This window comes from Oncorhynchus gorbuscha, unplaced genomic scaffold (assembly GCF_021184085.1).
Source record: "Oncorhynchus gorbuscha isolate QuinsamMale2020 ecotype Even-year unplaced genomic scaffold, OgorEven_v1.0 Un_scaffold_1357, whole genome shotgun sequence".
Taxonomy (NCBI): domain Eukaryota; kingdom Metazoa; phylum Chordata; class Actinopteri; order Salmoniformes; family Salmonidae; genus Oncorhynchus; species Oncorhynchus gorbuscha.
Window position 1 is genome coordinate 6902 of NW_025746155.1, and position 72089 is coordinate 78990.

A 72089-nucleotide genomic window follows, 5' to 3' on the forward strand; every position below is an offset into this window, starting at 1 on the left:
GATGGTCAGGGTGGATGGTCAGGGTGGATGGTCAGGGTCAGGGTGGATGGTCAGGGTGGATGGTCAGGGTGGTCAGGGTGGATGGTCAGAGTGGATGGTCATGGTGGTCAGGGTGGTTGGTCAGGGTGGTTGATCAGGGTGGATGGTCAGGGTGGTTGGTAGGGTGTTTGGTCAGAGTGGTTAGGGTGGATGGTCAGGGTGTTTGGTCAGAGTGGTCAGGGTGGATGGTCAGGGTCAGGGTGGATGGTCAGGGTGGATGGTCAGGGTGGTTGGTCAGGGTGTTTGGTCAGAGTGGTCAGGGTGGTAGGTCAGAGTGGTCAGGGTGGTAGGTCAGGGTGGTCAGGGTGGTTGGTCAGAGTGGTCAGGGTGGATGGTCAGGGTGGTTGGTCAGGGTGGATGGTCAGGGTGGATGGTCAGGGTGGTTGGTCAGGGTGGTTTGTCAGGGTGGTTGGTCAGGGTGGATAGGGTGGGTGGGTGGTCAGGGTGGTTGGTCAGGGTGGTTTGTCAGGGTGGATGGTCAGGGTGGATGGTCAGAGTGGTCAGGGTGGTTGATCAGGGTGGATGGTCAGGGTCAGGGTAGATGGTCAGGGTAGATGGTCAGGGTAGATGGTCAGGGTGGATGGTCAGAGTAGATGGTCAGGGTAGATGGTCAGGTGTTTGGTCAGGGTGGATGTTCAGGGTGTTTGGTCAGAGTGGTTAGGGTGGATGGTCAGGGTGTTTGGTCAGAGTGGTTAGGGTGGATGGTCAGGGTGTTTGGTCAGAGTGGTCAGGGTGGATGGTCAGAGTGGATGGTCAGGGTGGATGGTCAGGGTGGATGGTCAGAGTGGATGGTCAGGGTGGATGGTCAGGGTCAGGGTGGATGGTCAGGGTGGATGGTCAGAGTGGTCAGGGTGGATGGTCAGGGTGGATGGTCAGGGTCAGGGTGTTTGGTCAGAGTGGTCAGGGTGGGTGGTCAGAGTGGATGGTCAGGGTGTGTGGTCAGGGTGTTTGGTCAGGGTGGATGGTCAGGGTGGATGGTCAGGGTCAGGGTGGATGGTCAGGGTGGATGGTCAGAGTGTTTGGTCAGGGTGGATGGTCAGGGTCAGGGTGGATGGTCAGGGTCAGGGTGGATGGTCAGGGTGGATGGTCAGGGTGGATGGTCAGGGTCAGGGTGGATGGTCAGGGTCAGGGTGGATGGTCAGGGTGGATGGTCAGGGTGGATGGTCAGGGTGGTCAGGGTGGATGGTCAGGGTGGTTGATCAGGGTGGATGGTCAGGGTCAGGGTGGATGGTCAGGGTCAGGGTGGATGGTCAGGGTGGATGGTCAGGGTGGATGGTCAGGGTGGTCAGGGTGGATGGTCAGGGTGGTTGATCAGGGTGGATGGTCAGGGTGGTCAGGGTGGATGGTCAGGGTGGTTGATCAGGGTGGATGGTCAGGGTGGTTGGTCAGGGTGTTTGGTCAGAGTGGTTAGGGTGGATGGTCAGGGTGTTTGGTCAGAGTGGTCAGGGTGGATGGTCAGGGTCAGGGTGGATGGTCAGGGTGGATGGTCAGGGTGGTTGGTCAGGGTGTTTGGTCAGAGTGGTCAGGGTGGTAGGTCAGAGTGGTCAGGGTGGTAGGTCAGGGTGGTCAGGGTGGTTGGTCAGAGTGGTCAGGGTGGATGGTCAGGGTGGTTGGTCAGGGTGGATGGTCAGGGTGGATGGTCAGGGTGGTTGGTCAGGGTGGTTTGTCAGGGTGGTTGGTCAGGGTGGATAGGGTGGGTGGGTGGTCAGGGTGGTTGGTCAGGGTGGTTTGTCAGGGTGGATGGTCAGAGTGGTCAGGGTGGTTGATCAGGGTGGATGGTCAGGGTCAGGGTAGATGGTCAGGGTAGATGGTCAGGGTAGATGGTCAGGGTGGATGGTCAGAGTAGATGGTCAGGGTAGATGGTCAGGGTGTTTGGTCAGGGTGGATGTTCAGGGTGTTTGGTCAGAGTGGTTAGGGTGGATGGTCAGGGTGATTGGTCAGAGTGGTTAGGGTGGATGGTCAGGGTGTTTGGTCAGAGTGGTCAGGGTGGATGGTCAGAGTGGATGGTCAGGGTGGATGGTCAGGGTGGATGGTCAGAGTGGATGGTCAGGGTGGATGGTCAGGGTCAGGGTGGATGGTCAGGGTGGATGGTCAGAGTGGTCAGGGTGGATGGTCAGGGTGGATGGTCAGGGTCAGGGTGTTTGGTCAGAGTGGTCAGGGTGGGTGGTCAGGGTCAGGGTGGATGGTCAGGGTGGATGGTCAGAGTGGTCAGGGTGGATGGTCAGGGTCAGGGTGTATGGTCAGGGTGGATGGTCAGGGTCAGGGTGTTTGGTCAGAGTGGTCAGGGTGGATGGTCAGGGTGTGTGGTCAGGGTGTTTGGTCAGGGTGGATGGTCAGGGTGGATGGTCAGGGTCAGGGTGGATGGTCAGGGTGGATGGTCAGAGTGTTTGGTCAGGGTGGATGGTCAGGGTCAGGGTGGATGGTCAGGGTCAGGGTGGATGGTCAGGGTGGATGGTCAGAGTGGTCAGGGTGGATGGTCAGGGTCAGGGTGTATGGTCAGGGTGGATGGTCAGGGTCAGGGTGTTTGGTCAGAGTGGTCAGGGTGGATGGTCAGAGTGGTCAGGGTGGTTGGTCAGGGTGGATGGTCAGGGTGGTTGGTCAGGGTGGATGGTCAGGGTGGTTGGTCAGAGTGGTCAGGGTGGATGGTCAGGGTGGTTGATCAGGGTGGATGGTCAGGGTGTTTGGTCAGAGTGGTCAGGGTGGATGGTCAGAGTGGATGGTCAGGGTGGATGGTCAGAGTGGATGGTCAGGGTGGATGGTCAGGGTGGATGGTCAGAGTGGTCAGGGTGGATGGTCAGGGTGGATGGTCAGGGTGGTTGGTCAGAGTGGATGGTCAGGGTGGATGGACAGAGTGGTCAGAGGGATGGATGGATGGTCAGGGTGGTCAGGGTGGTTGATCAGGGTGGATGGTCAGGGTGGTTGGTCAGGGTGTTTGGTCAGAGTGGTCAGGGTGGATGGTCAGGGTCAGGGTGGATGGTCAGGGTGGATGGTCAGGGTGGTTGGTCAGGATGGTTGGTCAGGATGGTTGGTCAGGATGACTGGTCAGACATGTAACGTGAACGTCTAGCAACCCAAAGGTTGCGTGTTTGAATCTCATCATGTGGTCCCTAAGAGGAAACGAGGAACTGGAGAGGAACGACTGAGAGCGTTTCCAGATGTGAATTTACAGTGGGTGGAGAAGAAATCATGTTACAGGAGAACCTTTATGTAAAAGCAACACAAGACCGTAAAATATATTTTCTTTGGAGGAGGAAACCACTCTTTATGACCTCACCTCTCTGGAATCTCTTTATGACCTAAACTCTCTGGAATCTCTTTATGACCTAACCTCTCTGGAATCTCTTTATGACCACACCTCTCTAGAACTTCTTTGTGGCCTCACCCCTCTAGAACCTCTCTTGAACCTCTTTATGACCTCACCTCTCTAGAACCTCTTTATGACCTCACCTCTCTAGAACCTCTCTTGCGCTACATCATTCTTCATCAGAAATATTTTTTCATTTGACCAAAAAAAAACATTTTTCTCCTTCATTAATAAATGGATAGCAGCACCTTACTGCTGGGTCTGAATAGTGTGTCTGTGAGGCTGGTAGACTGCAGGAAAATACTGAGGCTGAGTGGAACTACAAGAAGAGGAGGGAGATAAGACACAAAAGTAAGTTCTGTAGTTTATTTTGAACAAAATAAAATAGATCTTCCCCTGGTGTCTGTTCCCCAGGACAACCTGCTGAGTCCTGTTACGTTGACAATTAAGACACCGTTGTCCCTAGAGCACACAAATAACTATACCTACCTTGGCCTAAACATCAACACCACAGATAACTTATAAGGGCAAGTAGAGATACTGGGGTGCAGTAACAGTATGGGGATGCGGTAGTTGGATGGGCTATTTACAGATGGGCTATGTACGGGTGCAGTGATCTGTGAGCTGCTCTGACAGCTGGTGCTTAAAGATATAATCTATATATATAAAGACTTCTATAAGGGCAAGACCCAGATGCAGATGGTTCGAGTCTCTGATATTCATTATAATCCAAGAGATCATAACCAGGTCAGAGTTCAGGGGGTACAGAGTGGCAGGCAGGCTCGAGGTCAGGACAGGCAAGAGATCATAACCAGGTCAGAGTCCAGGAGGTACAGAGTGGCAGACAGGTTCAGTGTCAAGGCAGGCAAGAGATCATAACCAGGTCAGAGTCCAGGAGGTACAGAGTGGCAGACAGGTTCAGTGTCAAGGCAGGCAAGGGTCAAAAGTAGGAGAACTAGAAAAACAGCAATAAGGAAAAACAGGCGCACGGAAAACCACGCTGGTTGACAAGACAAGACAAACTGGCAACAGTCAAACAGGGAATACAGGAATAAGTACTCAGGGACTAATGGGGAAAACAGGTGATACCTGTGACATCACAGAGCCTTCACCTACAGAGATAGGTGACATCACAGAGCCTTCACCTACAGAGATAGGTGACATCACAGAGCCTTCACCTACAGAGATAGGTGACATCACAGAGCCTTCACCAACAGGGATAGGTGACATCACAGAGCCTTCACCTACAGAGATAGGTGCCATCACAGAGCCTTCACCTACAGAGATAGGTGCCATCACAGAGCCTTCACCTACAGAGATAGGTGACATCACAGAGCCTTCACCTACAGAGATAGGTGCCATCACAGAGCCTTCACCTACAGAGATAGGTGACATCACAGAGCCTTCACCTACAGAGATAGGTGACATTACATTTACATTACATTTAAGTCATTTAGCAGACACTCTTATCCAGAGCGACTTGCAAATTGGTGCATTCACCTTATGACATCCATTGGAACAGTCACTTTACGATAGTGCATCTAAATCTTAAAGGGGGGGGGGAATACTTATCCTATCCTAGGTATTCCTTAAAGAGGTGGGGTTTCAGGTGTCTCCGGAAGGTGGTGATTGACTCCGCTGTCCTGGCGTCGTGAGGGAGTTTGTTCCACCATTGGGGGGCCAGAGCAGCGAACAGTTTTGACTGGGCTGAGCGGGAGCTGTACTTCCTCAGTGGTAGGGAGGCGAGCAGGCCAGAGGTGGACATCACAGAGCCTTCACCTACAGAGAGAGGTGACATCACAGAGCCCCAGGAGAGCAGCACATTTAGACCCAACCAAATTATGAGAAAGCAACAAAGATAACTATTTGACACAATGGAAATAATTAACCAAAAAAGGAAATTAGGTTATTATTTGTCCCTAAACAGAGAGTACACAATTAAGAAAATCCTTGACTATGTGCCCACTGCCCACAAACTGAGGTGGAAACCGAGCTGCACTTCGTAAACCACATTAGAGATACATATTTCCCACAAATCACAGACCCACAAAGATTTTTTAATTATTTTTTTTAAATCCAACATTGATGAACTCCCATATCTATTAGGTGAAATACCACAGTGTGAAATCACAGCAGCAAGATGTATGGCCCGTTGCCATGAGAACAGGGCAACCAGTGGAGAACAAACAACTGTAAATATTACCTATATTTATATGTGTATTTATCTACCTACTGTTCCTACTACAACTATTTGCACATTGCTAAAACACTGTTAATATAACATTTGACATGTCTTTTATTTATTTTTTAAAACATTTTTGAGTAGAGAGAGACAGAGAGAGAGAGAGAGAGAGAGACAGAGAGAGAGAGAGAGAGAGAGAGAGAGAGAGAGAGAGAGGAGAGAGAGAGAGAGAGAGAGAGAGAGAGAGAGAGGAGAGAGAGAGAGAGAGAGAGACAGGAGAGAGAGAGAGAGAGAGAGGGGAGAGAGAGGAGAGAGAGAGAGAGAGAGAGATAGAGAGAGAGAGAGAGAGAGAGAGAGAGGGGGAGACAGAGAGAGAGAGACAGAGAGAGAGAGAGAGAGAGAGAGAGAGAGAGAGAGAGAGAGAGAGAGAGAGAGAGAGAGAGAGAGAGAGAGAGAGAGAGAGAGAGAGAGAGAGACAGACAGAGAGAGAGATAGAGAGAGAGAGAGAGGGGAGAGAGAGGGGAGAGAGGGGGAGAGAGAGAGAGAGAGAGAGAGAGAGAGAGAGAGAGAGAGAGAGAGAGAGAGAGAGAGAGAGAGAGAGAGAGAGAGAGAGAGGAGAGAGAGAGAGAGAGAGAGAGAGAGAGAGAGAGAGAGAGAGAGAGAGAGAGAGAGAGAGAGAGAGAGACAGAGAGAGAGAGAGAGAGAGAGACAGAGAGAGAGAGAGAGAGAGAGAGAGAGAGAGAGGAGAGGGGAGAGAGAGAGAGAGAGAGGGGAGAGACAGAGAGAGAGAGAGAGAGAGAGAGAGGGAGAGGAGAGAGAGAGACAGAGAGAGAGAGAGAGAGAGAGAGAGAGACAGAGAGAGAGAGAGAGAGAGAGAGAGAGAGAGAGAGAGAGAGAGAGAGAGAGAGAGAGAGAGAGAGAGAGAGAGAGAGAGAGAGAGAGGGAGGGGGAGAGAGAGAGAGAGAGAGAGAGAGAGAGAGAGAGAGAGAGAGAGAGAGAGAGAGGCCTGAATGTTTCAGACCATCACTTTGTATTTGCATTAATCAATGCATGGTTCCCTTTATGTACGTTTCATATAATGTTATAATATTATAATTGAAATATATATATATATATATTTTTTTAAACAAATCGTTAAAAGTGATTCACTTTTTGTATCTAAATAAAATAAAATGTTTCCCCTCAAAATGCGTTAAACCAGCAGATGGCTGCTGGCTGTGACGTCTTATTTAGTGGACGGAACTCTTCTTTTAAACAACAGCTCGTCAGCCATCTCGGAAATCAAAAATAGCTGAAACATTAAAGCTCTCTTTAACGCTTTCTGGTATATTAGCCACGGTGTTTCGACACATTTATGTCATCTAGTTAGTTATCACAATTAATGTAATATTTACGTTGTTGTTTTTGGTCAGCTAGCTGGCTGGTTGAGTTAGCATTAGCCTAGCTAGCTAACATCTCCGACCATGAGGTCACTGAGCTGCTCTCCTCTTAAAGAAGTGAAAGAGGAGGAGGAGGAGGAGGCTGTTACAGTGAAACAAGAAGAGGAAGACGTTTCAGTGAAAGAAGAGGAAGACGCGTTCAGAGTGAAAGAGGAGGATGAGGATGTTACAGTAAAAGAAGAGGATGAAGAGATGGACATTTCAGTGAAAGAAGAGGAAGAAGCGTTCCGAGTGAAAAAGGAGGAGGATGTTAAGGTGAAAGAGGAGGAAGAGAAAGAGGAGGATACCGTTTTTGCAATGAAGGAGGAAGGAGAGATAACTGTCATACTGGAGGAGGAAGAGGATGAGATTGGAGATCTGATTAACACCAGTAAGTATTGTCCTAACAGTAGCGCACACTATGAATGCCTCATGAGATTTAGTTCAACTGTCATAACCCATCAGAAACCCCAAATAAAAGCTTGTTTTTACTCTGTAAACTAATTAAATGTAAACCAACACTGTATAGCCTCAACATGGTTAAAACTATAATGTTGATATCATGGATGGTTTGCATCCATAGGTCTGTCTATGAATTTGAGAGCGGTTACTTAAGTGATAATGATCAAGAAGCTGGTGTTTGTTGTATATTGGCACGGGTGTTGTTCGTCTGGGCCTGCAAACCGTGCCAATACACCGGCTTCAATGGGAATTATCAGTTTTATACAACGGGTTACCAACATATTCAAATAATGATTGACATATTTTCATTAAAAACGTAATTTTGATTAATTTATTCATACTGTTTCATCCTTCCACAATTATATAGTCCAGACACAAATCTAGGGTCGCTATAGACGCGACCCAGTCGTTCGTTCTTTTTTATCTATATCTATAGACGCGACCCAGTCGTTCGTTCTTTTTGTTCTATATCTATAGACGCGAACCAGTCGTTCGTTATTTTTGTTCTATATCTATAGACGCGACCCATTCGTTCGTTCTTTTTGTTCTGTATCTATAGACGCGAACCAGTCGTTCGTTCTTTTTGTTCTGTATCTATAGACGCGACCCATTCGTTCGTTCTTTTTGTTCTATATCTATAGACGCGAACCAGTCGTTCGTTCTTTTTGTTCTATATCTATAGACGCGACCCATTCGTTCGTTCTTTTTGTTCTATATCTATAGACGCGAACCAGTCGTTCGTTTTTTTTGTTCTGTATCTATAGACGCGACCCAGTCGTTCGTTCTTTTTGTTCTGTATCTATAGACGCGACCCAGTCGTTCGTTCTTTTTGTTCTATATCTATAGACGCGACCCAGTCGTTCGTTCTTTTTGTTCTGTATCTATAGACGCGACCCAGTCGTTCGTTCTTTTTGTTCTGTATCTATAGACGCGACCCAGTCGTTCGTTCTTTTTGTTCTGTATCTATAGACGCGACCCATTCGTTCGTTCTTTTTGTTCTATATCTATAGACGCGAACCAGTCGTTCGTTCTTTTTGTTCTGTATCTATAGACGCGACCCAGTCGTTCGTTCTAAATGTTCCATTGCCATACTGACTGGTAAAGTTCTTATCCCTCGCTTGCTATCTAGCCAACTACGGCTAATTTACAGTCACGTCAAACAGTACAGCCAGGCAGAATAACAGCAAAGTAGCTGCATTTGTTTAAGCTGTTTTCTAGTGACATTTATTTGGATGAATCCATAACAATGAGATGAGGCACGATTTCACCTGGAATAGAAAATAAAAATGCAATTTTTCAATTTACATTAAAAGGGGGTATTACAGGAAAAGTAAATAGAAAAAGGTCAAATGAAACGAAGTGCATTTTGTTTGCAGTCGTTCCGGCTTCAGTTAGCCATAGTTGACCATGCTATATATGATGCCAGCTGATTCATGATTTCGACTGGATGAGAAACGCTACCTGCCTCTCTCTCTCTCTCGTCCAGACCCCTACACAAACAATGTTGCAAATGTCAGAGAGACAGACAGAAAGGTTTATACAAATCTCCATTGTTGAAAACTAAATGTTAGTCTAAAAGACATGTGAGATAATGTCTAGATGCTTTTTATAGTGGAGATCAAGTTTATAAATTGCCTGGCTGGGCTGATGAGACAGTGGAGTACATTTTCATTTTAATGTCATAGATGTAGCCGGTGGTAACTTGTGGAATAGACACCAGCTGGAATGCGGTTTTAACCAATCAGCATTCAGGATTAGACCCACCTGTTGTATAAATTTCTCCACGCCCATTCTTCAGTTTATTAGCGAGACGCTTTATCGTTTCAGCTGCAGATTCCTATCCAAGATTTAATCAGCAACAAAATGGCCACTCTGCTGCAAGGAATGTCCAGAATATTTTGGTGTCTCATTCCCTATGCTGGTGAAGACACTTATGTCTAGTAATGAGTGTTCCATGTTGGATCTAATATCTCTAGTAATGAGACAGTTATCCTCCATGTTGGATCTAATATCTCTAGTAATGAGACAGTTATCCTCCATGTTGGATCTAATATCTCTAGTAATGAGACAGTTATCCTCCATGTTGGATCTAATACCTCTAGTAATGAGATAGTTATCCTCCATGTTGGATCTAATATCTCTAGTAATGAGACAGTTATCCTCCATGTTGGATCTAATATCTCTAGTAATGAGACAGTTACCCTCCATGTTGGATCTAATATCTCTAGTAATGAGACAGTTATCCTCCATGTTGGATCTAATATCTCTAGTAATGAGACAGTTATCCTCCATGTTGGATCTAATATCTCTAGTAATGAGACAGTTATCCTTCATGTTGGATCTAATATCTCTAGTAGTAAGACAAATATCCTCCATGTTGGATCTAATATCTTTAGCAATAAGACACTTATCCTCCATGTTGGATCTAATATCTCTAGTAATGAGACAGTTATCCTCCATGTTGGATCTAATATCTCTAGTAATGAGACAGTTATCCTCCATGTTGGATCTAATATCCCTGGTAGTAAGACACTTATCCACCATGTTGGATCTAATATCCCTGGTAGTAAGACACTTATCCTCCATGTTGGATCTAATATCCCTAGTAGTAAACACTTATCCTTCATGTTGGATCTAATATCTCTAGCAATAAGACAGTTATCGTCCATGTTGGATCTAATATCTCTAGCAATAAGACAGTTATGCTCCATGTTGGATCTAATATCTTTAGCAATAAGACACTTATCCTCCATGTTGGATCTAGTATCTCTAGCAATAAGACACTTATCCTCCATGTTGGATCTAATATCTTTAGCAATAAGACACTTATCCTCCATGTTGGATCTAATATCTCTAGTAATGAGACAGTTATCCTCCATGTTGGATCTAATATCTCTAGTAATGAGACAGTTATCCTCCATGTTGGATCTAATATCTCTAGTAGTAAAACACTTATCCTCCATGTTGGATCTAATATCTCTAGTAATGAGACAGTTATCCTCCATGTTGGATCTAATATCTCTAGTAATGAGACAGTTATCCTTCATGTTGGATCTAATATCTCTAGTAGTAAGACAAATATCCTCCATGTTGGATCTAATATCTTTAGCAATAAGACACTTATCCTCCATGTTGGATCTAATATCTCTAGTAATGAGACAGTTATCCTCCATGTTGGATCTAATATCTCTATTAATGAGACACTTATCCTCCATGTTGGATCTAATATCCCTGGTAGTAAGACACTTATCCACCATGTTGGATCTAATATCCCTGGTAGTAAGACACTTATCCTCCATGTTGGATCTAATGTCCCTAGTAGTAAACACTTATCCTTCATGTTGGATCTAATATCTCTAGCAATAAGACAGTTATCCTCCATGTTGGATCTAATATCTTTAGCAATAAGACAGTTATCGTCCATGTTGGATCTAATATCTCTAGCAATAAGACAGTTATGCTCCATGTTGGATCTAATATCTTTAGCAATAAGACACTTATCCTCCATGTTGGATCTAGTATCTCTAGCAATAAGACAGTTATCCTCCATGTTGGATCTAATATATTTAGCAATAAGACACTTATCCTCCATGTTGGATCTAATATCTTTAGCAATAAGACACTTATCCTCCATGTTGGATCTAATATCTCTAGTAATGAGACAGTTATCCTCCATGTTGGATCTAATATCTCTAGTAATGAGACAGTTATCCTCCATGTTGGATCTAATATCTCTAGTAATGAGACACTTATCCTCCATGTTGGATCTAATATCGCTAGTAGTAAGACACTTATCCTCCATGTTGGATCTAATATCTCTAGTAGTAAAACACTTATCCTCCATGTTGGATCTAATATCTCTAGTAATGAGACACTTATCCTCCATGTTTGATCTAATATCCCTAGTAATGAGACACTTATCCTCCATGTTGGATCTAATATCTCTAGTAATGAGACACTTATCCTCCATGTTGGATCTAATATCCCTAGTAGTAAGACACCTATCCTCCATGTTGGATCTAATATCTTTAGCAATGAGACAGTTATCCTCCATGTTGGATCTAATATCTTTAGCAATAAGACAGTTATCCTCCATGTTGGATCTAATATCTTTAGCAATAAGACAGTTATGCTCCATGTTGGATCTAATATCTCTAGTAGTAAGACACTTATCCTCCATGTTGGATCTAATATCTCTAGTAGTAAGACACTTATCCTCCATGTTGGATCTAATATCCCTAGTAGTAAGACAGTTATCCTCCATGTTGGATCTAATATCTTTAATAATAATAATAATAATAATATATGCCATTTAGCAGACGCTTTTATCCAAAGCGACTTACAGTCATGTGTGCATACATTCTACGTATGGGTGGTCCCGGGAATCGAACCCACTACCCTGGCGTTACAAGCGCCATGCTCTACCAACTGAGCTACAGAAGGAAGCAATAAGACAGTTATCCTCCATGTTGGATCTAATATCTTTAGCACTAAGACACTTATCCTCCATGTTGGATCTAATATCTTTAGCAATGAGACAGTTATCCTCCATGTTGGATCTAATATCTTTAGCAATGAGACAGTTATCCTCCATGTTGGATCTAATATCTCTAGTAGTAAGACACCTATCCTCCATGTTGGATCTAATATCTCTAGTAATGAGACAGTTATCCTCCATGTTGGATCTAATATCTTTAGCAATGAGACAGTTATCCTCCATGTTGGATCTAATATCTTTAGCAATAAGACAGTTATCCTCCATGTTGGATCTAATATCTTTAGCAATAAGACAGTTATGCTCCATGTTGGATCTAATATCTCTAGTAGTAAGACACTTATCCTCCATGTTGGATCTAATATCTCTAGTAGTAAGACACTTATCCTCCATGTTGGATCTAATATCCCTAGTAGTAAGACAGTTATCCTCCATGTTGGATCTAATATCTTTAATAATAATAATAATAATAATATATGCCATTTAGCAGACGCTTTTATCCAAAGCGACTTACAGTCATGTGTGCATACATTCTACGTATGGGTGGTCCCGGGAATCGAACCCACTACCCTGGCGTTACAAGCGCCATGCTCTACCAACTGAGCTACAGAAGGAAGCAATAAGACAGTTATCCTCCATGTTGGATCTAATATCTTTAGCACTAAGACACTTATCCTCCATGTTGGATCTAATATCTTTAGCAATGAGACAGTTATCCTCCATGTTGGATCTAATATCTTTAGCAATGAGACAGTTATCCTCCATGTTGGATCTAATATCTCTAGTAGTAAGACACCTATCCTCCATGTTGGATCTAATATCTCTAGTAGTAAAACACTTATCCTCCATGTTGGATCTAATATCTCTAGTAATGAGACAGTTATCCTCCATGTTGGATCTAATATCTCTAGTAATGAGACAGTTATCCTCCATGTTGGATCTAATATCCCTAGTAGTAAGACAGTTATCCTCCATGTTGGATCTAATATCTTTAATAATAATAATAATAATAATATATGCCATTTAGCAGACGCTTTTATCCAAAGCGACTTACAGTCATGTGTGCATACATTCTACGTATGGGTGGTCCCGGGAATCGAACCCACTACCCTGGCGTTACAAGCGCCATGCTCTACCAACTGAGCTACAGAAGGAAGCAATAAGACAGTTATCCTCCATGTTGGATCTAATATCTTTAGCACTAAGACACTTATCCTCCATGTTGGATCTAATATCTTTAGCAATGAGACAGTTATCCTCCATGTTGGATCTAATATCTTTAGCAATGAGACAGTTATCCTCCATGTTGGATCTAATATCTCTAGTAGTAAGACACCTATCCTCCATGTTGGATCTAATATCTCTAGTAGTAAAACACTTATCCTCCATGTTGGATCTAATATCTCTAGTAATGAGACACTTATCCTCCATGTTTGATCTAATATCCCTAGTTATGAGACAGTTATCCTCCATGTTGGATCTAATATCTTTAGCAATGAGACAGTTATCCTCCATGTTGGATCTAATATCTCTAGTAGTAAGACACCTATCCTCCATGTTGGATCTAATATCTCTAGTAGTAAAACACTTATCCTCCATGTTGGATCTAATATCTCTAGTAATGAGACACTTATCCTCCATGTTTGATCTAATATCCCTAGTTATGAGACACTTATCCTCCATGTTGGATCTAATATCTCTAGTAATGAGACACTTATCCTCCATGTTGGATCTAATATCCCTAGTAGTAAGACACCTATCCTCCATGTTGGATCTAATATCTTTAGCAATGAGACAGTTATCCTCCATGTTGGATCTAATATCTTTAGCAATGAGACAGTTATCCTCCATGTTGGATCTAATATCTTTAGCAATAAGACACTTATCCTCCATGTTGGATCTAATATCTTTAGCAATAAGACAGTTATGCTCCATGTTGGATCTAATATCTCTAGTAGTAAGACACTTATCCTCCATGTTGGATCTAATATCTCTAGTAGTAAGACACTTATCCTCCATGTTGGATCTAATATCCCTAGTAGTAAGACAGTTATCCTCCATGTTGGATCTAATATCTTTAGCAATAAGATAGTTATCCTCCATGTTGGATCTAATATCTTTAGCACTAAGACACTTATCCTCCATGTTGGATCTAATATCTTTAGCAATAAGACAGTTATGCTCCATGTTGGATCTAATATATTTAGCAATAAGACACTTATCCTCCATGTTGGATCTAATATCTCTAGTAGTAAGACACTTATCCTCCATGTTGGATCTAATATCCCTAGTAGTAAGACAGTTATCCTCCATGTTGGATCTAATATCTCTAGTAGTAAGACAGTTATCCTCCATGTTGGATCTAATATCTCTAGTAATAAGACACTTATCCTCCATGTTGGATCTAATATCCCTAGTAGTAAGACACTTATCCTCCATGTTGGATCTAATATCTTTAGCAATTAGACAGTTATCCTCCATGTTGGATCTAATATATTTAGCAATAAGACACTTATCCTCCATGTTGGATCTAATATCTCTAGTAGTAAGACACCTATCCTCCATGTTGGATCTAATATCTCTAGTAATGAGACAGTTATCATCCATGTTGGATCTAATATCTCTAGTAATGAGACAGTTATCCTCCATGTTGGATCTAATATCTTTAGCAATAAGACAGTTATGCTCCATGTTGGATCTAATATCTTTAGCAATAAGACACTTATCCTCCATGTTGGATCTAATATCTTTAGCAATAAGACACTTATCTTCCATGTTGGATCTAATATCTTTAGCAATAAGACACTTATCCTCCATGTTGGATCTAATATCTTTAGCAATAAGACACTTATCCTCCATGTTGGATCTAATATCTTTAGCAATAAGACAGTTATCCTCCATGTTGGATCTAATATCTTTAGCAATAAGACACTTATCCTCCATGTTGGATCTAATATCTTTAGCAATAAGACAGTTATCCTCCATGTTGGATCTAATATCTTTAGCAATGAGACAGTTATCCTCCATGTTGGATCTAATATCTCTAGTAGTAAGACACTTATCCTCCATGTTGGATCTAATATCCCTAGTAGTAAGACAGTTATCCTCCATGTTGGATCTAATATCTCTAGTAATAAGACACTTATCATCCATGTTGGATCTAATATCCCTAGTAGTAAGACACTTATCCTCCATGTTGGATCTAATATCTTTAGCAATTAGACAGTTATCCTCCATGTTGGATCTAATATATTTAGCAATAAGACACTTATCCTCCATGTTGGATCTAATATCTCTAGTAGTAAGACACCTATCCTCCATGTTGGATCTAATATCTCTAGTAATGAGACAGTTATCATCCATGTTGGATCTAATATCTCTAGTAATGAGACAGTTATCCTCCATGTTGGATCTAATATCTTTAGCAGTAAGACAGTTATGCTCCATGTTGGATCTAATATCTTTAGCAATAAGACACTTATCCTCCATGTTGGATCTAATATCTTTAGCAATAAGACACTTATCCTCCATGTTGGATCTAATATCTTTAGCAATAAGACACTTATCCTCCATGTTGGATCTAATATCTTTAGCAATAAGACACTTATCCTCCATGTTGGATCTAATATCTTTAGCAATAAGACACTTATCCTCCATGTTGGATCTAATATCTTTAGCAATAAGACACTTATCCTCCATGTTGGATCTAATATCTTTAGCAATAAGACAGTTATCCTCCATGTTGGATCTAATATCTTTAGCAATGAGACAGTTATCCTCCATGTTGGATCTAATATCTTTAGCACTAAGACACTTATCCTCCATGTTGGATCTAATATCTTTCTTCAGAGATGCCTTATTAAAACAAGAGACTGAGGTCGCAGTAGAAGGTCACGGGGTTAACCGTCTGACTCTGTCGTTCACACAGGAGAGACACGTGACAATCGTGGATCCTCTGGGGAGCCTCAACGACATCATGACGCTGACGAGGCAGAGGAGAGTCTCTCCGCATCAGAACACCTCAAGAAACACCAGCGGAGACCCAAAACGAAAACTCACTGCTGCTCTGACTGTGGGAAAGGTTACAAATATTCATCAGCTCTTAAAAAACACCAGAGGTTCCACACCGGAGAGAAAGTATACCACTGCTCAGACTGTGGGAGGAGGTTTACTTCCTCAGTCGGAATGCAATTACATCAGAGAACCCACACCGGAGAGAAACCGTACCACTGCTCAGATTGCGGGATGGGTTTTACTACCTCATGTAGACTGATATCACATCAGAGAATCCACACTGGAGAGAAACCATACATATGCTCTGACTGTGGGATGAGTTTTACAACCTCAGGTGGAATGATATCACACCAGAGAGTACACACGGAGAAGACTTTTGCTGCCCGGACAGCCCTGGCTACTCACAAACGAATCCACACTAGGGAGAAACCGTTTCACTGCTCCGACTGTGGAATGAGCTATATTACCTTCAGCGGCCTGAAAACACACCAGGCTAAACATACCGGGGAGAAACCGTATAGCTGTGATGTATGTGGGGATAGTTTTTCTCTCTCCACAACCCTATCTATTCATAAACGAATACACACAGGTGAGAAACCTTACCACTGCCTTGACTGTGGAATTAGCTTTTCTGCCTCAAGTGGCCTGAGAAGACACCAGAGAAAACATACAGGAGAGAAGCCTTATAGCTGTGATCAGTGTGGGAAGGGTTTTCTTCGATCAGACTCCCTGGCAAAACACAAGGCAAGAGCCACAGAGTGTGGAATGATCTCCAATACTCGACCTGGGTAGTAGAACAGAGTGTGGAATGATCTCCAATACTCGACCTGGGTAGTAGAACAGAGTGTGGAATGATCTATTTGTGATAACTTTTGATGTGTGTGTGTGTGTGTGTGTGTGTGTGTGTGTGTGTGTGTGTGTGTGTGTGTGTGTGTGTGTGTGTGTGTGTGTGTGTGTGTGTGTGTGTGTGTGTGTGTGTGTGTGTTCAACTTGTATTTAAAAATCCTACCACTTTTGATTGATCTAATATCTATTGATCACAATTTAAATGTTGTAAATGGTGGAACATTTATAGAAAATGTTATAGATGGAGCATCAGCACAATAAATGTGATGTTTTGGTGTAGTTGGAGACCCTAGAAGCTTTCACATTCCAGATGTTGCTGCATACTAACAGAAAAATGAGTTTCTAATATCATGTAGCCTCCGACTCCAAGTTTCACTGGCGTTGCTCTCCAAAAGCCTGAGGAAGTTCATGTTGGAAAAGTAGGTATGAAAGCATCACGATGCTGGCTGATTGGCTGAGAGTATACTCCATTTTTCCAAATCAACCATCTTTTACACCCCCTCTTCAGAAACAGAGTAAGCTAAGAAAACTCATTTCAGTCTTCTAGAAACCCTGGGACCCTAATCCCTTTCCCTGGAACACTAACCCTGGGACCCTGACCCTGGAACCCTAACCCTGGAATCCTGACCCTGGGACCCTAACCCTGGAACACTAACCCTGGGACCCTGACCCTGGGACCCTGGAATCCCTTTCCCTGGAAACACTGGGAACCCTGGGGGACCCTGGGACCCTGGGACCCTAACCCCTTTCCCTGGGTAAACTCGGAACATTGTTATACGTGTAAGTAAATAAAGGAGTGGAATAGAGACTGTTTTTATGTCAAGAGGTTAATGGGTCTCTATAGAAAGACAGATGCTAGCCTAGCTGGGTACGTTAGCTTGCTAGACTAGCTGGGTAATGGCTGTGGAATGTGTTGGGTGGACTGGAGGAGATCACAGGATTACTATAGGGGAAGCGGATGGACATCTGTGGATTAGGCGAAAGAGGGGTTGAGGTCAGGTCAGATCCCCTGAAGGGAGTAATTACGGTTCATTACCCTATTACCCTGTCAAACAATTAGATGTAAGGATTGGAGAGGAGTGTCCCAAGTGGTGTGTATATACTGGTGATGGTGGAAACATGTTGTTGTCTGAATTACAGCTGTAACGACCCTTTGGGAGAAAATTAAACTTGCTTAAGCTTCTCTAGTGTCTGTGAGTTATTTACTCTGAAAAACAGATGGTTTGAATATTCCAGTCCATCAATGATGATTCCCAATCAAAATTTACTGAGCTTCAGAAATTATCACAAAAAAAACAATGAATATATGAGTTGTGCAAGGTTGGTAGAGTCTTATTCAAAACCCAACCAACCAAATAAAAGAGACCCAGAAAACCTAAGCTTATGCCAGTGTGGCTATCAAGAATGATGCAGTGACCAAAAGATTATCAGAGGGATTTTCAGGCTGAACTGATGGTGAGTCCATTTCGAAGACAGCTGAGAAGTGATGCTATACCATAGATTATTTTTTCCCTTCACAACAAAACATTCTTAACATTAGTTAGCTTGCTAGCCTAGCTGGGTAAGTTAGCTTGCTAGCCTGGCTGGGTAAGTTAGTTTGCTAGCCTGGCTGGGTAAGTTAGCTTGCTAGCCTGGCCGGGTAAGTTTGCTTGCTAGCCTGGCCGGGTAAGTTAGCTTGCTAGCCTGGCTGGGTAAGTTAGCTTGCTAGCCTGGCTGGGTAAGTTAGTTTGCTAGCCTGGCTGGGTAAGTTAGTTTGCTAGCCTGGCTGGGTAAGTTAGCTTGCTAGCCTGGCTGGGTAAGTTAGCTTGCTAGCCTGGCTGGGTGAGTTAGCTTGCTAGCCTGGGCCTGGCTGGGTGAGTTAGCTTGCTAGCCTGGCTGGGTGAGTTAGCTTGCTAGCCTGGCTGGGTAAGTTAGCTTGCTAGCCTGGCTGGGTAAGTTAGTTTGCTAGCCTGGCTGGGTAAGTTAGCTTGCTAGCCTGGCTGGGTGAGTTAGCTTGCTAGCCTGGCTGGGTGAGTTAGCTTGCTAGCCTGGCTGGGTGAGTTAGCTTGCTAGCCTGGCTGGGTAAGTTAGCTTGCTAGCCTGGCTGGGTGAGTTAGCTTGCTAGCCTGGCTGGGTGAGTTAGCTTGCTAGCCTGGCTGGGTAAGTTAGCTTGCTAGCCTGGCTGGGTGAGTTAGCTTGCTAGCCTGGGCCTGGCTGGGTGAGTTAGCTTGCTAGCCTGGCTGGGTGAGTTAGCTTGCTAGCCTGGCTGGGTAAGTTAGCTTGCTAGCCTGGCTGGGTAAGTTAGCTTGCTAGCCTGGCTGGGTAAGTTAGCTTGCTAGCCTGGCTGGGTAAGTTAGTTTGCTAGCCTGGCTGGGTAAGTTAGCTTGCTAGCCTGGCTGGGTGAGTTAGCTTGCTAGCCTGGCTGGGTGAGTTAGCTTGCTAGCCTGGCTGGGTGAGTTAGCTTGCTAGCCTGGCTGGGTAAGTTAGCTTGCTAGACTGGCTGGGTAAGTTAGCTTGCTAGCCTGGCTGGGTAAGTTAGCTTGCTAGCCTGGCTGGGTAAGTTAGCTTGCTAGCCTGGCTGGGTAAGTTAGCTTGCTAGCCTGGCTGGGTAAGTTAGTTTGCTAGCCTGGCTGGGTAAGTTAGCTTGCTAGCCTGGCTGGGTGAGTTAGCTTGCTAGCCTGGCTGGGTGAGTTAGCTTGCTAGCCTGGCTGGGTGAGTTAGCTTGCTAGCCTGGCTGGGTGAGTTAGCTTGCTAGCCTGGCTGGGTAAGTTAGCTTGCTAGACTGGCTGGGTAAGTTAGCTTGCTAGCCTGGCTGGGTAAGTTAGCTTGCTAGCCTGGCTGGGTAAGTTAGCTTGCTAGCCTGGCTGGGTAAGTTAGCTTGCTAGCCTGGCTGGGTAAGTTAGCTTGCTAGCCTGGCTGGGTAAGTTAGCTTGCTAGCCTGGCTGGGTAAGTTAGCTTGCTAGCCTGGCTGGGTGAGTTAGCTTGCTAGCCTGGGCCTGGCTGGGTGAGTTAGCTTGCTAGCCTGGCTGGGTGAGTTAGCTTGCTAGCCTGGCTGGGTGAGTTAGCTTGCTAGCCTGGCTGGGTGAGTTAGCTTGCTAGCCTGGCTGGGTAAGTTAGCTTGCTAGCCTGGCTGGGTAAGTTAGCTTGCTAGCCTGGCTGGGTAAGTTAGCTTGCTAGCCTGGCTGGGTAAGTTAGCTTGCTAGCCTGGCTGGGTAAGTTAGCTTGCTAGCCTGGCTGGGTAAGTTAGCTTGCTAGCCTGGGCCTGGCTGGGTAAGTTAGCTTGCTAGCCTGGGCCTGGCTGGGTGAGTTAGCTTGCTAGCCTGGGCCTGGCTGGGTGAGTTAGCTTGCTAGCCTGGCTGGGTGAGTTAGCTTGCTAGCCTGGCTGGGTGAGTTAGCTTGCTAGCCTGGCTGGGTAAGTTAGCTTGCTAGCCTGGCTGGGTAAGTTAGCTTGCTAGCCTGGCTGGTTCTGTATTAAACTCTGATTGCCATTAGCTAAATCATATAGATATTTACACATTGTTAATCAATTTCACTTACGCCACGGTACTGGTAGTCACTGCTAGACTGGTAGCTACCTTCAGCAGATACTTTTAGACTTTTACTCAAGTAGTATTTTACTGGGTGACTTTTACTTGAGTCATTTTACAGCAGCAAGATTTGTGGCCCGTTGCCATGAGAACAGGGCAACCAGTGGAACACGAACAACATTGTAAATACCACCTATATTTATTTGTTTATTTATTTAGATAACTGTTTCGTACTACAACTATTTGCACATTGCTAAAACACTGGTAATTTTAACACTCAATGTATTTGACATGTTTACATTTGTTGTTTGGGTTGTTTTGTTTCCATGGCAATAAAGCCAATTTGAAATTAATTCCCTTTTTTTATGTAGGTTTCATATAATGTTATAATATTATGATTGAAATCAAATAAAACAATCGTTTAAAAGTTATTTACTTACTTTTTAAAATTTAATTTAAATTTTAAATCTACATTTTACTGAACTGCGTTACCCACTCCAGTCAGCAGATGGCGGTCTGAGAATTTAAGGCGATGCTGTTGGTGTGACGTATAATGTAGTGGACGGAACGCTTCTTTCAGCAGCAGCAACAGTTAGTCAGCCATCTCGGTAGCTTGATAGAGGAAATAGCCGAACCAATATAGCTCTTTAGACGCTTTAGTGTATATTAGCCACTGTGTTTTAAAACCCACTTCTGTCGTCTAGATAGTTATCCGATTTAATTTCATATTTACGTTGTTATTGGTCAGCTAGCTGGCTTGTTAAGTTAGCATTAGCCTAGCTAGCTAACTGTTAGCCCTCATCCCCCGACCATGAGTTCACCAAGCTACTCTCCTCTTGATGAAGAGGAGGAGGAGGTCTGCTGGACGGAGAAAGAGGGTCTGTGGCTGAATGTTGTTGTGAAAGAGGAGAAGGAAGAAGAGGATGTCACAGTAACAAAAGTAGAGGAAGAGGAGGTTGTTACAGTAAAACAAGAAATAGAGGGTGAGGATGTTACAGTGAAAGAAGAGGACGCGTTCAGAGTGAAAGAGGAGGAAGGTATTACAGTAAAAGAAGAGGAGGGAGAGATAACTGTCATATTGGAAGAGGAAGAGGTTGGAGACCTGATTAACACCAGTAAGTAACGTCTTAATTACAGAAGCACACACTATGAATGCCTCATGCTCCTGGGACCTACTACAATACCCCGTTTGGAGGCACTTAAATCTTCACCCACCCTCTGAATAGGCACACATACACAATCCATGTCTCGGTTGTCTCACGTCGAGTGCCAGCGAGGATTTCCTGTGGTGGACATCTTGTTACAGCTGTTTAATAAGTCATTAATAATAATGTCCCATTTTGTCATGTCGTTATAATAAGATATAAAGTAGGGACGATATTATTCACTAAAAATGCCAACATCGGTATCGGCACAACGTCTAGTTTATTAAAGCCGATGTGCAAAACCGATGTCAAATTACGGAACGCCGTTTGGGTCTTTGTGTGTCAAAAAGATACGTGTCAAATAACACTATTTGATAATAACATAATAACACTATTTGATAATAACACAATAACACTATTTGATAATAACACTATTTGATAATAGCACTATTTGATAATAACACTATTTGATAATAACACTATTTGATAATAACATAATAACACTATTTGATAATAACACTATTTGATAATAACACTATTTGATAATAACACTATTTGATAATAACACTATTTGACAATAACACTATTTGATAATAACACTATTTGATAATAACACTATTTGATAATAACACTATTTGATAATAACACTATTTGATAATAACATAATAACACTATTTGATTATAACACTATTTGATAATAACATAATAACACTATTTGATTATAACACTATTTGATAATAACATAATAACACTATTTGATAATAACACTATTTGATAATAGCACTATTTGATAACACTATTTGATAATAACACTATTTGATAATAACATAATAACACTATTTGATTATAACACTATTTGATAATAACATAATAACACTATTTGATAATAACACTATTTGATAATAGCACTATTTGATAATAACACTATTTGATAATAACACTATTTGATAATAACATAATAACACTATTTGATTATAACACTATTTGATAATAACATAATAACACTATTTGATAATAACACTATTTGATAATAGCACTATTTGATAATAACACTATTTGATAATAACACTATTCGATAATAACACTATTCGATAATAACATAATAACACTATTTGACAATAACACTATTTGATAATAACATAATAACACTATTTGACAATAACACTATTTGATAATAACACTATTTGACAATAACACTATTTGATAATAACATAATAACACTATTTGATAATAACATAATAACACTATTTGACAATAACACTATTTGACAATAACACTATTTGATAATAACATAATAACACTATTTGACAATAACACTATTTGATAATAACATAATAACACTATTTGACAATAACACTATTTGACAATAACACTATTTGATAATAACACTATTTGATAATAACATAATAACACTATTTGATAATAACACTATTTGATAATAACACTATTTGATAATAACACTATTTGATAATAACACTATTTGATAATAACATAATAACACTATTTGATAATAACACTATTTGATAATAACACTATTTGATAATAACACTATTTGACGTGTTAAATAAGCTTCTATTCCCTCACCCTTTATCTCATGTTTAAAAATCGGTGTCCGAAAATACAGATTACCGATTGTTATGAAAACTGGAAATCGGCCCTAATTAATTGGCCATTCTGATTCTGATTAATCGGTCGATCTCTACTCCATTATCCCTGTACATTGTTAATATGGTACTGACCCTGTATATAGTCACCTTACCCCTATACATATCTACCTCCATCACTCCAGTATCCCTGTACATTGTTAAATGGTACTGGAACAGACCCTGTATATAGTCACCTTACCCCTATACATATCTACCTCCATCACTCCAGTATCCCTGTCCCCTTCCCCCTATACATATCTACCTCCATCACTCCAGTATCCCTGTCTCCTTCCCCCTATACATATCTACCTCCATCACTTCAGTATCCCTATCACCTTACCCCTATACATATCTACCTCCATCACTCCAGTACCCCTGTCCCCTTCCCCCTATACATATCTACCTCCATCACTTCAGTATCCCTGTACATTGTTAATATGGTACTGACCCTGTATATAGTCACCTTACCCCTATACATATCTACCTCCATCACTACAGTATCCTTGTCTCCTTCCCCCTATACATATCTACCTCCATCACTCCAGTATCCCTGCCCCCTTACCCCTATATATATCTACCTCCATCACTCCAGTATCCCTGTCCCCTTGCCCCTATACATATCTACCTCCATCACTCCAGTATCCCTGCCCCCTTACCCCTATATATATCTACCTCCATCACTCCAGTATCCCTGTCCCCTTGCCCCTATACATATCTACCTCCATCACTCCAGTATCCCTGTCTCCTTCCCCCTATACATATCTACCTCCATCACTCCAGTATCCCTGTCTCCTTCCCACTATACATATCTACCTCCATCACTCCAGTATCCCTGTCTCCTTACCCCTATACATATCTACCTCCATCACTCCAGTATCCCTGTCCCCTTCCCCCTATACATATCTACCTCCATCAATCCAGTATCCCTGTCTCCTTCCCCCTATACATATCTACCTCCATCACTCCAGTATCCCTGTCTCCTTACCCCTATACATATCTACCTCCATCACTCCAGTATCCCTGTCCCCTTCCCCCTATACATATCTACCTCCATCAATCCAGTATCCCTGTCTCCTTCCCCCTATACATATCTACCTCCATCACTCCAGTATCCCTGTCTCCTATACATATCTACCTCCATCACTCCAGTATCCCTGTCCCCTTCCCCCTATACATATCTACCTCCATCACTCCAGTATCCCTGCACATTGTTAATATGGTACGGACCCTGTATATAGTCACCTTACCCCTATACATATCTACCTCCATCACTCCAGTATCCCTGTCCCCTTCCCCCTATACATATCTACCTCCATCACTCCAGTATCCCTGTCTCCTTCCCCTATACATATCTACCTCCATCACTCCAGTATCCCTGTCTCCTTCCCCCTATACATATCTACCTCCATCACTCCAGTATCCCTGTCTCCTTCCCCCTATACATATCTACCTCCATCACTCCAGTATCCCTGTCTCCTTCCCCCTATACATATCTACCTCCATCACTCCAGTATCCCTGTCCCCTTCCCCCTATACATATCTACCTCCATCACTCCAGTATCCCTGTCTCCTTCCCCCTATACATATCTACCTCCATCACTCCAGTATCCCTGTCTCCTTCCCCCTATACATATCTACCTCCATCACTCCAGTATCCCTGTCTCCTTCCCCTATACATATCTACCTCCATCACTACAGTATCCCTGTCTCCTTACCCCTATATATATCTACCTCCATCACTCCAGTATCCCTGTCTCCTTACTTACTGACCCTGTATATAGTCCCCTTACCCCAATACATATCTACCTCCATCACTCCAGTATCCCTGTCCCCTTCCCCCTATACATATCTACCTCCATCACTACAGTATCCCTGTCTCCTTCCCCCTATACATATCTACCTCCATCACTACAGTATCCCTGTCTCCTTACCCCTATATATATCTACCTCCATCACTCCAGTATCCCTGTCTCCTTACTTACTGACCCTGTATATAGTCCCCTTACCCCAATACATATCTACCTCCATCACTCCAGTATCCCTGTCCCCTTCCCCCTATACATATCTACCTCCATCACTCCAGTATCCCTGTCTCCTTCCCCCTATACATATCTACCTCCATCACTCCAGTATCCCTGTCTCCTTCCCCCTATACATATCTACCTCCATCACTCCAGTATCCCTGTCTCCTTACCCCTATACATATCGACCTCCATCACTCCAGTATCCCTGTCTCCTTACCCCTATACATATCTACCTCCATCACTCCAGTATCCCTGTCCCCTTCCTCCTATACATATCTACCTCCATCACTCCAGTATCCCTGTCCCCTTCCCCCTATACATATCTACCTCCATCACTACAGTATCCTTGTCTCCTTCCCCCTATACATATCTACCTCCATCACTCCAGTATCCCTGTCTCCTTCCCCCTATACAAATCTACCCCATCACTCCAGTATCCCTGTCTCCTTCCCCCTATACAAATCTACCCCCATCACTCCAGTATCCCTGTCTCCTTACCCCTATACATATCTACCTCCATCACTCCAGTATCCCTGTCTCCTTCCCCCTATACATATCTACCTCCATCAATCCAGTATCCCTGTCTCCTATACATATCTACCTCCATCACTCCAGTATCCCTGTCTCCTTCCCCCTATACATATCTACCTCCATCACTCCAGTATCCCTGTCTCCTGTACATATCTACCTCCATCACTCCAGTATCCCTGTCTCCTTATCATTATACATATCGATAATGTAGTAAATGTACTGTAAATGAGTAGAGTATATAATTAATAGATAATGCACTGTGAATTAGTAGATAATGCACTGCGAATTTGTCACGTCTAATCAAGGTGGGTGGAATCAGGCGCAGAGAGCAAATAGCGATAATAAGTTTATTCTCCGGTGAACAAAAATAAACACGGTCAACCCAAATACAAACAGGGTGAAATTATCCAAAACAGTATAACAGACAAACCGGAGAATAATAAACACAAAAACACTGACAGACGAAATGAATGACAAAATAAACAATCCCGCACAAAACAAGGGCGGGAGAACCTACATTATATACAGACACTAATTAACTAAACAACACACAGGTGAAAACAATCTGACAAAACCAAGATACACGAAAAGGGATCGTAGCGGCTAGTAGGACGGTGACGACGACCGCCTGAACGGGCAGGAGAGCCAACCTCGGCGGAAGTCGTGACAGAATTTGTAGATAATGTACCGGGAATTAGTAGATAACGCACTGTGAATTAGTAGATAATGCATTGTGAATGCGTAGATAATGCATGGCGAATTAGTAGATAATGCACGGCGAATTAGTAGATAATGCACTGTGAATTAGTAGATAATGCACTGTGAATTAGTAGATCATGCACTGTGAATTAGTAGATAATGAACTGTGAATTAGTAGATAATGCACGGCGAATTAGTAGATAATGCACTGTGAATTAGTAGATAATGCATTGTGAATTAGTAGATAATGCACCGTGAATTAATAGATAATGCACTGTGAATTAGTAGATAATGCACTGCGAATTAGTAGATAATGCACTGTGAATTAGTAGATAATGCACTGCGAATTAGACCATGCTCTGCAAATTTGCAGATAATGCACCACAAATTTGTAGATAATGTACCGCAAATTAGTAGATAATGTACCGGAAACTAGTAGATAATGCACGTCGAATTAGTAGATAATGCACTGCAAATTAGTAGACAATGCACTGCGAATTAGTAGATAATGCACTGCAAATTGGTAGATAATGCACGGTGAATTAGTAGATAATGCACTGCGAATTAGTAGATAATGCACTGCGAATTAGTAGGTAATGCATTGTGAAAAATGCAGATATAAACTCATCAATAAAACAAGCGTCCTCACTGTCAACTGCGTTTATTTTCATAAAACAATCAAAAGTAACAGTCAGTATCTGGTGTGGCCACCAGCTGCATTAAGTACTGCAGTACATCTCCTCCTCATGGACTGCACCAGATTTTCCAGTTCTTACTGTGAGATGTTACCCCACTCTTCCACCAAGACACCTGCAAGTTCCCGGACAATTCTGGGGGGGGAATGGCCCTAGCCCTCACCCTCCGATCCAACAGGTCCCAGGCGTGCTCAATGGGATTGAGATCCGGGCTCTTCGCTTGCCATGGCAGAACACTGACATTCCTGTCTTGCAGGAAATCACGCACAGTACGAGCAGTATGGCTGGCGACATTGTCATGCTGGAGGGTCATGTCAGGGTGAGCGTGAAGGAAGGGTACAACATGAGAGAGGAGGACGTCTTCCCTGTAACGCACAGTGTTGAGATTGCCTGCAATAACAACAAGCTCAGTCCGATGATGCTGTGAAGCCCCGCCCCAGACCATGACGGACCCTCCACCTCCAAATCGATCCCGCTCCAGAGTACAGGCCTCGGTGTAACGCTCATTCCTCCGATGATGCTGTGACACACCGCCCCAGTCCATGACGGACCCTCCACCTCCAAATCGATCCCGCTCCAGAGTACAGGCCTCGATGTAACGCTCATTCCTTCGACAATAAACGCGACTCGTCACTGGCAAAAAGTGGGTGGGTTTGTGCCCATAGGCGACGTCGTTGCCGGTGATGTCTGGTGAGGACCTGCCTTACAACAGGCCTACAAGACCTCAGTCCAGCCTCTCTCAGACTATTACGGACGGTCTGAGCACTGATGGAGGGATTGTGCGTTCCTGGTGTAACTCAGCAGTTGTTGTTGCCATCCTGTACCTGTCCCGCAGGTGTGATGTTCAGATGTACCGATCCTGTGCAGGTGTTGTTACACGTGGTCTGCCATTGCGAGGACGATCAGCTGCCCGTCCTGTCTCCCTGTAGCGCTGTCTTAGGCGTCTCAGTACGGACATTGCAATTTATTGCCCTGGCCACATCTGCAGTCCTCATGCCTAAGGCACGTTCATGCAGATGAGCAGGGACCCTGGGCATCTTTCTTTTGGTGTTTTTTTAGAGTCAGTAGAAAGGCCTCTTTAGTGTCCTAAGTTTTCATAACTGTGACCTTACTTGCCTGCTGTCTGGAAGCTGTTAGTGTCTTAATTAATGACCGTTCCACAGGTGCATGTTCATTAATTGTTTATGGTTCATTGAACAAGCATGGGAAACGGTGTTTAAACCCTTTACAATGAAGATCTGTGAAGTTATTTGGATTTTGACTTATTATCTTTGAAAGACGGTGTCCTGAAAAAGGGACGTTTCTTTTTTTTGCTGCGTTTACTACATCCGTAACTAGCGGTTTCCTCATTAGCAGGGAGGAGTTTCTACAACCGAATTGTACATCGTGCCGCAATTGTAGCTTAACACAGAAACGAGCCTACCTTGGTGACCAAAAGTCATCTGGCCCACTGCTTAGGATTTCAACAACTTGAATAACTTATTTCTCCATTTCTAGTTACCACTAACTACAATCATCAACTTTACTACTAAGTGGTATTTATTTTCAGACGTCAGTTGTTTTACAACTTCCTGCTCTGGGCATAAACTTTTACCTCAAATAAACAGTGGATTTCTGTTGTTGGCCTTTAATCATCTGTCTGACTTTGTTGTTCACACAGGAGAGAGACAAGTCTATCGTGGATCCTCTGGGGAGCCTCAACAACATCATGATGCTGATGAGGCAGAGAAGAGTCTCTCCAGAGCAGAAAACCTCAAGAAACCCCAGCAGAGACCCACAGGGAAGAAATATCACCACTGCCCGGACTGTGGGAAGAGTTACTCAAGATCAGATTCACTAAAAGTACACTTGAGAATTCACACAGGAGAGAAACCTCACTGCTGCTCTGACTGTGGGAAGAGATTCACCTCTTCAGCAGACCTTAGAAGACATGAGAGAATCCATACAGGAGAAAAACCGTATAGCTGTAATCAATGTGGGAAGAGTTTCACAACATCTAGCCAGCTGACTATACACCAGAGAACACACACAGGAGAGAAGCCTTACCACTGCTCTGACTGTGGAAAGCGTTTTCTTAAGTCAGGACATTTAAAATCACACCAGAGAACACACACAGTAGAGAGACCTTATAGCTGTGATCAATGTGGGAAGAGTTTTACACACTCAAGCTGCCTGATAGTACACCAGAGAACACACACAGGAGAGAAGCCTTATAGCTGTGATCAGTGTACGAAGAGTTTTGTTACTTCTAGCCGTCTGACTATACACCGGAGAACACACACAGGAGAGAAACCTTATGCCTGTGTTCAATGTGGGAAGGGTTTTGTTACATCTAGCAGTTTGATTATACACCAGCGGACACACAGGAGAGAAATCAATGTGGCAAGAGATACTCTGGTAAAAAATCTCTGATTAAACTATCAGAAAATACAGCCTCCCGTGTGGCGCAGTGGTCTAAGGCATCAGTGACAGTGTACTAGTCACGATATACACCCCCAAAGGGCCACGTCGTGACAGTGTACTAGTCACGATATACACCCCCAAAGGGCCACGTCGTGACAGTGTACTAGTCACGATATACACCCCAAAGGGCCACGTCGTGACAGTGTACTAGTCACGATATACACCCCAAAGGGCCACGTCGTGACAGTGTACTAGTCACGATATACACCCCCAAAGGACAACGTCGTGACAGTGTACTAGTCACGATATACACCCCAAAGGGCCACGTCGTGACAGTGTACTAGTCACGATATACACCCCCAAAGGGCAACGTCGGGACAGTGTACTAGTCACGATATACACCCCAAAGGGCCACGTCGTGACAGTGTACTAGTCACGATATACACCCCAAAGGGCCACATCGTGACAGTGTACTAGTCACGATATACACCCCAAAGGACCACGTCATGACAGTGTACTAGTCACGATATACACCCCAAAGGGCCACGTCGTGACAGTGTACTAGTCACGATATACACCCCAAAGGGCCACGTCGTGACAGTGTACTAGTCACGATATACACCCCAAAGGGCCACGTCGTGACAGTGTACTAGTCACGATATACACCCCAAAGGGCCACGTCGTGACAGTGTACTAGTCACGATATACACCCCCAAAGGACAACGTCGTGACAGTGTACTATTCACGATATACACCCCAAAGGGCCACGTCGTGACAGTGTACTAGTCACGATATACACCCCCAAAGGGCAACGTCGGGACAGTGTACTAGTCACGATATACACCCCAAAGGGCCACGTCGTGACAGTGTACTAGTCACGATATACACCCCAAAGGGCCACGTCGTGACAGTGTACTAGTCACGATATACACCCCAAAGGACCACGTCATGACAGTGTACTAGTCACGATATACACCCCAAAGGGCCACGTCGTGACAGTGTACTAGTCACGTTATACACCCCCAAAGGGCCACGTCGTGACAGTGTACTAGTCACGATATACACCCCAAAGGGCCACGTCATGACAGTGTACTAGTCATGATATACACACCAAAGGACCACGTCGTGACAGTGTACTAGTCATGATATACACCCCAAAGGGCCACGTCGTGACAGTGTACTAGTCACGATATACACCCCAAAGGGCCACGTCGTGACAGTGTACTAGTCACGATATACACCCCAAAGGGCCACGTCGTGACAGTGTACTAGTCACGATATACACCCCCAAAGGACCACGTCGTGACAGTGTACTAGTCACGATATACACCCCAAAGGGCCATGTCGTGACAGTGTACTAGTCACGATATACACCCCAAAGGGCCACGTCGTGACAGTGTACTAGTCACGATATACACCCCAAAGGGCCACGTCGTGACAGTGTACTAGTCACGATATACACACCAAAGGGCCACGTCGTGACAGTGTACTAGTCACGATATACACCCCAAAGGACCACGTCGTGACAGTGTACTAGTCACGATATACACCCCCAAAGGACAACGTCGTGACGTTGATAAGTGTTGTTGACATGAAGAACATTCACTTGCTGCCTCATCGATCTTCCCAAATGTATTAATCCACCTTGTCAGAGGAAAAAAACACAGTTGCTGATTGTAAAATCCCCCAAGAACACTGTGGCCTCCATCATTCTTGAATGGAACCACCAAGACTCTTCCTTGACCTCGCCGCCCGGCCCAACTGAGCAATTTTTGGAGAAGGGCCTTGGTCAGGGAGGTGACCAAGAACACGATGGTCACTCTGACAGAGCTCTAGTTCCTCTGTGGAGATGGGAGAACCTTCCAGAAGGACAACCATCTCTGAAGCACTCCCTATAAATCAGGATTTTATGGCAGAGTCGGTCAGTCAAAAGCCACACCTCAGTAAAAGGCACACACAGGGGGAGGTTGTGCTTCGGTGCTGGGTAAGGACAGCCGGCGACGTAACCCGATTTGAGAAACCAGATAAGATAGGGGGGTTTCTAGAAGTGCTGCCATCTCCCCGGCTTTGGAACAGACCATCCTGGGTTTTTTTGTCGCTTGTTCTTGGACATACCAATTAATTAGCTACGTTTTATACGTGTTTGTAACCAGAATTCGTTCCCCATTTATACGGAATTAATCGGACTCAAATCTACGGTGATCAACCTGAATATAGCCTAGTTGTTCTTCCTGTCCAGTTTTGTCGCCCAGTGCAACGTGGATAGTATCCACTTCAGGGTCAAAAACAACACATAACACAAGACATTTAATGGAAAATGACAGCGAATCCTTAGCTACTTTCCTAGTCTGAGTACTAGTCTCTTTAGATAACATATTGCCAAAGTCTCAACGTTCAAGATGTGCTGAATTTAAGACGAAGTTGCTCTTTGGTTGTTGTAAATAACATTAGTATTTTTCCAGGACAACGTGTGTAAATGTCATTCGAATTTATAACAAAGTCAACGACTATTATTAAATTGTTAATTAACAATGTAAAATTGTATTGTGAGGAATAAAATAATCAAGACGATAAAGTTTTGTGGTTGGAAATGCAGTGTTTATTTTTTAAAGAATTTAGACGTTGAGCCAGAAACTATTAAGACAGACCGGTTGCTTAGTAACCGGATACCAACATGTTCCGTGGAGATAAAGTCATCCTTCCAATATTTGCATAATCGTTGTTATTAATATATATGTTATATGTAATTAACATGTTATTAATATATATATTTATTTATTTATAGTCATCCTTCCAATATTTGCATAATCGTTGTTATTAATATATATGTTATATGTAATTAACATGTTATTAATATATATATTTATTTATTTATAGTCATCCTTCCAATATTTGCATAATCATTGTTATTAATATATATACATGTATATATATTTTTATTATTAATATATATAAATGTATATATATATATATATATATATATATATATAACATGTTAATAACATATATATTAATAACAACGATTATGCAAATATTGGGAGGGTGACTTTATAAATAAATAAATATATATTAATAGCATGTTAATTATATATAACATATATATTAATAACAACGATTATTAATTTGAGGTGCCGGGTACTCAGCTCTGGTGAGCTCCTGTCCAAGTTAAGCACGAGGGGTAAAGGGGCAGTTATCTGGAGTTGACCTCATTTATTTACGACAAGAAATGGTATTTTGGGGTTCCCCTCACCATTTCCAATGAGATTGGTAAATCTGTGTTCAGTGACACTTTGTAGTTAGGTTTGTATGCAGTCTGGTGATATGCCTGGGCATGCAGTTAGGTTTGTATGCAGTCTGATGATATACCAGGGACTGGGAATGCAGTTAGGTTTGTATGCAGTCTGGTGATATACCAGGGACTGGGAATGCAGTTAGGTTTGTATGCAGTCTGGTGATATACCAGGGACTGGGAATGCAGTTAGGTTTGTATGCAGTCTGGTGATATACCAGGGACTGGGGATGCAGTTAGGTTTGTATGCAGTCTGATGATATACCAGGGACTGGGGATGCAGTTAGGTTTGTATGCAGTCTGTTGATATACCAGGGCCTGGGGATGCAGTTAGGTTTGTATGCAGTCTGATGATATACCAGGGACTGGGAATGCAGTTAGGTTTGTATGCAGTCTGTTGATATACCAGGGACTGGGGATGCAGTTAGGTTTGTATGCAGTCTGATGATATACCAGGGACTGGGAATGCAGTTAGGTTTGTATGCAGTCTGGTGATATACCAGGGACTGGGAATGCAGTTAGGTTTGTATGCAGTCTGTTGATATACCAGGGACTGGGGATGCAGTTAGGTTTGTTTTCCTCCATTATCACCACTAATTTTAAATGATCACCAATCAATCAACACATGCTTTCCTTTGTACGCCTCAATACAATAATATATTAATGAATTAAATTAAATGAACGACGTTTTGAATGGAAATTTAAAATACAACTTCTCTCAACTGCGTTGACCACTCCAGTCAGCAGATGGCGATGTGCGTCTTTCAGGTTCAGGCGACGCTGCCAGAGTGTGACGTATAATCTAGTGGACGGTACACGTCATCAACATGAACCGTTCAGCCACCTCGGTTAGCTTAGTAGCCAACAGAGCCGAAATATTGGAGCTCTTTAGAAGCTTTCAGAGGGTAGTGCGAACGGCTTTCTGGCGTATATATGTGTTTTAAACACATGTATGTCGTCTAGCTGTTACCCCGTTTAATTTCATATTGACGTTGTTAGACATCTAGCTAGCTGGTTAAGTTAGCCATAAGACTAAGCTGGTCACTGATGCTAGTTAGGTAAGCAAGCTAACACCCCATGACAGCAGGTCACTAAGTTAACTCTCCTCCTGTTAAAGAAGAGAGGGTCTGCTGGACGGAGAAAGACACTCGAGGAAGAAGAGAAGGCTGTCACAGTAATTAAAAGCAAGTTGAGGGTGAGGATGTTACAATAAAAGAGGAAGAGGTTACAGTGAAAGAAGAGGAAGACGCTTTCAGAGTGAAAGAGGAGGAGGATGTTGGCTACCTTGAAAGAAGAAGAGGAGGAAGAGAAAGAGGAGGATGCCGTTTTTGGAATGAAGGAGGAAGAGGAGGGGGAGATGACTGTTACAGTGAAAGAAGAGGAAGATGTTTTTGGAGTGAAGGAGGAAGAGGAGGAGGAGATTACTGTCACATTGGAGGATGAAGAAGAGAAGACTGGAGAACTGATTAACACCAGTAAGTACAGTGAGTACTATCTTATAAAACAGGGACATTGATCTGATTAACACCAGTAAGTACAGTGAGTACTATCTTATAAAACAGGGACATTGATCTGATTAACACCAGTAAATACAGTGAGTACTATCTTATAAAACAGGGACATTGATCTGATTAACACCAGTGAATACAGTGAGTACTATCTTATAAAACAGAGACATTGATCTGATTAACACCAGTGAATACAGTGAGTACTATCTTATAAAACAGAGACATTGATCTGATTAACACCAGTAAATACAGTGAGTACTATCTTATAAAACAGGGGCACAAACTCTGCAGTTGTTGAACTAGTGTGTGATTTTAATTATACATTTGGATATGTAGGAATTGGAAAAAGCTAACGTTAATGGTTCAAATGCTTCATTTGATTTTTTAAACAACATTTTAAAACTTTGCTGAATACCTCTCTGTAGTGCTTCGCTCAGTCTCTATACTCGACATCACATGACAGCAAAGTCATTATATATATTTTTTAAAATATGATTAAATATCAATGGTGTTATTATTAGCCCCTTCGTTTGTTGTTGTTGTAAGTTAGACAGACTGATCTGACTGAAATTGTCACGTTTGTCATATGGATGAGACCAAGGCGCAGCGTGATAAGCATTTATTCTTCTTTTAATGAAGGAAAAACACCTAAACTAACTAACAAAGAAACAAAACGAACGTGAAGCTATATAACACGAGTGACTGACTGGCAACTACACATAGACAATAACAACCCAAAAAATAACCAAGGAATATGGCTACCTAAATATCCTTCCCAATCAGAGACAACGATAAACAGCTTCCTCTGATTGAGAACCAATCTAGGCAACCATAGACATATAATCACCTAGACTATCAAAACCCCTAGACATACAAAAAACCCTAGACAATACAAAAAACCCTAGACAATACAAAAAACCCTAGACAATACAAAAAACCCTAGACAATACAAAAAACCCTAGACAATACAAAAACCCTAGACGATACAAAAAACCCTAGACAATACAAAAAACCCTAGACAATACAAAAAACCCTAGACAATACAAAAAACCCTAGACAATACAAAAACCCCTAGACAATACAAAAACCCCTAGACGATACAAAAACCCCTAGACGATACAAAAACCCCTAGACGATACAAAAAAACCCTAGACGATACAAAAACCCCTAGACGATACAAAAACCCCTAGACGATACAAAAACCCCTAGACGATACAAAAACCCCTAGACGATACAAAAACCCCTAGACGATACAAAAACCCCTAGACGATACAAAAACCCCTAGACGATACAAAAACCCCTAGACAATACAAAAACCCCTAGACAATACAAAAACTAAACAAACCACCCTTGTCACACCCTGACCTAACCAAATAATAAAGAAATCAAGGCAACCATAGACATATAATCACCTAGACTAGCAAAACACCTAGACAATACAAAAACCCCTAGACAATACAAAAAAAACCTAGACAATACAGAAACTAAGCAAACCACCCTTGTCACACCCTGACCTAACCAAATAATAAAGAAAACAAAGATAACTAAGGTCAGGGGGGCGTGACAGTAATATCTATGATATCATGTATTACAGTCAACTCTGATTTCAAATGATGAAGAGGACAGAATCAAGACAAGGAAGGATCATTTTGATCTGGAATGTTCTAAAATAAAACAAGGCAGGAGAACAGGTTGTAATTGATATTGATGGTAAAACAGGTTATAATTGATATAAAACAGGTTGTAATTGATATAAAACAGGTTGTAATTGATATAAATCAGGTTGTAATTGATATTGATGGTAGAAGTGGAGATCAAATCAAATCAAATCAAATCAAATTTATTTATATAGCCCTTCGTACATCAGCTGATATCTCAAAGTGCTGTACAGAAACCCAGCCTAAAACCCCAAACAGCAAACAATGCAGGTGTAAAAGCACGGTGGCTAGGAAAAACTCCCTAGAAAGGCCAAAACCTAGGAAGAAACCTAGAGAGGAACCGGGCTATGTGGGGTGGCCAGTCCTCTTCTGGCTGTGCCGGGTAGAGATTATAACAGAACATGACCAAGATGTTCAAATGTTCATAAATGACCAGCATGGTCAAATAATAATAAGGCAGAACAGTTGAAACTGGAGCAGCAGCACAGTCAGATGGACTGGGGACAGCAAGGAGCCATCATGTCAGGTAGTCCTGGGGCACGGTCCTAGGGCTCAGGTCCTCCGAGAGAGAGAAAGAAAGAGAGAATTAGAGAGAGCATATGTGGGGTGGCCAGTCCTCTTCTGGCTGTGCCAGGTGGAGATTATAACAGAACGTGGCCAAGATGTTCAAATGTTCATAAATGACCAGCATGGTTGAATAATAGTAAGGCAGAACAGTTGAAACTGGAGCAGGAGCATGGCCAGGTGGACTGGGGACAGCAAGGAGTCCTCATGTCAGGTAGTCCTGGGACATGGTCCTAGGGCCCAGGCCAGTTGAAACTGGAGCAGCAGCATGGCCAGGTGGACTGGGGACAGCAAGGAGTCATCATGTCAGGTAGTCCTGGGGCATGGTTCTAGGGCTCAGGTCCATCCTGAGACAAGGCCGAGTATAGCCCACAAAGATCTCCGACACGGTACAACCCAAGGGGTGGGGGGGGGAACCCAGACAGGCCGACCACAACAGTGAATCAACCCACCCAGGTGACGCATCCCCCCCAGGGACGGCACGAGAGAGCCCCAGCAAGCCAGTGACTCAGCCCCCGTAACAGGGTTAGAGGCAGAGAATCCCAGTGGAAAACGGGGAACCGGCCAGGCAGAGACAGCAAGGGCGGTTCGTTGCTCCAGAGCCTTTCCGTTCACCTTCCCACTCCTGGGCCAGACTACACTCAATCATATGACCCACTGAAGAGATGAGTCTTCAGTAAAGACTTAAAGGTTGAGACCGAGTTTGCGTCTCTGACATGGGTAGGCAGACCGTTCCATAAAAATGGAGCTCTATAGGAGAAAGCCCTGCCTCCAGCTGTTTGCTTAGAAATTCTAGGGACAATTAGGAGGCCTGCGTCTTGTGACCGTAGCGTACGTATAGGTATGTACGGCAGGACCAAATCAGAGAGGTAGGTAGGAGCAAGCCCATGTAATGCTTTGTAGGTTAGCAGTAAAACCTTGAAATCAGCCCTTGCTTTGACAGGAAGCCAGTGTAGAGAGGCTAGCACTGGAGTAATATGATCAAATTTTTTGGTTCTAGTCAGGATTCTAGCAGCCGTATTTAGCACTAACTGAAGTTTATTTAGTGCTTTATCCGGGTAGCCGGAAAATAGAGCATTGCAGTAGTCTAACCTAGAAGTGACAAAAGCATGGATTAATTTTTCTGCATCATTTTTGGACAGAAAGTTTCTGATTTTTGCAATGTTACGTAGATGGAAAAAGCTGTCCTCGAAATGGTCTTGATATGTTCTTCAAAAAGAGAGATCAGGGTCCAGAGTAACGCCGAGGTCCTTCACAGTTTTATTTGAGACGACTGTACAACCATTAAGATTAATTGTCAGATTCAACAGAAGATCTCTTTGTTTCTTGGGACCTAGAACAAGCATCTCTGTTTTGTCCGAGTTTAATAGTAGAAAGTTTGCAGCCATCCACTTCCTTATGTCTGAAACACATGCTTCTAGCGAGGGCAATTTTGGTGCTTCACCATGTTTCATTGAAATGTACAGCTGTGTGTCATCCGCATAGCAGTGAAAGTTTACATTATGTTTTCGAATAACATCCCCAAGAGGTAAAATATATAGTGAAAACAATAGTGGTCCTAAAACAGAACCTTGAGGAACACCGAAATGTACAGTTGATTTGTCAGAGGACAAACCATTCACAGAGACAAACTGATATCTTTCCGACAGATAAGACCTAAACCAGGCCAGAACATGTCCGTGTAGACCAATTTGGGTTTCCAATCTCTCCAAAAGAATGTGGTGATCGATGGTATCAAAAGCAGCACTAAGGTCTAGGAGCACGAGGACAGATGCAGAGCCTCGGTCCGATGCCATCAAAATGTCATTTACCACCTTCACAAGTGCCGTCTCAGTGCTATGATGGGGTCTAAAACCAGACTGAAGCATTTCGTATACATTGTTTGTCTTCAGGAAGGCAGTGAGTTGCTGCGCAACAGCCTTCTCTAAAATCTTTGAGAGGAATGGAAGATTCGATATAGGCCGATAGTTTTTTATATTTTCTGGGTCAAGGTTTGGCTTTTTCAAGAGAGGCTTTATTACTGCCACTTTTAGTGAGTTTGGTACACATCCAGTGGATAGAGAGCCGTTTATTATGTTCAACATAGGAGGGCCAAGCACAGGAAGCAGCTCTTTCAGTAGTTTAGTTGGAATAGGGTCCAGTATACAGAGATCAGTTGATGAATTGCCTGGCAGGGCTGTGGGACAGTGGAGATTAGTTTATAAATTGCCTGGCTGGGCTGTGGGACAGTGGAGATTAGTTTATAAATTGCCTGGCTGGGCTGTGGGACAGTGGATATTAGTTTATAAATTGATGGGATCATCATGAAGAACTAACAGCTATTACCCAGGGATCATCATGAAGAACTAACAGCCATTACCCAGGGATCATCATGAAGAACTAACAGCCATTGCCCAGGGATCATCATGAAGAACTAACAGCTATTACCCAGGAATCATCATGAAGAACTAACAGCTATTACCCAGGAATCATCATGTGCAAGTACTGGTTAAGGAGTTCAGTTTCAATATTTTTTTACGGGGGGGGTCGAGGTGAGGAGGAGGATTATTTAAGATGCTGTTTAAGATATTTTCGGAAGAGGCCTCTGTTGTCCTAGCTTCAGGGGGAAGCATGTCTCATCATTGGGGTGCCATGACAGGGAAGAGCTTGGACTGGGCTGAGCGGGATCCACACTCCCGTCAGGGTGGGAGGGCCAAGAGACCTGAGGTTGCAGAGGAGAGTGCTCCGGTTGGGGTGTAGGGTTTGAGCATAGCCTGAATGTAGGGAGGGTCAGTTCCCCTTGCTGCTCTGTAGGCAAGTATTATTACCTGCGCTACTTCCTGTGTGAGGTAAGGTCGTAATCTACGGATGTTGTAGACCACGGCCCTGCAGGAGCGAATCACTGATTTGACGTTTGCAGAGAACGTCAGGGTGTTGTCAAAGGGTCACGCCAACGTTCTTTGCACTCTGTGAGGAAGACACCGTGTCAACCGTGATTGAGAGGTCTATGAGCGGGCAGGCCTTTCCCTGGAGGAAGAGCAGCTCTGACTTCTCGAGGTTGAGTTTGAGGTGACTGACATCCAAGTTTCCACGCAGAGATACTACATGTCTTTATCTGGGCGTCAGAAGGGGGGAAAGGAGAAAAGTAGTTGAGTTTCATCCTCATAGCAGTGATCGGAGAGACCATGTGAGGATATGACAGAGCTGAGTGACTTGGTGTATAGACTGAAGAAGAAAGGGCCTAGAACCAAACCCTGGGGGACACCAGTAGCGAGAGTACGTAGTGCGGACACAGATCCTCTGAATGTCACCTGGTATGAGTGGCCTGTCAGGTAGGATTCAAGAGTGTTTCAGAGCCGCCTAGTCCTGAGAGAATGGAGAGGAGGATCTGTTAGAGCCTGAGACACCCAGTCCTGAGAGGATGGAGAGGAGGATCTGATGATTTATAGTGCTGAAAGCAGCAGATAGATCTAGGAGGATGAGAACAGAGAGAGAGAGAGAGAGTCAACTGCTTTGGTAGTCTCCAGGACACAGAGAAGAGCAGCCTCGGTTGTTTGACCCGCCTTGACGTCCGTCTGACTGGTTAGAGTCAAGAAGATAGTTCTTGGAGAGAGGATAACGAAAAAGTTGATCAGTGACAGAACGCTCAAGTGCTTTGGACAGAAAAGAAAGAAGGGATAGCTGTCTGTAGTTTTTTAACGTCAGATGAGTCGAGTTTTTGGTTTCTTGAGGAGGGGGAGCGACTCGGGCCATTTTGAAGTCGGAGGGGACGCGGCCAGTGTTCAGGGATGAGTTGAGGAGGGAAGTGAGGAATGGGAGAAGGTCTCCAGAGATGGTCTGTAGAAGGGAGGAGGGAATGGGGTCAAGCGGGCAGGTTTTTGGGCAGCCAGACCTCACTAGTCGCAGGATTTAATTTGGAGAGAGAGGGGAAAAAGAGGTCAAGGAGTAGGGTAGTTCTGTGTGAGTGAGACCAGTGGACTCAATAGGCTGAGTGGATGAGACCAGTGGACTGAACAGGCTGAGTGGATGAGACCAGTTAACTCAATAGGCTGAGTGGATGAGACCAGTGGACTGAACAGGCTGAGTGGATGAGACCAGTGGACTCAACGAGCTGAGTGGATGAGACCAGTGGACTCAATAGGCTGAGTGGATGAGACCAGTAAACTCAATATGTTTTGTGGATGAGACCAGTGGACTGAACAGGCTGAGTGGATGAGACCAGTACACTCAATATGCTTTGTGGATGAGACCAGTGGACTCAATAGGCTGAGCGGATGAGTAGTGGATGTCGTCAAAGTGGTTGAGAGAGAGTTTGCGGTGGTGCATGACCATCTGGGTACGAGCTGAGTGGTTAGGGGTTGGAGGAGAGAGAGACCACCTGGGTACGGGCTGAGTGGTTAGGGGTTGGCGGAGAGAGAGACCATCTGGGTACGGGCTGAGTGGTTAGGGGTTGGAGGAGAGAGAGACCACCTGGGTACGGGCTGAGTGGTTAGGGGTTGGAGGAGAGAGAGACCATCTGGGTACGGGCTGAGTGGTTAGGGGTTGGAGGAGAGAGAGACCATCTGGGTACGGGCTGAGTGGTTAGGGGTTGGAGGAGAGAGAGACCACCTGGGTACGGGCTGAGTGGTTAGGGGTTGGAGGAAAGAGAGATCGAAAAGAAAACAAAGTAGTGATTAGAGACCTGAAGGGAGGATGCAGTGAGATTAGTAGGAGAACAGAGACCTGAAGGGAGGACGCAGTGAGATTAGTAGGAGAACAGAGACCTGAAGGGAGGACGCAGTGAGATTAGTAGGAGAACAGAGACCTGAAGGGAGGATGCAGTGAGATTAGTAGGAGAACAGAGACCTGAAGGGAGGATGCAGTGAGATTAGTAGGAGAACAGAGACCTGAAGGGAGGATGCAGTGAGATTAGTAGGAGAACAGAGACCTGGAGGGAGGATGCAGTGAGATTAGTAGGAGAACAGCCTCTAGTAAAGATGAGGTCCAGCATATTGCCTGTCTTGTGAGTGGGAGGGGATTGTTAAAGTGGGAGGGGATTGTGAAAGTGGGAGGTGACTGTGAAAGTGGGAGGTGACTGTGAAAGTGGGAGGTGACTGTGAAAGTGGGAGGTGACTGTGAAAGTGGGAGGTGACTGTGAAAGTGGGAGGTGACTGTGAAAGTGGGAGGTGACTGTGAAAGTGGGAGGTGACTGTGAAAGTGGGAGGGGACTGTGAAAGTGGGAGGAGACTGTGAAAGTGGGAGGAGACTGTGAAAGTGGGAGGGGACTGTGAAGGTGGGAGGTGACTGTGAAAGTGGGAGGTGATTGGGAAAGTGGGAAGTCAAAAGAGACAAGGAGGGGAATGAGAGAGTTGGAAATAAATTAATTGAAGGCAGATGTTGAAGTCGCCAAGTACGAAGAGCGGTGAGCCATCATCAGGAAACTAGCTTATCAAGGTCTCAAGATCATTGAGGAACTCTCCAAGGGCACCTGGTAGACGACAATGTTCAGCTTGAGTGGAAAAGTGACAGCATGGAGTTCAAATGTGGAGATGGACAGGTGAGGGAGAAAAGAGAAAATCTCCACGTAGGAGAAATGTGTAGCCCTGTACCACCACCGCGATGACCAGTAGCAGTGTTCTCTGGGGTCATCCATGTCTCCATCAGGGCCAAAATGTCAAGGGACTGTAGGGCAGCATATAGGCTGAGATTAACTCAGTGTTCTTGAACAGCAGATCCGCAGTTCCAAACAATGCCAGAAACCGAATTCCACGCAGGGAACTCTAAACCAGAAATCCGGAATTCCACGCAGGGGAACCTAAACCAGAAATCCGGAATTCCACGCAGGGAACACTAAACCAGAGATCCGGAATTCCACACAGGGAACACCAATCAACTACCGGCAATCAACAGAATCAATCAATCAAGCGTGATCCTGGACAACACCCTGTCGTTCTCAACTAACATCAAGGCGGTGGCCCGTTCCTGTAGGTTCATGCTCTACAACATCCGCAGAGTACGACCCTGCCTCACACAGGAAGCGGCGCAGGTCCTAATCCAGGCACTTGTCATCTCCCGTCTGGATTACTGCAACTCGCTGTTGGCTGGGCTCCCTGCCTGTGCCATTAAACCCCTACAACTCATCCAGAACGCCGCAGCCCGTCTAGTGTTCAACCTTCCCAAGTTCTCTCACGTCACCCCGCTCCTCCGCTCTCTCCACTGGCTTCCAGTTGAAGCTCGCATCCGCTACAAGACCATGGTGCTTGCCTACGGAGCTGTGAGGGGAACGGCACCTCAGTACCTCCAGGCTCTGATCAGGCCCTACACCCAAATAAGGGCACTGCGTTCATCCACCTCTGGCCTGCTCGTCTCCCTACCACTGAGGAAGTACAGTTCCCGCTCAGCTCAGTCAAAACTGTTCGCTGCTCTGGCCCCCAATGGTGGAATAAACTCCCTCACGACGCCAGGACAGCGGAGTCAATCACCACCTTCCGGAGACACCTGAAACCCCACCTCTTTAAGGAATACCTAGGATAGGATAAAGTAATCCTTCTCACCCCCTCCCCCCTTAAAATATTTAGATGCACTATTGTAAAGTGGTTGTTCCACTGGATGTCATAAGGTGAATGCACCAATTTGTAAGTCGCTCTGGATAAGAGCGTCTGCTAAATGACTTAAATGTAAATGTAACTACTGGCAATCAACAAAATCAATCAATCAACTACCGTCAATCAACAAAATCAATCAATCAACTACCGGCAATCAACAGAATCAATCAATCAACTACCGGCAATCAACAGAATCCAAATGTACAGTTGAGACGATGTTGAGAGGATCTAGTCCAGAGTAAACAGTTTTATGTTGAGGATCTAGTCCGGAGTAAACAGTTTTATGTTGAGAGGATCTAGTCCAGAGTAAACAGTTTTATGTTGAGAGGATCTAGTCCAGAGTAAACAGTTTTATGTTGAGAGGATCTAGTCCAGAGTAAACAGTTTTATGTTGAGGGATCTAGTCCAGATAAACAGTTTTATGTTGAGGGATCTAGTCCAGAGTAAACAGTTTTATGTTGAGGGATCTAGTCCAGAGTAAACAGTTTTATGTTGAGGGATCTAGTCCAGAGTAAACAGTTTTATGTTGAGGATCTAGTCCAGAGTAAACAGTTTTATGTTGAGGGATCTAGTCCAGAGTAAACAGTTTTATGTTGAGAGGATCTAGTCCAGAGTAAACAGTTTTATGTTGAGAGGATCTAGTCTGGAGTAAACAGTTTTATGATGAGGGATCTAGTCCAGAGTAAACAGTTTTATGTTGAGGGATCTAGTCCAGAGTAAACAGTTTTATGTTGAGGGATCTAGTCCAGAGTAAACAGTTTTATGTTGAGGGATCTAGTCCAGAGTAAACAGTTTTATGTTGAGAGGATCTAGTCCAGAGTAAACAGTTTTATGTTGAGAGGATCTAGTCCGGAGTAAACAGTTTTATGATGAGGGGATCTAGTCCAGAGTAAACAGTTTTATGTTGAGATGATCTAGTCCAGAGTAAACAGTTTTATAATTTGGAGCTTTAATTTAGGTCTCTCTGTTTAACCAAATACTCTGTCTTTGGCAGGAGAGAGACCAGTCTGTCACTCTGACAGCGGGAAGAGTCCTTCAGAGGAACCAGACCCAGAGACGCCCAAACCAGCGAGACGACACCCCTGCTCCCAGTGTAATAAGAGTTTTAAGTGGTTATGGAAGCTGAAAGAGCATGACAGAACACACACAGGAGAAAAGCCTTACCACTGCTCTCAGTGTGGAAAAGGTTTTACCAACTTAGGGAACCTAAAAAAACATGCAAAATTACACACAGGAGAGAAGCCTTTCCAATGCTCCCAGTGTGGAAAGAGTTTTACACGGTTAGGGAACCTGAAGGACCATAAAAGAGTACACACAGGAGAGAAGCCTTTCCAATGCTCCCAGTGTGGAAATGGTTTTACTCAGTTAGGGAACCTGAAAAGGCATGAGAGAATGCACACAGGACAGAGAACTTTCCAATGTTCCCAGTGTGGAAAGGGTTTTAGCTAGAATGCACACAGGACAGAGAACTGTTCCCAGTGTGGAAAGGGACGGCTAGGGAGCCTGAAAGCTCATAAAATAGTTCACACAGGAGAGAAGCCTTTCCAATGCTCCCAGTGTGGAAAGGGTTTTATTCTGTTAGGGAACTTGAAAAAGCATGAGCGAACACACACAGGAGAGAAGCCTTTCCAATGTTCCCAGTGTGGAAAGAGTTTTACACGGCTAGGGAGCCTGAAAGCTCATGAAAGGATACACACAGGGGATACATCTTACCATTGCTCTCTGTGTGGAAAGAAATTTACCAAGTTAAAGAACCTAAAAAAACATATAAAATTACACACAGGAGAGAAACCTTTCCAATGCACCCAATGTGGAAAGAGTTTTACACGGTTAGGAAACCTGAAGGATCATAAAAGAATACACACAGGAGAGAAACCTTTCCAATGCACTCAATGTGGAAAGAGTTTTACACGATTAGGAAACCTGAAGGACCATCAAATAATGCACACAGGAGAGAAGCCTTTCCAATGTTCCCAGTGTGGAAGTGGTTTTACCCAGTTAGGGAACTTGAAAAGGCATGAGAGAACCCACACAGGACAGAGAACTTTCCAATGTTCCCAGTGTGGAAAGAGTTTTGCACAGTTAGGGAGCCTGAAAGAACATAAAATAGTTCACACGGGAGAGAAGCCTTTCCAATGTACCCAGTGTGGAAAGGTTTTTACCCTGTTAGGGAACTTGAAAAAGCATGAGAAAATACACACAGGAGAGAAGCCGTTCCAATGTTCCCAGTGTGGAAATAGTTTTAAAAGTTCAGGGAGCCTGAAGGAGCATGAAAGAACACACACAGGGGAGACATCTTACCATTGTTCTATGTGTGGAAAGGATTTTACCAAGATAGGGAACCTAAAAAAACATATACAATTACACACAGGGGAGAAACCTTTCCAATGCTCCCAGTGTGGGAAGGGTTTTACACGATTAGGGAATCTGAAGGACCATAAATTAATACACACAGGCGAGAAGCCGTTCCAATGTTCCCAGTGTGGAAAGGGTTTTACCCAGATAGGGAACCTGAAAAGGCATGAGAGAACCCACACAGTCTTAACAATGACCCCAGGAGTTGGAACCAGTTCAGAAAACAGAACAGAAAACCGCAAAAAACTATGTTCTATTGAGGAACAGAAACAGAACCGGGAAAGAAAGTGATCTCCTGCGTTCTGGAACAGAAGCATTATTTTAAAAGTATGGTAACCGGTTAATAACATTCTTTTAAAGTAACTGTCCTGTGAAAATCTAACTTTTTAATATCCAAATAATGTTGTTGACTCGTCCGATTCTAGTATTTGAGGCCAAAGCATAAATTACAGATGAAAAAAATAATTAAAAATAAAACCTCTTTTTAAAAATGACTATTTCTCCCTGAGGAGAATTAACTGGCCAATCAACAGTCTTGAGGAGAATGAGCTGGCCAATCCACGGTCTACTCGTGTTATTTTTTGTGACCGGTATACACCCACACCATTCTACTAGGAAGGCGTTCTTAATGTTTTGTCCACTCTGTGTTCCTCTCCATGATGTATTGTTACACCATGTAGGAGCAGTATAGACCTAGTCTGTTCATTATATCATCTACATGATGTATTGTTACACCATGTAGGAGCAGTATAGACCTAGTCTGTTCATTATATACATCTACATGATGTATTGTTACACCATGTAGGAGCAGTATTGTCTGGTCATTATATACATCTACATGATGTATTGTTACACCATGTGACTAGTCTGTTCATTATATACATCTACATGATGTAGACACCTAGTCTAGTCTGTTCATTATATACATCTACATGATGTGTTGTTACATCCATGATGTATTGTTACACCATGTAGGAGCAGTATAGACCTAGTCTGTTCATTATATACATCTACATGATGTATTGTTACACCATGTAGGAGCAGTATAGACCTAGTCTGTTCATTATATACATCTACATGATGTATTGTTACACCATGTAGGAGCAGTATAGACCTAGTCTGTTCATTATACATCTACATGATGTATTGTTACACCATGTAGGAGCAGTATAGACCTAGTCTGTTCATTATATACATCTACATGATGTATTGTTACACCATGTAGGAGCAGTATAGACCTAGTCTGGTCTGTTTGTATTTGTTAATCCGATCTGTTTGTTTGACTGAATTAATTATATTTATTATTATTATTGATTATATATCAAATTAAGAAGACGTTGCCTTAAATGCAGATGTGTAGGAGATGTTTGTTTTAAATCATTAGAAATCTGCACTAATCAATGAATCACTTGCTTCTCTTTATATGTCTCAATATAATATTGATAGCTAATGAATTAAATGAATGAAAAATAAAGTGTTTTGTTGTTGTCAACTTCCGGGTCAGTAGCATCAGTCAAACCTTACACACACACACACACACACACACACACACACACACACACACACACACACACACACACACACACACACACACACACACACACAGACAGACAGACAGACAGACACAGACAGACAGACAGACAGACAGACAGACAGACAGACAGACAGACAGACAGACAGACAGACAGACAGACAGACAGACAGACAGACAGACAGACAGACAGACAGACAGACAGACAGACAGACAGACAGACAGACAGACAGACAGACAGACAGACAGACAGACAGACAGACAGACAGACAGACAGACAGACAGACAGACAGAAGAAGACAGACAGACAGACAGACAGACAGACAGACAGAGAGACAGAGAGACAGAGACAGAGAGACAGACAGAGAGACAGAGACAGACAGACAGACAGACAGACAGACAGACAGACAGACAGACAGACAGACAGACAGACAGACAGACAGACAGACAGACAGACAGACAGACAGACAGACAGACAGAGAGACAGAAAGACAGAAGTGCTAAGAATATAGAGAGACAGACAGACAGACAGACAGACAGACAGACTGATATACTATCTCTGATAACAGGAAAGACAGAATACATATATATATTAATGACAGACAGTAGCCTTAGAAATACTAGCCTGATATACTATCTCTGATAAGCAGGAAAGTGCTAAGAATACATATATATATTAATGTATTAATGTATGTAGCCTTAGAAATAAGGTTCATGAAGTTAAGGTTGGATAATGTTCATATACTGGCCACCTCTGAAACGTTCATATACTGGCCACCTCTGAAACGTTCATATACTGGCCACCTCTGAAACGTTCATATACTGGCCACCTCTGAAACGTTCATATACTGGCCACCTCTGAAACGTTCATATACTGGCCACCTCTGAAACGTTCATATACTGGCCACCTCTGAAACGTTCATATACTGGCCACCTCTGAAACGCGTTCATATACTGGCCACCTCTGAAACGTTCATATACTGGCCACCTCTGAAACGTTCATATACTGGCCACCTCTGAAACGTTCATATACTGGCCACCTCTGAAACGTTCATATACTGGCCACCTCTGAAACTCACTTAGACATACAGCCAGGAGCAATACAGGGATATAACATCTACAGAAAAGACAGGAATGCCAATGGGGGAGTTGTTGCTGTATACAATGGGGAGGTGTTGCTGTTTACAATGGGGGAGTTGTTGCTGTATACAATGGGGGAGGTGTTGCTGTTTACAATGGGGGAGGTGTTGCTGTTTACAATGGGGAGGTGTTGCTGTTTACAATGGGGGAGGTGTTGCTGTTTACAATGGGGGAGGTGTTGCCGTTTACAATGGGGGAGGTGTTGCTGTTTACAATGGGGGAGGTGTTTCTGTTTACAATGGGGGAGGTGTTGCCGTTTACAATGGGGGAGGTGTTGCCGTTTACAATGGGGGAGGTGGTGCTGTTTACAATGGGGGAGGTGGTGCTGTTTTACAATGGGGAGGTGGTGCTGTTTTACAATGGGGGAGGTGGTGCTGTATACAATGGGGGAGGTGGTGCTGTTTTACAATGGGGGAGGTGGTGCTGTATACAATGGGGGAGGTGGTGCTGTTTTACAATGGGGGAGGTGTTGCTGTATACAATGGGGGAGGTGTTGCTGTATACAATGGGGGAGGTGTTGCTGTATACAATGGGGGAGGTGTTGCTGTATACAATGAGGGAGGTGTTGCTGTATATTCAGAGCCATATTCCTGCTTAGAGAAGATCTCACATTAAATACTGTTGAAGTAATATGACTAGAGTTGAATCTGTTGAGAGAAGATCTCACATTAAATACTGTTGAATTGCTGTGGTTGCAAGTTTCCCTGCCTCATATAAAGCCTCTTTTGCTAAAGGTCTATATGGGATATATGTGGATAAATAGATATATATTGTAGAAAAGGCCCATGGAGTTGGTGGAATACTCCTTTAATTAATTGCCATTTACTCAGCTGGGCCAGGGGCGCTTTAATTAGGTCAGGTTGAAATGTCCTACAGATCTCAACTCTATAAAAGGAGGAAATTGCCATTGCCTGATCTCGCTGCTTTCTCTTCCCTAAATCCATCTGATCCAGAAGTTCTGTGCGTCCATGAATCCACGTAAGTCCACCGACTCTTACCTTTCATCAGAATGATCTGTGGTGATCGGGAGAGTGGGCCATTCAGTTATTGTTTATAGTTATCACCGCGGAGCGCGGCTTGGAGCGCACGCTTCAAACATATTGTGTAATGTGAATTGTTAATGACTGCTATGATTTGATCTTTGATTATGAATTTGATTGTATACATGTTATTTGTTTCCTTTGTGATGCAGCACAGACTACCAGTAAATATACCACTTTATGGTTAAAGGAATTCCTGCCTCAGTCTCATACATTCCTCTGTCACCTGACACGTGACCACCTGTTCACCTTCACTGTCAGTCATCCTACCTGTCCAGCAACCCACACAGATTCCACTAATCTTTCATATATGGATAAATAGATATATATGGATAATATATATATATATATATATATACCGACTATAGGCCAAGTGCCGGCTATAGCCACCAAGTGCTAAAGGTCTATATGGGATATAGATATATATATATATACGGCTATAGGCCACCAAGTGCTAAAGGTCTATATGGGATATATATATAGATATATATATATATATATATAGGCCACCAAGTGCTAAAGGTCTATATGGGATATAGATATATATATATATACGGCTATAGGCCACCAAGTGCTAAAGGTCTATAGATATATATATATATATATATATATATATATATATATATATATATATATATATATATACGGCTATAGGCCACCAAGTGCTAAAGGTCTATATGGGATATATATATATATATATATAGATATATATATATATACGGCTATAGGCCACCAAGTGCTAAAGGTCTATATGGGATATATATAGATATATAGATATAGATATATATATATATATATACGGCTATAGGCCACCAAGTGCTAAAGGTCTATATGGGATATAGATATATATATATATACGGCTATAGGCCACCAAGTGCTAAAGGTCTATATGGGATATATATAGATATATAGATATATAGATATATATATATATATATACGGCTATAGGCCACCAAGTGCTAAAGGTCTATATGGGATATATATAGATATATATATACGGCTATAGGCCACCAAGTGCTAAAGGTCTATATGGGATATATATAGATCAGTGGTTCTTAACCTGGGTTCGATCGAACCCCAGGGGTTCGGTGAGTCAGTCTCAGGGGTTCGGCGGAGGTCAAGACACACAGCCGACATCCGACCGATATGATTTGTGATGACATGCCCTGCTTGGCCATCATTGGCTGCAGGTGATCACGCTACAACGCTTGGCCTATCTGTGCTGCAGGGAATTTGGTGTGCCCAGTAGTCTACTTGTGACTGTCGTGATGGTATGTCTTGTGATTTATTTCTTAATATTTGAATCCCTTCATACATACTATGTCGAGCAAAAAAAGAAAGTGGTCGGACGAATATGTACAATATGGATTCACATGTATAATGGAACATGATGGGAGTCAGCGTCCTAACTGCATGATTTGCAATGCCAAGTTGAGTAATTCTAGTCTAGGACCGGCAAAACTAAGAACACTTCCTTAAGCTGCATGGAGATGGAAAATACAAGAACACAACGTTCGCTGAATTCAAGGTGAAGAGAGCCAGATTCGATGTAAAAGCTACTCTGCCTGTTCTCGGCTTTGTACCCATCAACAAACTGACAGCATCGTATGAAGTTGCTTACCTGATCGCAAAGCAGGGCAAACCACACACCATTGGTGAAACACTCATAAAACCAGCTGTGTTGAAAATGGTGAATATATCATGCTGAGAAAAGAGGCTGAAGTTAAGTTATCCCAAATTCCTCTTTCAAATGACACCATCAGCGACAGAATAGAGGACATGAGCAAAGACATCTTGGCTTAAGTGGTTGCAGATCTGATTTCAAGCCCGGCAAAATTCTGCCTTCAACTCGACGAGACCACAGACGTTTCCAATCTAAGCCAGCTTGCTCTATTCGTGCACTATGTGAAAGACGACGTGATAAAGGAAGATTTTGTTTATTTTGCCTCTTACAACAACAACTAAGGCAGCCGATGTGAAGAAACTTGTGGATGACTTCTTCAAAGACAACAATCTTTCGTGGGTTTCTGCAGTTTGTTTGGACGGAGCTCCAATAATGCTGGGAAGAAAGGTTTTGGTTTTGGTGCGCTAGTGAAAGCCGATGCACCACACATCATTGTTACGCATTGGATTCAGCACAGGCATGCGTTGGCAACAAAAACCTTGCCTCCAAAACTGGCAGAAGTATTAAATATTGTAGTGGAATGTGTGAACTATGTGCCAACTAGTGCTCTGCGGCATCGCATCTTCAGTGAGCTGTGTAAAGAAATGGGCTCTGAATTCGAGGTACTTCTGTACCATTGTAATGTTCGGTGGTGTCCCGGGGACAGGTGCTGAATCGTGTTTTTGCCGTGCGTGTGGAATTAGCCCTGTTTTTGCAAAAGCACCAACATTGTCATGCAGATTGCTACAAAAATGAGTTCATTCTCATTTTAGCGTACATGGCTGATATCTTCGCAGCTCTCAATCACCTCAATCAAAAGATGCAGGGCGGTGGAGTCAACATCATCGAAGTGGAGGAAAACCTGAAGGCTTTTCAAAAAAAGCTACCGTTATGGAAACGACGAACAGAGAACGATAACTTCGCAAACTTTCCCCTGCTGGACGACTGTGTAAGTAAGATCGAAGATGTATCTGGAATCGGAGACATTTCTGTACCTGCGGAACTGAAGCAAGCAATTGCCACGCACTTAGATGAGCTTCCAAAGTCTCTCGACGGATACTTCCCTACAAGAGAGTCATATCCAGCATGGGTGAGACAGCCGTTCACGTTTAGTGTTGAGACAACAGATGTCAATGATGAATACCTCGATGAAATCATTGAAATTCAGCAGAGCCAGGTTCAACAGCAACTCTTTAGAACAACAACGCTTTCAACATTTTGGTGTCATCAAATGGTAACGTACCCTGTTATTGCTAAGAAAGCTCCTGAGATTTTCATACAACATATCTTTGCGAGCAATCCTTTGAGGATGCTGGACATAAACAAAGAAAAGCAACAGACTTTGTTGCGAAAAGGACATATGAGAGTGGCACTTGCCAAGGTGAAGCCGTGCATTTCTGAACTGGTCTCTGAAAGGCAACAGCAGAAATCACACTGATTTGCAGTAAATATTCATTAATATGTTTTTGTTTTTGTGTGAAAATCATGTTTTGATGATTTTGTTCTTTGAACACAGTGATGTTGACGCACGGTTCATTTTGTGCACCAGTAAAATATATACCTATGTTTTGAATTTGAAAAAAAATCATAATTTATTTTTCCAATTAAGGGTTCGGTGAATGCGCATATGAAACTGGTGGGGTTCAGTACCTCCAACAAGGTTAAGAACCACTGATATATATATATATGGCTATAGGCCACCAAGTGCTAAAGGTCTATATGGGATATATATGGATATATATATATATACGGCTATAGGCCACCAAGTGCTAAAGGTCTATATGGGATATATAGATATATATATATATATATATATATATATATACACGGCTATAGGCCACCAAGTGCTAAAGGTCTATATGGGATATATATGGATATATATATATATATACGGCTATAGGCCACCAAGTGCTAAAGGTCTATATGGGATATATAGATATACAGTGGGGCAAAAAAGTATTTAGTCGGCCACAAATTGTGCAAGTTCTCCCACTTAAAAAGATGAGAGAGGCCTGTAATTTTCATCATAGGTACACTTCAACTATGACAGACAAAATGAGAGAAAAAAATCCAGAAAATCACATTTATTTGCAAATTATGGTGGAAAATAAGTATTTGGTCAATAACAAAAGTTTATCTCAATACTTTGTTATATACCCTTTGTTGGCAATGACAGAGGTCAAACGTTTTCTGTAAGTCTTCACAAGGTTTTCACACACTGTTGCTGGTATTTTGGCCCATTCCTCCATGCAGATCTCCTCTAGAGCAATGATGTTTTGGGGCTGAATCCTTTAGTGCCTTTTGGCAAACTTCAAGCGGGCTGTCATGTGCCTTTTACTGAGGAGTGGCTTCTGTCTGGCCACTCTACCAAAAAAAACGCCCTGATTGGTGGAGTGCTGCAGAGATGGTTGTACTTCTGGAAGGTTCTCCTGTCTCCACAGAGGAACTCTGGAGCTCTGTCAGAGTGACCTTCGGGGTCTTGGTCACCTCCTGACCAAGGCCCTTCTCCCCGATTTCTCAGTTTGGCCGAGCGGCCATCTCTAGGAAGAGTCTTGGTTTGTTCCAAACGTCTTCCCTTTAAGAATGACAGGGGCCGACCTGCAATGCTGCAGAAATGTTTTGGTACCCTTCCCCTGATCTGTGCCTCAACAAAATCCTGTATCGGAGCTCTAAGGACAATTCCTTGGACCTCATGGCTTGGTTTTTGCTCTGACATGCACTGTCAACTGTGGGACCTTTATATAGACAGGTGTGTGCCTTTCCAAATCATGTCCAATCAATTGAATTTACCACAGGTGGACACTGAACAAGTTGTAGATACAGCTCAAGGATGATTAATGGAAACAAGATGCACCTGAAAGCAATTTTGAGTCTCATAGCAAAGGGTCTGAATACTTATGTAAATAAGGTATTTCTGTTTATTATCTGTTGTCATTATGGGCTATTGATGACACTCCTCTGAAACAAGATAGTCTAACCATCAGAAAAAACCTCTTCCTTAGCCTACACCTCCCGCTGCTGCTGGCCTTTGTAAATTCTGACGTTATGCTCCTATAGTCTCTGATAATAGGCTACACCAGCAGTCGTCAACTGTGGGACCTTATATAGACAGGTGCGTGTCTTACCAGTCCACTCCTTTGCATGGTCTGATGCCCCTAATCTGGGTAACAGTCTCTCTAGGTAACAGTCCACTCCTTGTCATTACCAAAGAGACTGGGCCTTTCAGCGATCTCAACTGTGAGAGTATACGTGCTTTTACACACAGATTGTAACATGTAATAATCAACCAACAACTGATAAGTCAATTCCGCAATAGAGTGAATATTGGAAGAACCGAGACGCAACAGGAACCGGAAGTGCTGACTGCTAAGGGAACAGAGTGGAGGATTTTAAGGGGACGGTTTTGGTACAAACTTCATAAAGGAACATTTCTTTGGAAGACTGTTGTGGAGGGAGAAGAGTAGATAGGCACAATGTGTAGCTACAACACAGACTGCTATGTAAGGTTGAGTTAAAATCTATAGAATGTTACTACAACACAGACTGCTATGGAAGGTTGAGTTAAAAGCTATAGCGTGTAGCTACAACACAGACTGCTATGGAAGATTGAGTTAAAAGCTATAGCGTGTAGCTACAACACAGACTGCTATGGAAGGTTGAGTTAAAAGCTATAGCATGTAGCTACAACACAAACTGCTATGGAAGGTTGAGTGAAAGCTAGGATGAAGCTACAACACAGACTGTTATGGAAGGTTGGGTGAAAGCTAGGATGTAGCTACAACACAGACTGCTATGGAAGGTTGGGTGAAAGCTAGGATGTAGCTACAACACAGACTGCTAAGGAAGGTCGGGTGAAAGCTTGGATGTATCTACAACACAGACTGTTATGGAAGGTTGAGTGAAAGCTAGGATGTAGCTACAACACAGACTGCTATGGAAGGTCGGGTGAAAGCTAGGATGTAGCTACAACACAGACTGCTATGGAAGGTTGAGTGAAAGCTAGGATGTAGCTAGCTGTAGAATGACTAGCTAGTGTCGTCCAGGGGATGGATTGGAATGGAATGTAAGAGGTTGGATATTGTGATGCCATGCTGCTAAAATACTGCTAAATTGCTTAATTGTTTAGTTGGTTGGTTCAGCGTTGTAATTTGTTAATATTGCTACATAACTATCTAATGAACTAACTGTAGCTAGCTATATGGTTACAGCATCTAGATAAACTAGCTAGCTAGATTACATTCAAGTTGGCTCCATTGTGGCTAGCTAACTCTGTCTCACTAACGTTAGCTAGCTAGATCGCTGTTTTACATGCTAACCAGACAGGCCATTTTTTATTTTCTAGCTAACCTAGGTAGGTTGAGTTAAAAGCTATAGCATGTAGCTACAACACAGACCTCTATGGAAGGTTGCGTTAAAAGCTATAGCATGTAGCTACAACACAGACCTCTATGGAAGGTTGCGTTAAAAGCTATAGCATGTAGCTACAACACAGACCTCTATGGAAGGTTGCGTTAAAAGCTATAGCATGTAGCTACAACACAGACTGCTATGGAAGGTTGCGTTAAAAGCTATAGCATGTAGCTACAACACAGACCTCTATGGAAGGTTGCGTTAAAAGCTATAGCATGTAGCTACAACACAGACTGCTATGGAAGGTTGCGTTAAAAGCTATAGCATGTAGCTACAACACAGACTGCTATGGAAGGTTGAGTGAAAGCTAGGATGTAGCTACAACACAGAATGCTATGGAAGGTTGAGTGAAAGCTAGGATGTAGCTACAACACAGACTGCTATGGAAGGTTGAGTTAAAAGCTATAGCATGTAGCTGCAGGGCAGACTGCTATGGAAGGTTGAGTGAAAGCTAGGATGTAGCTACAACACAGACTGCTATGGAAGGTTGAGTTAAAAGCTATAGCATGTAGCTACAGGGCAGACTGCTATGGAAGGTTGAGTGAAAGCTAGGATCTAGCTACAACACAGACTGTTATGGAAGGTTGAGTGAAAGCTAGGATCTAGCTACAACACAGACTGATATGGAAGGTTGGGTGAAAGCTAGGATGTAGCTACAACACAGACTGTTATGGAAGGTTGGGTGAAAGCTAGGATGTAGCTACAACACCGACTGCTATGTAAGGTTGGGTGAAAGCTAGGATGTCGCTACAACACAGACTGTTATGGGAGGTTGAGTGGAAGCTAGGATGTAGCTACAACACCGACTGTTATGGAAGGTTGGTTGAAAGCTAGGATGTAGCTACAACACAGACTGCTATGGAAAGTTGAGTGAAAGCTAGGATGTAGCTACAACACCGACTGTTATCGAAGGTTGGATGGAAGCTAGGATGTAGCTACCTGTAGAATGACTATAAAGTGTCGTCCAGGGGACGGATTGGAATGGAAAGTAAGAGGTTGGATATTGTGATGGCATGCTGTTAAATTGCTTAATTGTTTAGTTGGTTGGTTCAGCGTAACTGTAGCTAGCTATATGTTAACAGCAGCTAGCTAGCTAGATTACATTCAAGTTGGCTCCATTGTGGCTAGCTAACTCTGTATCACTAACGTTAGCTAGCTAGATCGCTGTTTGACATACTAACCAGACAGGCCATTTTTAATTTTCTAGCTAACCTAGGTAGGTTGAGTAAAAAGTTATAGAATGTAGCTACAGGATAGACTGCTATGGAAGGTTGCGTTAAAAGCTATAGAATGTAGCTACAACACAGACTGCTATTGAAGGTTGAGTTAAAAGCTATGTAATGTAGCTACAACACAGACCTCTATGGAAGGTTGTGTTAAAAGCTAGAGCATGTGGCTACAACATAGACTGCTATGGAAGGTTGAGTTAAAAGCTATAGCATGCAGCTACAACACAGACTGCTCTGGAAGGTTGCGTTAAAAGCTATAGCATGTAGCTACAACACAGACTGCTCTGGAAGGTTGAGTGAAAGCTAGGATGTAGCTACAACACAGACTGCTATGGAAGGTTGAGTGAAAGCTAGGATCTAGCTACAACACAGACTGTTATGGGAGGTTGGGTGGAAGCTAGGATGTAGCTACCTGTAGAATGACTAGCTAGTGTCGTCCAGGGGATGGATTGGAATGGAAAGTAAGAGGTTGGATATTGTGATGGCATGCTGCTAACATGCTGCTAAAATTGCTTAATTGTTTAGTTCAGCGTAACGGTAGCTAGCTAAACTAGGTAGCTAGCTATATAGTGCGAGTGTGGCCCAGTGTCTTTCCCGGCCCATCCCTGTGACCAGCGTCCTCTCTCTCACTAACGCTAGCTAGCTGTTTTAGATGCTAACCAGACGGGCTAAACTAGGTAGCTAGCTGTTTTAGATGCTAACCAGACATGCTAAACTAGCTAGCTAGCTGTTTTAGATGCTAACCAGACGGGCTAAACTAGGTAGCTAGTTGTTTTAGATGCTAACCAGACATGCTAAACTAGCTAGCTAGCTGTTTTAGATGCTAACCAGACGGGCTAAACTAGGTAGCTAGTTGTTTTAGATGCTAACCAGACGGGCTAAACTAGGTAGCTAGCTGTTTTAGATGCTAACCAGACGGGCTAAACTAGGTAGCTAGCTGTTTTAGATGCTAACCAGACAGGCTAAACTAGGTAGCTAGCTGTTTTAGATGCTAACCAGACCGGCTAAACTAGGTAGCTAGCTGTTTTAGATGCTAACAAGACGGGCTAAACTAGGTAGCTAGCTGTTTTAGATGCTAACCAGACGGGCTAAACTAGGTAGCTAGCTGTTTCAGATGCTAACCAGACGGGCTAAACTAGGTAGCTAGCTGTTTTAGATGCTAACCAGACAGGCTAAACTAGGTAGCTAGCTGTTTCAGATGCTAACCAGATAGGCTAAACTAGGTAGCTGTTTTAGATGCTAACCAGACGGGCTAAACTAGGTAGCTAGCTGTTTTAGATGCTAACCAGACGGGCTAAACTAGGTAGCTAGCTGTTTCCAGACGGGCTAAACTAGGTAGCTAGCTGTTTCAGATGCTAACCAGATAGGCTAAACTAGGTAGCTGTTTTAGATGCTAACCAGACGGGCTAAACTAGGTAGCTAGCTGTTTTAGATGCTAACCAGACGGGCTAAACTAGGTAGCTAGCTGTTTTAGATGCTAACCAGACGGGCTAAACTAGCTAGCTAGCTGTTTCAGATGCTAACCAGACGGGCTAAACTAGGTAGCTAGCTGTTTCAGATGCTAACCAGACGGGCTAAACTAGGTAGCTGTTTTAGATGCTAACCAGACGGGCTAAACTAGGTAGCTAGCTGTTTTAGATGCTAACCAGACGGGCTAAACTAGGTAGCTAGCTGTTTTAGATGCTAACCAGACGGGCTAACCTAGCTAACTAGCTGTTTCAGATGCTAACCAGACGGGCTAAACTAGGTAGCTAGCTGTTTTAGATGCTAACCAGACGGGCTAAACTAGGTAGCTGTTTTAGATGCTAACCAGACAGGTTAAACTAGGTAGCTAGCTGTTTTAGATGCTAACCAGACGGGCTAAACTAGGTAGCTAGCTGTTTTAGATGCTAAACTAGGTAGCTAGCTGTTTTAGATGCTAAACTAGCTAGCTAGCTGTTTTAGATGCTAAACTAGCTAGCTAGCTGTTTTAGATGCTAAACTAGCTAGCTAGCTGTTTTAGATGCTAAACTAGCTAGCTAGCTGTTTTAGATGCTAAACTAGCTAGCTAGCTGTTTTAGATGCTAACCAGACGGGCTAATCTCTATTGCACTCCACACTGCCCTTTCTCACCGGAATGCTACAGCTCAGCGTTCAACACCATAGTGCTCATCACGAAGTTAATATGGACCCCGAGACGAAACACCCGCCCTCCGACAACTGGATCCTGTACTTCCTGACGGGCCGCTTCCGGTACAGTAGGGGGCGGTGCTTCCGGTACAGTAGGGGGCGGTGCTTCCGCCTCTCGGTCCGTTGCGATCCGCCGATAAAAACTCAAAGAAGAAGAGCGACAACAACAGCAGCCATCTCAGTAGCTTGCTCGTCAACATATCGGAAACATTCCAGCTCTTAAAGAGTCTTTCGGGTATTTTAGGCACTGTGTTTTGATCACATTTCTGTCGTTTAGCTCATTATCTCGTTTAGTTTCCTATTTACGTTTTTGTTGTTATTTATTTAGCTGACGTGGCTGGTTAAGTTAGCATTAGCCTTGTTAGCTAACTGTTAGCCCTCATCCCCGACCATGAGTTCACCAAGCTACTCGCCTCCTGATGAAGAGGAGGAGGAGGTCTGCTGGACGGAGAAAGAGGGTCTGTGGCTGAATGTTGTCGTGAAAGAGGAAGAGGAAGAAGAGGATGTCACAGTAACAAAAGTAGAGGAAGAGGAGGTTGTTACAGTAAAACAAGAAGTAGAGGGTGAGGCTGTTACAGTGAAAGAAGAGAAAGATGTTTTCAGAGTGAAAGAGGAGGAGGAAGAGGAAAAGGAGGATGTGACTGTGAAAGAAGAAGAGGAGGAAGAGGATGATGCAGTTTTTGGAGTGAAGGAGGAGCAAGAGGAGGAGGGGGAGATGACTGTCACATTGAAAGACGAGGAAACAGGAGATCTGATTAACACCAGTAAGTACTGTCTTAAAAACAGGGGCATTTACTCCGCAGTTGTTTAACTGATGTGACAAAAGCTATGAAAAGTACCCAGCTTTTTAATTGATAAGAAATAGTCATTTCATATCCACAAAATATGCTGTCAAATAAAACAATTTGTCACATGCGCCGAATACAACAATACCATGAAATGCTTCCTCACAAGCCCTTAACCAACATTGAATTTGACCTTTATTTAACTTGGTAAGTCAGTTAAGAACACATTCTTATTTACAATTACGGCCTAGGAATGGTGGACTGACTGCCTTGTTCAGGGGCAGAACGACAGCCGACTGGATGGTGGACTGACTGCCTTGTTCAGAACGACAGACTACTGGATGGTGGACTGACTGCCTTGTTCAGAACGACAGCCTACTGGATGGTGGACTAACTGCCTTGTTCAGGGGCAGAACGACAGCCTACTGGATGGTGGACTAACTGCCCTGTTCAGAACGATAGACTTTTAACTTGTCAGCTCAGGGATTCGATCCACCAACCGTTCGTTTACTAGGCTACCTGCTCTAACCACTAGGCTACCTGCTCTAACCACTAGGCTACCTGCTCTAACCACTAGGCTACCTGCTCTAACCACTAGGCTTTGTACTCTAACCACTAGGCTACCTGCTCTAACCACTAGGCTACCTGCTCTAACCACTAGGCTACCTGCTCTAACCACTAGGCTCCCTGCTCTAACCACTAGGCTCCCTGCTCTAACCACTAGGCTCCCTGCTCTAACCACTAGGCTCCCTGCTCTAACCACTAGGCTCCCTGCTCTAACCACTAGGCTACCTGCTCTAAACACTAGGCTACCTGCTCTAAACACTAGGCTACCTGCTCTAACCACTAGGCTCCCTGCTCTAACCACTCAGGCTACCTGCTCCAACCACCAGGCTCCCTGCTCTAACCACTAGGCTCCCTGCTCTAACCACTAGGCTCCCTGCTCTAACCACTAGGCTCCCTGCTCTAACCACTAGGCTCCCTGCTCTAACCACTAGGCTCCCTGCTCTAACCACTAGGCTCCCTGCTCTAACCACTAGGCTCCCTGCTCTAACCACTAGGCTCCCTGCTCTAACCACTAGGCTCCCTGCTCTAACCACTAGGCTACCTGCTCTAACCACTAGGCTACCTGCTCTAACCACCAGGCTACCTGCTCTAACCACTAGGCTACCTGCTCTAACCACTAGGCTACCTGCCTCTAACCACTAGGCTACCTGCTCTAACCACTAGGCTCTAACCACTAGGCTACATGTCTCTAACCACTGGGCTACCTGCTCTAACCACGAGGCTGCCTGCTCTAACCACTAGGCTACCTGCCTCTAACCACTAGGCTACCTGCTCTAACCACTAGGCTCTAACCACTAGGCTACATGTCTCTAACCACTAGGCTACCTGCTCTAACCACTAGGCTACATGTCTCTAACCACTGGGCTACCTGCTCTAACCACTAGGCAACCTGCTCTAACCACTAGGCAACCTGCTCTAACCACTAGGCTACCTGCCTCTAACCACTAGGCTACCTGCCTCTAACCACTAGGCTACCTGCTCTAACCGCTAGGCTACCTGCTCTAACCGCTAGGCTACCTGCTCTAACCGCTAGGCTACCTGCTCTAACCGCTAGGCTACCTGCTCTAACCGCTAGGCTACCTGCTCTAACCGCTAGGCTACCTGCTCTATCCACTAGGCTACCTGCTCTAACCACTAGGCTACCTGCCTCTAACCACTAGGCTACCTGCTCTAACCACTAGGCTACCTGCTCTAACCGCTAGGCTACCTGCTCTAACCGCTAGGCTACCTGCTCTATCCACTAGGCTACCTGCTCTATCCACTAGGCTACCTGCTCTATCCACTAGGCTACCTGCTCTATCCACTAGGCTACCTGCCTCTAACCACTAGGCTACCTGCCTCTAACCACTAGGCTACCTGCTCTAACCACTAGGCTACCTGCTCTAACCACTAGGCTGTCTACCACCCCATTAGAGTTCAAGAAGAGTTAAGAAAATGTTTAGCAAATAAGCTAAAGTAAAAAGTAACACAATAAAATGACAATAAATAGGCTTTATACAGGGGGTACCGCTATCGAGTCACTGTGGAGGCTATATACAGGGGGTACCGCTATCGAGTCAGTGTGGAGGCTATATACAGGGGGTACCTGTACAGAGTCAATGTGGAGGCTATATACAGGGGGTACCGCTATTGAGTCAGTGTGGAGGCTATATACAGGGTGTACCGCTATCGAGTCAGTGTGGAGGCTATATACAGTGTGTACCGGTATCGAGTCAGTGTGGAGGCTATATACAGAGGATACCTGTACAGAGTCAATGTGGAGGCTATATACAGGGGGTACCTGTACAGAGTCAATGTGGAGGCTATATACAGGGGGTACCGCTATCGAGTCAGTGTGGAGGCTATATACAGGGGGTACTGAGTCAGTGTGGAGGCTATATACAGAGGGTACTGAGTCAATGTGGAGGCTATATACAGAGGGTACTGAGTCAGTGTGGAGGCTATATACAGGGTGTACCGCTATTGAGTCAGTGTGGAGGCTATATACAGGGGTACCGGTATCGAGTCAGTGTGGAGGCTATATACAGGGGTACTGAGTCAGTGTGGAGGCTATATACAGGGGGTACCGGTATCGAGTCAAGGTGGAGGCTATATACAGGGGGTACCGAGTCAATGTGGAGGCTATATACAGGGGGTTCAGGTTAGTTGAGGTAATTTGTACATGTAGGTAGGGGTGAAGTGACTATGCATAGACAGATAATAAACAGAGTAGCAGCAGTGGTGTACAAAACAAATGGAGGAAGAGGGGGGGTGGGGGGGTCAATGTAAATAGTCTGGTGGCCATTTTGATTCATTGTTCAGGATTCTTATGGGTTTGGGGGGTAGAAGCTGTTGAGGAGCCTTTTGGGTTGGGGGGGGTAGAAGCTGTTGAGGAGTCTTATGGACCTTGACTTGGCGCTCCAGCACAGCTTGCACATGCGGTAGCAAGAGAGAAATCAGTCTATGACTTGGGTGACTGGAGTTTCTTAAAAACTGTTGGTCCTTCCTCTGACACCTCCTGGTATATTGTTCCATTAAGAACGATCCCACATCTAGAAAAGGCACTTGAAAACATTTGAAAAAAAGGTTGTTTTATCTTGACGGTAAAACCTCAACACTAAAGTTGTTCTTTTTTTTTTGCAGCTTTGAAATAGTTCCCTCTAAAGAGGACGAATCACAACTCTATCAATAACCTTATAATAGAACAGCTGATTGGCTGATTGCCGGGGCGCAGGGTAGCCTAGTGGTTAGAGCGTTGGGCTAGTAACCCCAAAGGTTGCAAGTTCGAATCCCATAGCTGACAAGGTACAAATCTGTCCCTGAACAAGGCAGAACGACAGATTTGTTCCCAGGCCGTCATTGTATAATAAGAATTTGTTCTTGACTTGCCTCGTTAAATAAAGGTTAAGGTTAATAAAGGTTAAATAAATAAAACATTTTATGTAGATGACAACCAGATGTGCTTAATGACTTGACTGGGCCAAAGCCACAATGGGAAGTGGCCACAATGGGCTTCTTAAAGTGGCCACAATGGGCTTCTTAAAGTGGCCACAATGGGCTTCTTAAAGTGGCCACAATGGGCTTCTTAAAGTGGCCACAATGGGCTTCTTAAAGTGGCCACAATGGGCTTCTTAAAGTGGCCACAATGGGCTTCTTAAAGTGGCCACAATGGGCTTCTTAAAGTGGCCACAATGGGCTTCTTAAAGTGGCCACAGTGGGCTTCTTAAAGTGGCCACAGTGGGCTTCTTAAAGTGGCCACAGTGGGCCTTAAAGTGGCCACAGTGGGCTTCTTAAAGTGGCCACAGTGGGCTTCTTAAAGCGGCCACAGTGGGCTTCTTAAAGCGGCCACAGTGGGCTTCTTAAAGCGGCCACAGTGGGCTTCTTAACGCGGCCACAGTGGGCTTCTTAAAGCGGCCATACGTGGGCTTCTTAAGTTACGCTGTGTAAACAGTCTTCACATTTATGAGTTAGCACAATAGAATCGCTTTTAACAGAGAGTCATTTTGAATTGATTCAGAACACCAATTCAGTTCTCTCATTAACCTGGCTCTTCAATAAAGAGTCATTTTGAAATTATTCAGAACACCAAGTCAGTTCTCTCATTAAACCTGGCTCTTCAATAAAGAGTCACCTTGAATTGATTCAGAACACTAACATCAATACTGTCATTAACCTGACTCTTCAATAAAGAGTCACCTTGAATTGATTCAGAATCAAATCAAATCAAATTTATTTATATAGCCCTTCGTACATCAGCTGATATCTCAAAGTGCTGTACAGAAACCCAGCCTAAAACCCCAAACAGCAAACAATGCAGGTGTAAAAGCACGGTGGCTAGGAAAAACTCCCTAGAAAGGCCAAAACCTAGGAAGAAACCTAGAGAGGAACCGGGCTATGTGGGGTGGCCAGTCCTCTTCTGGCTGTGCCGGGTAGAGATTATAACAGAACATGACCAAGATGTTCAAATGTTCATAAATGACCAGCATGGTCGAATAATAATAAGGCAGAACAGTTGAAACTGGAGCAGCAGCACAGTCAGGTGGACTGGGGACAGCAAGGAGCCATCATGTCAGGTAGTCCTGGGGCACGGTCCTAGGGCTCAGGTCCTCCGAGAGAGAGAAAGAAAGAGAGAATTAGAGAGAGCATATGTGGGGTGGCCAGTCCTCTTCTGGCTGTGCCGGGTGGAGATTATAACAGAACGTGGCCAAGATGTTCAAATGTTCATAAATGACCAGCATCGTTGAATAATAGTAAGGCAGAACAGTTGAAACTGGAGCAGGAGCATGGCCAGGTGGACTGGGGACAGCAAGGAGTCATCATGTCAGGTAGTCCTGGGACATGGTCCTAGGGCCCAGGCCAGTTGAAACTGGAGCAGCAGCATGGCCAGGTGGACTGGGGACAGCAAGGAGTCATCATGTCAGGTAGTCCTGGGGCATGGTCCTAGGGCTCAGGTCCTCCGAGAGAGAGAAAGAAAGAGAGAAGGAGAGAATTAGAGAACGCACACTTAGATTCACACAGGACACCTGAATAGGACAGGAGAAGTACTCCAGATAAACAAACTGACCCTAGCCCCCCGACACATAAACTACTGCAGCATAAATACTGGAGGCTGAGACAGGAGGGGTCAGGAGACACTGTGGCCCCATCCGAGGACACCCCCGGACAGGGCCAAACAGGAAGGATATAACCCCACCCACTTTGCCAAAGCACAGCCCCCACACCACTAGAACACTAACATCAATACTGTCATTAACCTGACTCTTCAATAAAGAGTCATTTTGAAATGATTCAGAACTGTTGGTTAAGGGCTGGTCAGTCAGCATTTCACTGTGAGGTCTACTACACCTGTTGGTTAAGGGCTGGTCAGTAAGCATTTCACTGTGAGGTCTACTACACCTGTTGGTTAAGGGCTGGTCAGTAAGCATTTCACTGTGAGGTCTACTACACCTGTTGGTTAAGGGCTGGTCAGTCAGCATTTCACTGTGAGGTCTACACCTGTTGGTTAAGGGGCTGGTCAGTCAGCATTTCACTGTGAGGTCTACACCTGTTGGTTAAGGGCTGGTCAGTAAGCATTTCACTGTGAGGTCTACTAAAGCGTCTGCTAAATGGCATATATTATTATATATTACTACACCTGTTGTATTCAGCATTTCACTGTGAGGTCTACTACACCTGTTGTATTCAGCATTTCACTGTGAGGTCTACTACACCTGTTGTATTCAGCATTTCACTGTGAGGTCTACTACACCTGTTGTATTCAACATGTGACAAATGCTATTTGATTTGATTTACAGCAGGTCTAGTTAGATTTAACTGAGAAAGCATCAAAGTAATGTGTTTTCAAATGTTACTGTGTCAGTTTGGACACACAGATACTTAGCTCATAATTTGTGGAGAACTGTTCCTTGATGGACAGGCTATTGTACCCACACAGAGATATTTTCCTTTATTCAGGACATTTAGAATGACAGCACATTACAGAGTAGCCTTATTATTATTATTAGTAGCCTAATGGGATTATTCACAAAATTATCTGGTGATCAGGTTATGAAATGTCATGACAAAGACATTTTAGTTTCCATGTTTCACCTGAAATATTAAATTATTTATAGTTCTAGGTCTGTGTTGTTGTTAGGGTCCTACAGTAGGTCTGTGTTGTAAGTTAGGGTCCTACAGTAGGTCTGTGTTGTAAGTTATGGGTCCTACAGTAGGTCTATGTTGTTATTAGGTGAAGTTATGGGTCCTACAGTAGGTTGTTGTAAGTTATGGGTCCTACAGTAGGTCTATGTTGTATGTTATGGGTCCTACAGTAGGTCTATGTTGTAAGTTATGGGTCCTACAGTAGGTCTATGTTGTAAGTTATGGGTCCTACAGACATTTACATTACATTTAAGTCATTTAGCAGACGCTCTTATCCAGAGCGACTTACAAATTGGTGCATTCACCTTATGACATCCAGTGGAACAGTCACTTTACAATAGTGCATCTAAATCTTAAAGGGGGGTGAGAGGGATTACTTATCCTATCCTAGGTATTCCTTAAAGAGGTGGGGTTTCAGGTGTCTCCGGAAGGTGGTGATTGACTCCGCTGTCCTGGCGTCGTGAGGGAGTTTGTTCCACCATTGGGGGGCCAGGGCAGCGAACAGTTTTGACTGGGCTGAGCGGGAGCTGTACTTCCTCAGTGGTAGGGAGGCGAGCAGGCCAGAGGTGGATGAACGCAGTGCCCTTGTTTGGGTGTAGGGCCTGATCAGAGCCTGGAGGTACTGAGGTGCCGTTCCCCTCGCAGCTCCGTAGGCAAGCACCATGGTCTTGTAGCGGATGCGAGCTTCAACTGGAAGCCAGTGGAGAGAACGGAGGAGTGGGGTGACGTGGAGAGAACTTGGGAAGGTTGAACACCAGACGGCTGCGGCGTTCTGGATGAGTTGAAGGGGTTTAATGGCACAGGCAGGGAGCCCAGCCAACAGCGAGTTGCAGTAATCCAGACGGGAGATGACAAGTGCCTGGATTAGGACCTGCGCCGCTTCCTGTGTGAGGCAGGGTCGTACTCTGCGGATGTTGTAGAGCATGAACCTACAGGAACGGGCCACCGCCTTGATGTTGGTTGAGAACGACAGGGTGTTGTCCAGGATCACACCAAGGTTCTTAGCGCTCTGGGAGGAGGACACAATGGAGTTGTCAACCGTGATGGCGAGATCATGGAACGGGCAGTCCTTCCCCGGGAGGAAGAGCAGCTCCGTCTTGCCGAGGTTCAGCTTGAGGTGGTGATCCGTCATCCACACTGATATGTCTGCCAGACATGCAGAGATGCGATTCGCCACCTGGTCATCAGAAGGGGGAAAGGAGAAGATTAGTTGTGTGTCGTCTGCATAGCAATGATAGGAGAGACCATGTGAGGTTATGACAGAGCCAAGTGACTTGGTGTATAGCGAGAATAGGAGATGTTGTAAGTTATGGGTCTTACAGTAGGTCTATGTTGTAAGTTATGGGTCTTACAGTAAGTCTATGTTGTAAGTTATGGGTCCTACAGTAGGTCTATGTTGTAAGTTATGGGTCCTACAGTAGATCTATGTTGTAAGTTATGGGTCCTACAGTAGGTCTATGTTGTAAGTTAGGGGTCTTACAGTAGGTCTATGTTGTAAGTTATGGGTCCTACAGTAGGTCTATGTTGTTATTAGGTGAAGTTATGGGTCCTACAGTAGGTCTGTGTTGTAAGTTATGGATCCTACAGTAGGTCTATGTTGTTGTTAGGTGAAGTTATGGGTCCTACAGTAGGTCTGTTGTTAGTTAGGGGTCTTACAGTAGGTCTATGTTGTAAGTTATGGGTCCTACAGTAGGTCTGTGTTGTCAGTTATGGGTCCTACAAAGTTATGGGTCCTACAGTAGGTCTGTGTTGTCAGTTATGGGTCCTACAGTAGGTCTATGTTGTAAGTTATGGGTCCTACAGTAGGTCTGTGTTGTAAGTTAGGGGTCCTACAGTAGGTCTATGTTGTAAGTTATGGGTCCTACAGTAGGTATGTGTTATTAGGTGAAGTTATGGGTGCTACAGTAGGTCTATGTTGTAAGTTATGGGTCCTACAGTAGGTCTATGTTGTAAGTTAGGGGTCCTACAGTAGGTCTATGTTGTAAGTTATGGGTCCTACAGTAGGTCTATGTTGTAAGTTATGGGTCCTACAGTAGGTCTGTGTTGTAAGTTAGGGGTCCTACAATAGGTCTATGTTGTAAGTTAGGGGTCCTACAATAGGTCTATGTTGTAAGTTAGGGGTCCTACAGTAGGTCTATGTTGTAAGTTATGGGTCCTACAGTAGGTTAATGTTGTAAGTTATGGGTCCTACAGTAGGTCTATGTTGTTAGTTATGGGTCCTACAGTAGGTCTATGTTGTTATTAGGTGAAGTTATGGGTCCTACAGTAGGTCTATGTTGTAAGTTATGGGTCCTACAGTAGGTCTATGTTGTATGTTATGGGTCCTACAGTAGGTCTATGTTGTATGTTATGGGTCCTACATTAGGTCTATGTTGTAAGTTATGTGTCCTACAGTAGGTCTATGTTGTAAGTTATGGGTCCTACAGTAGGTCTATGTTGTTATTAGGTGAAGTTATGGGTCCTACAGTAGGTCTATGTTGTAAGTTATGGGTCCTACAGTAGGTCTATGTTGTAAGTTAGGGGTCCTACAGTAGGTCTATGTTGTTGTTAGGTGAAGTTATGGGTCCTACAGTAGGTCTGTGTTGTAAGTTATGGGTCCTACAGTAGGTCTGTGTTGTAAGTTATGGGTCCTACAGTAGGTCTATGTTGTTATTAGGTGAAGTTATGGGTCCTACAGTAGGTCTATGATGTCATCTGAGACCATTCAACAGTCTCGATTTACCAGGTTATTACTGCTAGACAATAAACCTTTTTGGTGGGTTGTCATAGACTTACAATTGTTGTTTTGAGTATTTCTTACATTCTCTAAGAGTATTTGGTTGTGATAATTGCAAAATATGTATTTTGGATGCAGCAGTTGTTAGCTTAAATGTTAATGCTAGGCTGGAAGCATAGCTGTTAGCTAGAATGCTAAAGCTTATTGACATAGGCTGGTAGCAAAGCTGTTAGCTTGAATGCTAATGCTAGGCTGGGAGCAAAGCCGTTAGCTAGAATGCTAACGCTTATTGACATAGGCTGGTAGCAAAGTGGTTAGCTTGAATGCTAATGCTAGGCTGGTAGCATAGCCGTTAGCTAGAATGCTAACGCCTATTGACATAGGCTGTTAGCAAAGCTGTTAGCTAGAATGCTAACGCTTATTGACATAGGCTGGTTGCAAAGCTGTTAGCTAGAATGCTAACGCTTATTGACTTAGGCTGGTAGCAAAGCTGTTAGCTAGAATGCTAATGCTAGGCTGGTAGCAAAGCTGTTAGCTGGAATGCTAGCGCTTATTGACATAGACTGGTTGCAAAGCTAGCCAAAGAGCTTTTTACTGGTTGAAATTAAAGTAGTTTTTTAAGTATAAAGCAGTTGATTTGAAACAATGGCACAAACGAGCCTTTACCATTATAATCCAAACGTAGTGTGAAATTCACTCACAAGCAACCTGTAAATGGAGGCTATTTTTGCTGTCAGTCTATGATAACTCCCCTGAGTTTTCCCCCACTGTGGTGAATTAGCACCTAGGTTTTTTACAGCTGTATTAACTAGAATCATCCACTACATACTACCGTGAGAAAGAAATCAAGACACTGTGGCTGTTTTTGCTCACTCGAATGTCCTTAAGATAGTTTTCAAGTAAGTTTTGTAAAAGCATTTTTAAAGATTTCATTACAGACTTAAATTGTTATAAAACATCACGGGCAATCAAATCAAATCAAATTTATTTATAAATATATTCTTATATCAGCTGATGTCTCAAAGTGCTGTACAGAAACCCAGCCTAAAACCCCAAACAGCAAGCAATGCAGGTGTAGAAGCACGGTGGCTAGGAAAAACTCCCTAGAAAGGCCAAAACCTAGGAAGAAACCTAGAGAGGAACCAGGCTATGTGGGCTGGCCAGTCCTCTTCTGGCTTTGCCGGGTGGAGATTATAACAGAACATGACCAAGATGTTCAAATGTTCATAAATGACCAGCATGGTCAAATAATAAGAAACCAATCACCTTTTACCTCAAATAAACAGTGGATATTCGCTGTTGTGGGCCGTTAAGCCCTTTAACCATCTGTCTGACTTTGTTATTCACACAGGAGAGAGACGTGACTATAGTGGATCCTCTGGGGAGCTTCAACAACAGCATGACGCTGACGAGGCAGAGAAGAGTCTCTCCACATCAGAACACCTCAAGAAACACCAACGGAAACACACAGGGAAGAAACCTCACTGCTGCCCTGACTGTGGGAAGAGTTACTCAAGATCAGATTCACTAAAACTTCACCAGAGAATTCACACAGATGATAAATCTCACTGCTGCTCTGACTGTGGGAAGAGACTTACCTCTTCGGCAGACCTTATAAGACACCAGAGAATCCATACAGGAGAGAAACCATATAGCTGTGATCAGTGTGGGAAGAGTTTTAATGTTCCAAGCAGCCTGAAAACACACCAGAGAATTCACACAGGAGAGAAGCCTTATAACTGTTGTCAATGTGGGAAGAGTTTTTCTTCATCTAGCCGTCTGACTATACACCAGAGAATACACACAGGAGAGAATCCTTATATCTGTGATCAATGTGGGATAAATTTTACTACATCTAGCCAGCTGTCTTTGCACCAGAGAACACACACAGGAGATAAGCCTTATAGCTGTGATCAATGTGGGAAGAGTTTTGCTCACTCACGCAGCATGACAGCACACCTGAGAATACACACTGGAGAGAAACCTCACTGTTGCTCTGACTGTGGGAAGGGATTCCACTCTTCAGCAGACCTTAAAATACATCAGAGAATCCATACAGGAGAGAAACCTTATAGCTGCTCTGACTGTGGGAAGAGCTTTTCAAAATCATCTACATTACAATCACACCAGAGAATTCACACCGGAGAGAAACCTTATAGCTGCTCTGACTGTGGGAAGACCTTTTCAAAATCATCTACATTACAATCACACCAGAGAATTCACACTGGAGAGAAACCTTATAGCTGTTTTCAATGTGGGAAGAGTTTTACTGAATCTAGACGGCTAACTACACACCAGAGAACACACACCGGAGTGAAACCTTACCACTGCTCTGACTGTGGAAAGAGATTTGTTTCGTCAGGACATTTAAAATCACACCAGAGAACACACACAGGAGAGAAGCCTTATAGCTGTGATCAATGTGGGAAGAGCTTTACTCACTCAAGCAGCCTGACTATACACCAGAGAAAACACACAGGAGAGAAACCTTATAGCTGTGATCAATGTGGGAAGAGTTTTGTTACATCTAGCCAGCTGACTATACATCAGAGAACACACACAGGAGAGAAATCTCATAGCTGTGATCAATGTGGGAAGAGTTTTGTTACATCTAGCCGTTTGACAATACACCAGAGAACACACACAGGAGAGAAACCTTACAGCTGTGATCAATGTGGGAAGAGTTTTGTTACATCTAGCAGTCTGACTATACACCAGAGAACACACACAGGAGAGAAACCTTATAGATGTGCTCAATGTGGGAAGTGTTTTACTACATCGAGCCATTTGACTATACACCAGAGAACACACACAGGACAGAATCCTTATAGTTGAAATCAATCTGGGAAGAATTTTACTCAGCCAAACTAGCTGATATCACACCAGAGAACACACACAGGAAATAAATATTGTAGCTGTGATCAATGTGACAAGAGATACTCTGGTAAAAAATATCTGATTAAACATCAGAAAATACATGGAGTTGTTTCATGATATCAATGAATTAATGTCATAATGTAGAATGTTGTAGAAGGGGTATTTTAACGATGTCATAATGTAGAATGTTGTAGTAGGAGTATTTTAATGATGTCATAATGTAGAATGTTATAGAAGGGGTATTTTAATGATGTCATAATGTAGAATGTTGTAGAAGGGGTATTTTAACGATGTCATAATGTAGAATGTTGTAGTAGGAGTATTTTAACGATGTCATAATGTAGAATGTTGTAGTAGGAGTATTTTAATGATGTCATAATGTAGAATGTTATAGAAGGGGTATTTTAATGATGTCATAATGTAGAATGTTGTAGAAGGGGTATTTTAACAATGTCATAATGTAGAATGTTGTAGTAGGAGTATTTTAGTTAAACATGTCACAATGTAAAATATATATTGAGTGAGAGATCCTTCCTTCCCTTGTGCGCCTTCACTCCGGGTCTTTGTCCACTACTTAGTACACACAACCTACAGACAAGAACAGTATCCCACCCGCTTCAAGTGCACATCCCACATTTCTGAGGGATTTCCGTTCACACAATTTCTGAGACTGAAGCTCTTGTGTGTCGTAGTAAAACAAAGGCTGGAAATGTAGAGGGAGTTTGAGGCTCATCGCCCCCCCTTCCCCTGAAATAATGGCTTGATGATGCTCTCAGTAGAAATGTAGAGGGAGTTTGAGGCTCACCCCCCCTCCCCTAAAGGCTCATCCTCATCTTGAGGAGTCCTCCCTCTAGTCTTGATGCCATGTCCTCCCTCCAGTCTTGATGCCATGTCCTCCCTCCAGTCTTTACGTCCTCCCTCTAGTGTTGATGCCATGTCCTCCCTCTAGTCTTGATGCTATGTCCTCTCTCTAGTCTTGACGTCCTCCCTCTAGTCT

At 43.6% G+C, this 72089-nt stretch overlaps 3 protein-coding genes across 3 annotated transcripts; all 3 read left to right on the forward strand.

Moving 5' to 3' along the window:
* The first annotated feature begins 6775 nt into the window (after positions 1-6775).
* Positions 6776-17323, forward strand: LOC124022359 (zinc finger protein with KRAB and SCAN domains 8-like). The gene is made up of 3 exons (XM_046337285.1): positions 6776-7334; positions 15829-16702; positions 16746-17323. Exons 1-3 carry the CDS (start codon positions 6989-6991, stop codon positions 16747-16749), a joined length of 1224 nt encoding a protein of 407 aa, XP_046193241.1. The 5' UTR covers positions 6776-6988; the 3' UTR covers positions 16750-17323.
* A 3539-nt stretch (positions 17324-20862) lies between these two features.
* On the forward strand, positions 20863-30126 carry LOC124022357 (zinc finger protein 239-like). The gene is made up of 2 exons (XM_046337282.1): positions 20863-21381; positions 28667-30126. Exons 1-2 carry the CDS (start codon positions 21078-21080, stop codon positions 29416-29418), a joined length of 1056 nt encoding a protein of 351 aa, XP_046193238.1. The 5' UTR covers positions 20863-21077; the 3' UTR covers positions 29419-30126.
* A 28564-nt stretch (positions 30127-58690) lies between these two features.
* Positions 58691-71191, forward strand: LOC124022358 (zinc finger protein 345-like). The gene is made up of 2 exons (XM_046337283.1): positions 58691-59292; positions 69567-71191. The coding sequence occupies exons 1-2, from the start codon at positions 58920-58922 to the stop codon at positions 71048-71050; spliced, it is 1857 nt and encodes a 618-aa protein (XP_046193239.1). The 5' UTR covers positions 58691-58919; the 3' UTR covers positions 71051-71191.
* Positions 71192-72089: the final 898 nt, after the last annotated feature.

Excerpts from the sequence above, each read along its gene's own strand:
- LOC124022359 (XM_046337285.1), top strand. The coding sequence starts at position 6,989 with ATGAGGTCACTGAGCTGCTCTCCTCTTAAAGAAGTGAAAGAGGAGGAG. Across the intron at positions 7,335-15,828 it reads TGGAGATCTGATTAACACCA|GAGAGACACGTGACAATCGT; the intron begins GTAAGTATTGTC and ends TCGTTCACACAG.
- LOC124022358 (XM_046337283.1), top strand. The coding sequence starts at position 58,920 with ATGAGTTCACCAAGCTACTCGCCTCCTGATGAAGAGGAGGAGGAGGTC. Across the intron at positions 59,293-69,566 it reads AGGAGATCTGATTAACACCA|GAGAGAGACGTGACTATAGT; the intron begins GTAAGTACTGTC and ends TTATTCACACAG.
- LOC124022357 (XM_046337282.1), top strand. The coding sequence starts at position 21,078 with ATGAGTTCACCAAGCTACTCTCCTCTTGATGAAGAGGAGGAGGAGGTC. Across the intron at positions 21,382-28,666 it reads TGGAGACCTGATTAACACCA|GAGAGAGACAAGTCTATCGT; the intron begins GTAAGTAACGTC and ends TTGTTCACACAG.